Source organism: Physella acuta, unplaced genomic scaffold (genome assembly GCF_028476545.2).
Source record: "Physella acuta isolate Inbredline_101_S28 unplaced genomic scaffold, ASM2847654v3 ptg001494l, whole genome shotgun sequence".
In the NCBI taxonomy this organism is placed as follows: Eukaryota; Metazoa; Mollusca; class Gastropoda; family Physidae; genus Physella; species Physella acuta.
The window spans coordinates 113317-168938 of record NW_026733009.1 but is presented as its reverse complement, the minus strand read 5'-3'; the positions used below and the strand labels follow the sequence as shown (position 1 = coordinate 168938).

General features: G+C 41.4%; 2 protein-coding genes across 7 annotated transcripts; one reads left to right on the top strand and one right to left on the bottom strand.

Annotated features, from left to right (window-relative positions):
• The first annotated feature begins 4739 nt into the window (after nucleotides 1-4739).
• Nucleotides 4740-26014, top strand: LOC131928377 (anhydro-N-acetylmuramic acid kinase). Of its 4 annotated transcripts, XM_059284384.1 has the most exons (8): nucleotides 7333-7532; nucleotides 7893-8021; nucleotides 13305-13526; nucleotides 14600-14781; nucleotides 15349-15493; nucleotides 24213-24437; nucleotides 24636-24821; nucleotides 24974-26014. In XM_059284384.1, the coding sequence occupies exons 3-8, from the start codon at nucleotides 13338-13340 to the stop codon at nucleotides 25223-25225; spliced, it is 1179 nt and encodes a 392-aa protein (XP_059140367.1). In that variant the 5' UTR covers nucleotides 7333-7532; nucleotides 7893-8021; nucleotides 13305-13337; the 3' UTR covers nucleotides 25226-26014. The 4 variants fall into 4 exon arrangements, with proteins under 4 accessions (XP_059140365.1, XP_059140367.1, XP_059140366.1 ...); XM_059284382.1 differs by lacking the exons at nucleotides 7333-7532; nucleotides 7893-8021 and adding an exon at nucleotides 4740-4889 and having other exon boundaries at nucleotides 24974-26013; XM_059284383.1 differs by lacking the exon at nucleotides 7893-8021.
• Nucleotides 26015-27983: 1969 nt separating this feature from the next.
• On the bottom strand, nucleotides 27984-50193 carry LOC131928378 (circadian locomoter output cycles protein kaput). 3 transcript variants are annotated; one of them, XR_009383770.1, is made up of 18 exons: nucleotides 49958-50193; nucleotides 47670-47726; nucleotides 47133-47281; nucleotides 46822-46913; nucleotides 46629-46718; nucleotides 46419-46503; nucleotides 44811-44930; nucleotides 39896-40079; nucleotides 39645-39751; nucleotides 38481-38628; nucleotides 38109-38332; nucleotides 37635-37828; nucleotides 36977-37108; nucleotides 36253-36336; nucleotides 35647-35887; nucleotides 35368-35538; nucleotides 28395-31102; nucleotides 27984-28093 (listed from the first exon to the last, which is right to left on the bottom strand). XR_009383770.1 is itself a non-coding variant. In XM_059284386.1 (17 exons), the coding sequence occupies exons 1-17, from the start codon at nucleotides 50011-50013 to the stop codon at nucleotides 30918-30920; spliced, it is 2319 nt and encodes a 772-aa protein (XP_059140369.1). In that variant the 5' UTR covers nucleotides 50014-50193; the 3' UTR covers nucleotides 27984-30917. The 3 variants fall into 3 exon arrangements, 2 of the variants coding, with proteins under 2 accessions (XP_059140369.1, XP_059140370.1); XM_059284386.1 differs by having other exon boundaries at nucleotides 27984-31102; XM_059284387.1 differs by lacking the exon at nucleotides 49958-50193 and adding an exon at nucleotides 47893-47998 and having other exon boundaries at nucleotides 27984-31102.
• Nucleotides 50194-55622: the final 5429 nt, after the last annotated feature.

The following is a 55622-nucleotide window of genomic DNA, read 5'->3' as shown; positions in this document are numbered from 1 at the left end:
GGGGGTCAGATAGTTAAGGGTAGAGTTCAGGTATGGGGGGGTGGGGGGTCAGATAGTTAAGGGTAGAGTTCAGGTATGTGGGGGTGGGGTAGGACGGCAACCAAACAAAATCAGGGTTCGTGTCTGTATATAAGGTGTCAGTCAAGTGGCGGCCAACGATGTCTGTATATAAGGTGTCAGTCAAGTGGCGGCCAACGATGTCTGTATATAAGGTGTCAGTCAAGTGGCGGCCAACGATGTCTGTATATAAGGTGTCAGTCAAGTGGCGGCCAACGATGTCTGTATATAAGGTGTCAGTCAAGTGGCGGCCAACGATGTCTGTATATAAGGTGTCAGTCAAGTGGCGGCCAACGATGTCTGTATATAAGGTGTCAGTCAAGTGGCGGCCAACGATGTCTGTATATAAGGTGTCAGTCAAGTGGCGGCCAACGATGTCTGTATATAAGGTGTCAGTCAAGTGGCGGCCAACGATGTCTGTATATAAGGTGTCAGTCAAGTGGCGGCCAACGATGTCTGTATATAAGGTGTCAGTCAAGTGGCGGCCAACGATGTCTGTATATAAGGTGTCAGTCAAGTGGCGGCCAACGATGTCTGTATATAAGGTGTCAGTCAAGTGGCGGCCAACGATGTCTGTATATAAGGTGTCAGTCAAGTGGCGGCCAACGATGTCTGTATATAAGGTGTCAGTCAAGTGGCGGCCAACGATGTCTGTATATAAGGTGTCAGTCAAGTGGCGGCCAACGATGTCTGTATATAAGGTGTCAGTCAAGTGGCGGCCAACGATGTCTGTATATAAGGTGTCAGTCAAGTGGCGGCCAACGATGTCTGTATATAAGGTGTCAGTCAAGTGGCGGCCAACGATGTCTGTATATAAGGTGTCAGTCAAGTGGCGGCCAACGATGTCTGTATATAAGGTGTCAGTCAAGTGGCGGCCAACGATGTCTGTATATAAGGTGTCAGTCAAGTGGCGGCCAACGATGTCTGTATATAAGGTGTCAGTCAAGTGGCGGCCAGCTAATTCAAGGATCATTTCATGGTTGGTCTCCAGCTGATCTCTATTAATACGGATGGGATTGTGGAGCAAACTGGGTCCCGTCCAACCGGTAAACGGAAAAAAAGTCACAGGAAAAAAAAACAGAAAAAAAGTCACAGTTTGTGCTAGGAAAAAAAGTCACAGAAAAAAAGTCACAAAAATCTTTTTAGAAATATTTTGATTTATTGGTTAGGAATTGTAAAATTTTGTATGTTTATTGTTGTGGGTTGTATTTTTGATAGCATAAATCATTTATAGACGTTAAAATCATTATGGTTTATAACAATTGTAAGTAAAAAATACTCTAAGATAATTTACACAACAATCTCAACTTTTGCTACGTATTTAGTTAAATACGCGGTAGAAAAGTTTATAAAAGAAATTTAAGCAAATTTTGCCGTAGGCTATTCTCTGGTCGGCCTCACCTCAGTAGGCATTGTCCAAACATATTTTGTCTTGTTGACGTTATGCGTCAATGACAGCCTTTGAACCTAGTCGGCTTTCTGTTTGATCCTAAGTTTTGTTATGTAATGAGCGTGATAAATGTGGGCAGTAAAGGTGGTTGAACTGAGCGTAACTATTGTTGCCATGAGTTGAGGACAGCAAGTCAGATGAACTTACCATTTCACGGTAATTTAATGTTGGTATTTTTAAAAAAAAAACACGATGAAAACCGTGGACATTGGAGCATTCTATTAAATGCTACTAATTAATCTTAAGTTTAAAATAATTACAATCTACATACTTCTTACTAAATATTTTTAGATGAATTATAAAAATTACTATGCGTATACAGCCTACACACATTACATTAAATTTAATTAATCTTAAGTTAATTTGCACTCTCTAAATATTTAATACATAAAAGTATTACCAAATATCAAGCAAATATATATTTGTGACTTTTTTTCCTGTGACTTTTTTTCCTGTGACTTTTTTTCCTGTGACTTTTTTTCTGTGTTTTTTTTTCCTGTGTTTTTTTTTTTCCTGTGACTTTTTTTCCTACAATCGTCCAAACCCCCCCCCCCCCCCCCCCCCCTCTGCGCACCTCTTCCTGTACACTAGGATATGACTCGGGGTACTTACAAACTTTACATTATTTCTACATCATAAAAATGGATTTCCATTTTCTTTTTAAAATTATTTATATAATACGAATATTATATTTTGGATGTAAAATCTTTTGTCAAAACTAGACAAGTTTACATTGTTTTCATATTTTGAAAGCTTGTTATCGAAAATGGTTTTTGTTTGTTCTTTCCAATGTTGTTTTTATACATGCTATGAATGAATGCAAGGTTTTTTTCCGTGGCTAATAGGGCAACGTCCAGATAGCAGGAGAGAATCTCCTTAGATAAAGTTTGCTTGTGCTATCCCCCCGGATACTGCCCATGTATCAGACCCCCTCCCCCAGACGCTGCCCATGTATCAGACCCCCTCCCCCAGACGCTGCCCATGTATCAGACCCCCTCCCCCAGACGCTGCCCATGTATCAGACCCCCTCCCCCAGACGCTGCCCATGTATCAGACCCCCTCCCCCAGACGCTGCCCATGTATCAGACCCCCTCCCCTTGACGCTGCCCATGTATCAGACCCCCTCCCCCAGACGCTGCCCATGTATCAGACCCCCTCCCCCAGACGCTGCCCATGTATCAGACCCCCTCCCCTTGACGCTGCCCATGTATCAGACCCCCTCCCCCAGACGCTGCCCATGTATCAGACCCCCTCCCCCAGACGCTGCCCATGTATCAGACCCCCTCCCCCAGACGCTGCCCATGTATCAGACCCCCTCCCCTAGACGTTGCCCATGTATCAGACCCCCTCCCCCAGACGCTGCCCATGTATCAGACCCCCTCCCCTAGACGTTGCCCATGTATCAGACCCCCTCCCCCAGACGCTGCCCATGTATCAGACCCCCTCCCCGAGACGCTGCCCATGTATCAGACCCCCACCCCCACACAGCTGATGGTCCCCAGGGACAGGACGTTACCTGTACATCTTTGGACTGTTTAACAACCTTGCCAATGTCTTCCTTAAACCATAGGCTTGAATGTAAGGGGAGGCAATCCTTTAATTACCACCTATTACAATAATAATGTTTGTTGTTTCCCTTTATTAGAATCTTCTATTTAATTGGTCTACATTACATGCTTAATGTAAGGGGCCCATCTTTCTCTCATCCATACATCGACAGTACAGTTACACATCACATCCATTTGGGGAGGCTAGATTGTGTGGGGCAACAACAACAAGCTAACCTCAATGGTGTCATGCCACCAATATAATACAAGCTAACCTCAATGGTGTCATGCCACCAATATAATACAAGCTAACCTCAATGGTGTCATGCCACCAATATAATACAAGCTAACCTCAATGGTGTCATGCCACCAATATAATACAAGCTAACCTCAATGGTGCCTTGCTACCAATATAATACAAGCTAACCTAAATGGTGTCATGCCACCAATATAATACAAGCTAACCTCAATGGTGTCATGCCACCAATATAATACAAGCTAACCTCAATGGTGCCTTGCTACCAATATAATACAAGCTAACCTCAATGGTATCATGCCACCAATATAATACAAGCTAACCTCAATGGTGTCATGCCACCAATATAATACAAGCTAACCTCAATGGTGTCATGCCACCAATATAATACAAGCGTACCTCAATGGTATCATGCCACCAATATAATACAAGCGTACCTCAATGGTATCATGCCACCAATATAATACATGCTAACCTCAATGGTGTCATGCCACCAATATAATACAAGCTAACCTCAATGGTGTCATGCCACCAATATAATACAAGCTAACCTCAATGGTGTCATGCCACCAATATAATACAAGCTAACCTCAATGGTGTCATGCCACCAATATAATACAAGCTTACCTCAATGGTGTCATGCCACCAATATAATACAAGCTTACCTCAATGGTGTCATGCCACCAATATAATACAAGCTAACCTCAATGGTGTCATGCCACCAATATAATACAAGCTTACACTAGTCCATCACGTGACTTGTAGCACGACCACCGTGTGCAACTATGCGTGACAACCATGACACCAACCATGCGTGACAACCATGACACCAACCAGCCTCTCTTGTATAATAGAGCTACTTCCTGTCTTACAAACAACCCACTCTCCCCCCCCCCTCTTTTTATTTTCATTACACTCTCTCCACCCCACCCACCCCACCTAATCCTATACGAACAATCTATTCCTCACTCTTATACGAAATTTCCGATTCACCCCCCACTCAACCCTTAAACTCTCTACCCCCACCCCCCCCTCCCTCAAACACGAATTATCCACCACCACCCCCCTTACACAAACTCTCCACCCCCACCACCCTCCCTCCCTTACACGTCCCCCCACCCCACCCTCCTTACACGAACTCTCCACCCCCACCCCCTCCCTCCCTTACACGACACCCCTCCCCACCCCAACCCTTACACGAACTCTCCACCCCACCCCCTCCCTCCCTTACACGACACCCCTCCCCACCCCTTACACGAACTCTCCACCCCACCCCCTCCCTCCCTTACACGACACCCCTCCCCACCCCAACCCTTACACGAACTCTCCACCCCCACCCCCTCCCTCCCTTACACGACACCCCTCCCCACCCCACCCCTTAAACGAACTCTCTACTGCTATCACCCACCATTGTTGCCGCTGGTAGGTAAACAGGGTCACAGGGTCACAGTGTTAAGACGTTAGTCGAGTTGGCTAGTTCAGCTGGTGACTGCACATTTGTGCGTCTTCTCTCTACATCACCGCAAGCCGTACGTGGTCACACAATTGTGCGGGCTCTCACACAGCAGACACACTAAAGGTAAGTTTCGTGACAACTAGCTGGTTAGCTGGTTAGTGCCGGTTAGGTTCATTTGATCTTTGCCGGTTAACTGGTTAGTGCCGGTTAGGTTCATCTGATCTTTGCCGGTTAGCCGGTTAGGTTCATATGATCTTTGCTGGATAGATCTAGATCTAGTGCAAGTTGATCTCGACTTGACCGGTGTAGCGAGCAGTTATTGGGACACGCCAACAGATTTAAATGTTACAGCAGGGGCCTTCACAACCGTCATTTGCTTCTGTGACGTCATGTCATGATCACAACCGTCATTTGCTTCTGTGACGTCATGTCATGATCACAACCGTCATCTGCTTCTGTGACGTCATGTCATGATCACAACCGTCATTTGCTTCTGTGACGTCATGTCATGATCACAACCGTCATTTGCTTCTGTGACGTCATGTCATGATCACAACCGTCATTTGCTTCTGTGACGTCATGTCATGATACCAGCCATGTCATCTGGTGTCATGTCATGTCATATAGCGCCATGCCCAGCCTTATAACAGACAGTAAGAACCTGAAGTAGGCCTTGTATTTTGTTGGCTGACTCAAATTGTTCTGATCTAAGAAATTTACATCCAACCCGGGATCCCGACCCCTTTTAGGGTCGTACAAACTCCACACATGTGTCCTGTGTTAACTCTTGTGTCCGCTTATCGTGACGTCACGTGGTACAGATGTAGGTCACAGATGTGTCAATATGTCGGTCACCGTGCACACACTCTCCTAGCTGTTTAGATCCCGCTTGAGACTATTCAAAAAATCTCCTCTAAAGCATTTCAGTATGCGTTTACCCCACCTTCCCGCCCCTCTCTCTGTTATACAATGTTGACGTGTGACCTAGATAAGCTGATTGTACCATCACGGCCGTTCATTGGTGACTTGCTCAAAGTTGACTGGGGTCTTGACTGGGATGTGTCCATGCCCTCTTTATATACCCATGCCCTATTAATATGCCCATAACTTGTTAATATGCCCATGCCCTGTACTACACTAGTCTATATTTTGAAGTTAAAATTCCAAAGCTATGCAACATTTTTAGAATGTAAGCAGACCTGGGAACTTGACAGATCTGGGAACTTGACAGATCTGGGAACTTGACAGACCTGGGAACTTGACAGACCTGGTAACTTGACACCAGAAAGCGAGAACTTGTTTAGTGGCAGGTTAGACTGAGGGGTGGGGGGGGAGATATTTAAACTGCCGAAAACAGTTATTAAACATTCTTGAATAAAGTAGGTCAAGTAGATGGCGACCTTGACCCAGAGCTGACACTACGACCTCTAGCTAGCGGCCTGTCATTTCTTGTGTAAGCCACGGTTAGCCAAATTGCTATGCCATTGTTCCCAAATGTAGCCCCCCCCCCCAAATGTAGCCCCCCCCCCCCCCTCCTAACTGTAGACAAAACAATTTAACTATTGGTTAAACAGCATGTCTTGTTGCAGTCAGGAAAACATCATATGTGGACCTTGTGTTGGGTAGGTCTATATGTGGGCCTGTATGTTGGGTAGGTCTATATGTGGGCCTGTGTGTTGTGTAGGTCTATATGTTGACCTGTGTGTTGGGTAGGTCTATATGTTGACCTGTGTGTTTGGTAGGTCTATATGTTGACCTGTGTGTTAGGTAGGTCTATATGTTGACCTGTGTGTTTGGTAGGTCTATATGTTGGCCTGTGTGTTGGATAGGTCTATATGTTGACCTGTGTGTTTGGTAGGTCTATATGTGGACCTTGTGTTGGATAGGTCTATATGTTGACCTGTGTGTTTGGTAGGTCTATATGTTGACCTGTGTGTTGGATAGGTCTATATGTTGACCTTGTGTTGGATAGGTCTATATGTGGACCATGTGTTTGGTAGGTCTATATGTGGACCTGTGTGTTGGGTAGGTCTATATGTGGATCTTGTGTTGGGTAGGTCTATATGTGGGCCTGTGTGTTGGGTTTGCCAAAACGTTACCACCGGTACTAGTAAAGATTGTCAGCTTTATGTTGTCTATAGAACCACCTCTTGTTGCGCAGTTAATCTGTCCTTTACAGCGGTTCTCCTCCCCCTCCCCCTTCCACACACACACACACACGCACACACACACACCTCCCCTTTTCCCGCCTGTCGTTAAAACCAGGTTTGCCTCTTGGCAGATCAGTTGCCAAATTGAATGTAGGTGGCAGGAACTCATCGATACTTGTTAATGTTTTCATGAAGGAAAAATAATTGAGTATATGACCTAAATTTCCGTAATAATACCCCCTTCTAACGGCAATCAATTACAGTTTGTTATTTATTAAAAGCATTTTGAAGAGAATTAATTAAAAGCAATATTCATTATTTTATTCGTACAAAGACGCTTTTTTACATTTTTTTTTTACTTTTACTGAATTGTTATCCGTTTCCGCTTCTGTGCTGGCTTCTGACAGTGGTACAACTTGAATCTGCCGTTGTGTTTGGTTCATTTATCTATCTGGTTCCACAGATTTTTATCTGGCAACCAGTGTAAAAACTAAAAATATACCCCGATCGATATATTTCACGTTTTGTTATCTTGTGCACAGACAGCGACAGCAATGTGAACTCTTTGTAGATTTTATTTGCATATTTGTATTTTAAAATTCTTTAATGTTTTTTGGTAAGGGTAAGCCTTTTTATTTAAATGAATTTTTAGTTGAATCCTAGATCTATGTACAATCTGGCAATTTAGTACACTTGGATAAGTACAGATACTGTCAGATAGGGCGTAGTGTAAAGTAAACATTTAAATCTAACTTTGTAAATTATTATAGTTGTAAACAGTGCTAAACACTCTATGCCTTTTTTTTTTTAGATAGATTGCTTTTACAAGTCAATGAATTAGTCCAGCTACGAGATGTTAAAAATTGTGAATTGATGAAATATTTTAATTCTTTCATTTTCTTTACTTCGGTGTTTTAATGTGTAGCTTTTATTATTTATGTATTACCACCAGTGGCCTAAACTAGTTTAATTCTAGGAGTCAACGTCTGACAATCATGCAAGTCTTGCCTGAGATAGATTAAGAAGTACACAACGGAGACAGAAGCCCTTAACATGTAAACAGCTTTATTTGTTAACCGGCAGACGGAAGTGACGAGAGGCACAAGTAAGGGACATCACTCAAGATAACAATATAAATATAATACCAATACAATTATCTCAATCTATTACATCCCTTTACCCTTAGAACACAATAACACATCTCTCAATAGAACAATTGATAGTATCCTAAAATCACCAATTATATTGTAACATGAACACTATGGTAGATTACATCCTTACAAACAATGCACAATATGCCACAACATAATCAAGATACAAAACAATGATGTCAAAGTCCTTTTGACCTTTAAAATCATAGGTCTAACTTATTTGGGACTTTGATTGTCCTGTTTGACCTTCTCAGTGGCTTTTGATTTGGTGACTCAAGATTCTGACCATCTGGATTCTCTATCTCAGGAGGTCTAGGATTTAAATCATTAACTCCAGAATTTACATTTTCTGACTCCAGACAACTTGGTTCACTCATATCAACAGAACTTGGTTGTGGAACAAACTGAGTTGGTGTGAACTGATCAGACTTGGTGGGATTGACAGATTCACACTTATTATCTGCACAAGTTATTTTTAACTTTATAAGACACAGGTCCTGTACATTGAACAATTTGACCTGGTATCCATTTTTCCTTTCTCCCATAATTTCTTAGATACACATTATCATTAACTGCAAATTCTCTTTCAATGGATGATTTGTCATGATTTACTTTTTGTGTATGTTGATGTTGGGAAACAGACCTTTGAACAGTTGGATGTAGTAGGTCAAGATGAGTTTTAATTTTCCTACCACATAGCAATTCACATGGTGCAACATCTGTTGTTATATGAGGAGTTGTGCGGTATTTGGCTAATAACCTGTTTACTCTTTCATTGTCACATTTAGCTTCTTCTGTTTGATGTTACCCTTTTAGTTTCTGTAAGTGCTAATGATGTTAGCAAAGTTGTTTGATGATCACATTCCTTCTTACTAATGTATTCCCTTTAAAACATTTGAAATTGCCATATCACCATAATCATTTATTAAGTTACAAATACTTTGTTTAGGCAACTCTGACTGATAATGGACTGCATCTTCTCCATCATTTATATTATCTTCACAAAGGGTTTTAATTTCTTATTTTATATGGCCTTAAGTCATCATTCACAGACTCTTCAGGCCAACCATTCTTACAGTACTCATACACTTTTATTAAGCACTCATCTTTTGTGTTTCTCTTTTAACATCATTCACATTAACATCATTCACATTAACATCATTCACAGTTATATTGGAGTTATCCATGATAGTGAAGAGAACAAATACATCTTCTGGTACATAGCTCAGGCTTTGGTTTTTTAAAGGTAATCTACTAAGACTATCTGCACTATTCTCAGATCCAGGTTTGCATTTCAATTCATAATTGTATGCAGTTAGTGTGATAGCCCATCTTTGACTTCTTGGAGAGGCATGCTCAGGTAGGGTTTTGTTTTCTCCAAATAAACCTAGCAATGGTTTATGATCTGTAAAGATGGTGAACTTCCTACCAAACAGAAACTTATGAAATTTCTTAACACCAAAAATGATGCCTAAGCCTTCCCTATCTAACTGAGAATAATTTTTCTCAGCCTGGTTCAAAGATCTACTGGCAAAAGCAATGGGTCTGTCACCCTTCTCATCCATGTGGGACAAGACTGCTCCTACACCATCTGGTGAAGCATCACATGTTAATATAAGTCTTTTCCCTGGGTCATAGTTAGTTAGTAAGGTGTCAGCAGACAAAGCCTCTTTTGCTGTATTAAAAGCAGCTTCTTGTTGTTTACCCCAGTGCCAAGTTGCATTTTTCTGTAGCAGCTTGTACAGTGGTGATAGTTTACCAGACAGATTTCCTATGAACTTTGCATAGTAATTTATTAAGCCCAAAAAAGCTCTTAGTTGTTGGGTATTTTCAGGTTTGGGTGCTTCTTTAATGGCTTTTGTTTTCTCAGGTTGAGGTCTGATGCCTTGTTTGCTCAATATATAACCAAGAAAACTAATTTCTGTCAGCATGAATTGACATTTATCTTTGTTTATCTTTAAACCTTTTTCACCAACAATTTTCAATACTTTATCTAGTGTTTTAAGATGTTCAGTGTCATTCTTACCAGTTATGTACACATTGTCAAAGTACACACAAACATTTGGAATGTCCTTAAAAATACTGTCCATGACAGCTTGGAAAATTCCAGGGCTAGATGATATGCCAAAACATAGTCTTTCATATTGGTAGAGTCCTTTATGTGTGTTTATTGTCGTATAGACTTTTGAATCTGGATGCAGTTCTAGTTGAGTGTAAGCATGACTAAAGTCTAATTCAGTGAATTTGTCTCCTCCTGCCAAATTCAAAGAAATTTCCTCAATGTTAGGAATAGGGTACCTATTTAGCTCTATTTGCTTATTCAGTGTAGTTTTATAATCTCCACAAATTCTTATAGAACCATCCTTCTTTAACACTGGCACAATGGGTGTCGCCCAATCGGAATAGTCTACCTTCTTTATAATGCCATTAGATTCCAATCTACTTAGCTCATTTTCAATTTTATTCCTCATTGCATAAGGTGGAACTCTAGCTTTGCAGTATCTTGGATTTGTGTCTTTAATGCTTAACTTCACTGTTCTATCATTTAGTAATCCAGAGTTACCAAAAACACATTTATTTTCAGATATAACTCTATCTAGTGAAGTAAGACTAGATTCTTTTACATTCTTCAATGAACAAATACTCTCCCAATTTAACTTAAGATCACTTAACCAGTTCCTACCTAGTAATGGCGGTCCATTTCCTTCAACCACAAGAAGAGGAAGTTTAACACTTTGACCATTATAACTTACATGAACCATACACTCTCCTATTACCGGAACATTGTCACCAGTGTATGTTGTTAGACACTTGTGACATGGCTGTAGAGGCACTGATCCTCCTGTGACAGCGTCAAAGTCCTTCTTTGTTATGACTGTTAGAGATGCTCCAGTGTCAAGTTGGAAGCTGATGCTCTTACCGTTGATATTAACTTGTACATTGATGGGAGCATGACTTATTGATTTCACAGAGAATAGGTTGAAATCCGGCTGCGAATCAGTTTGAGCATTTTCACAGGTAGAGTGGTTCATTGGTTGAGTTAGGTAGTCTTGGTGAGAGTTAACATAGTGCTGCCTTTGGTTGCGGTACTGTCTTGACTGGCTAGATTTAGCAACAGACGAAGACTTTGCAAAGCAGGCCTTAGCAATGTGACCTTGCTTACTGCACTTATAACAAGTTGCAGACTTGAACTTGCACCGATGAGATGCATGGGGACCTTTGCATCGATGACATTTTTGATAATTATTACTAGATTTAGATCTAGGATTTGAACGAGCAGGCTGTTTAGCATAAGTTGGAATGCTCTGCTGGGGTTGATGTTTATTGACTAACCTGCTGTTTACTGCATGGATCTCTGAAGGTGCTAAAGATCTCGCCGCCTCTGATGACTGCTGGAATAAAGTTGCGAGTTGTATTGCTTTTTCCAATGTTAGATCTGACTCGAGCAGCAACTTTCTTTGAATATCAGGGCTGTTTACACCTGTCACAAACTTTTCACATAGTCTGTCAGACAGCGTTTCTCCAAATTCACAAAATCTACTTAAATGACGTAAAGCAGCAACATATTCTGATATTGACTCGTTTGGTTGACGAGTCCTACTGTCAAATCTAGCTCGACATAGAAACTTTGATGGTACAGGCGCATGGTGGTCTGTTAGCAATTTGCTCAGCTCGTTAAAGCTCTTGGTATCTGGACTAGCCGGTGCGCATAAGTCCTTTAGTAGCCTAAATTGTTGAGGCCCTATGACTGTTAACAAAATAGCTCTCTTTTTGGCTTCTATCGTCACGTCGTTAGCTTCTAGGTAAAAGCTTAACCTCTCTAGGTAATCTTGAATGATTTCATCATTCGCATCAAATTCTTTCATTTGGCCATACAGCGCCATAATTCTAGAAATAATTAGCTAATAAGCTCTAGCAAACCTCTTTTTTGCGTAAGTAGGTGCTCTTTCTAGTAGATGTTTATCCTTCGTCGCCAATGAGATAGATTAAGAATTACACAACGGAGACAGAAGCCCTTAACATGTAAACAGCTTTTATTGTTAACCGGCAAGACGGAAGTGACGAGAGGCACAAGTAAGGGACATCACTCAAGATAACAATATAAATATAATACCAATACAATTATCTCAATCTATTACATTGCCAAATGGAAATTGCAGTTACCGCTTTGGTCTAAAATAAGAATGATTGCGTTAGTAAACAAATAAGATCACGTGTTCAAAATGGGAGTCTATTTATAAACGAGTTGGGCTAACGTGACCTACTTAGCGTGTTTTGTTTTCATTAGCTAACAACACGCAGTAACTATCAGCAGCCGTCAACAAGCGAGTTGGACCTAGTCCCAAACACTTTATATTACGTCATTACGTAAAAATGGACATGTCTGTGGTGTTTTGACGGCTTGAATATTCAATGTTCTGCTTGAATGTTCGTAAACTACTACCACAAGTATTGACGAATATAGGGGGAGGGGGGGGGGGGAATCATGTTTTGTCGGCGAGAGTGACAAGAGTGTAATGATGGCCCGGGCTATTCTCTTCCAGATTTCTGACTAGTCAGGGTCTTTTTTTTTTTTTGCTGCATATTCCCTCATATTTAAAATAAAAATTGTTTCCATTACTTTGTGACAGCCTTGTAGAAATTGACAACAGATTCACAAAATATTGTGAAGGGGTGGGAGAGGCGCGAACCTTTATGATAGATATAGTAAGGTGATGTTTCCTGTCGGACATCAAGGCCACGTGACTTCATCACGAGCCCACCATTGAATCTACTTTGACCCAGATAAGGACAGGTGACGTTTGATGACTGACCTGTAGAGACAGACGTGAACTGGTCTACAAGCTTAGAATAGATTCTACAGCTTTGTTTTTGTCCGTAAGGCGGTCAAGCTGAGAGGAACTTGTTGACACGTCTGCTTGAGTTTGCTGAACCCGTGGCCTTGGGGTGGGAAGGGAAAGGGTAGGAGAACAAGAATTCTAGCCGTTTATTTTAATGGAGCCAGGTGACACAATACTCGAAGATTTCAGTTGACGCCATTGTGGTTTTGTATTTGATATTTCCGTTTGTTGCCAGGCATGCAATAATGCTGGTTCTACTCACGCGTCCCCTCTGATATTCTCGTGGCTCTAGCGCCTCAGTTGTCTCATCAAGAATAATATTATGACATTTTAAATAAAAAAACTTGCAGATCTTCTCATGTTTCATTTTTTAAAAATTTGTTGCAAACCCTACAGAGAGAATTAAAGATTTAAAAAACTTAACCAAGGATGACGTCATACTACGGTATCGGCATTATGTCTGGGACTTCTCTAGATGGCCTTGACCTGTGTTTTGCTGAGTTTACAGGCGACCCAGAGACGGATATCTGGGGCTACCGCATCGAGCAGGCTGTGACCGTCAGCTACAGCAGCAACATGCAGGAGAGGCTAGGGAAGGCCACAACTATGGCGGGCATTGTGAGTTCTCTTGTTGAGTGGCGTAGCCAGGCGGTGGGGGGATCTAGGCGGGGTGCTGAGGGTTGGGGGGGACCTAGGCGGTGTGCTGAGGGTGGGGGTGTGACTTGGCGGGGTGCTGAGGGTTGGGGGGGGGGACCTAGGCGGGGTGTTGAGGGTGGGGGTGTGACTTGGCGGGGTGCTGAGGGTTGGGGGGGGACCTAGGCGGGGTGTTGAGGGTGGGGGTGTATCTTGGCGGGGTGCTGAGGGTGGGGGTGTATCTAGGCGGGGTGCTGAGGGTTGGGGGGGGGGGACCTAGGCGGGGTGTTGAGGGTGGGGGGGGGGGATCTAGGCGGGGTGCTGAGGGTTGGGGGGGACCTAGGCGGTGTGCTGAGGGTGGGGGTGTGACTTGGCGGGGTGCTGAGGGTTGGGGGGGGGACCTAGGCGGGGTGTTGAGGGTGGGGGTGTATCTTGGCGGGGTGCTGAGGGTTGGGGGGACCTAGGCGGTGTGCTGAGGGTGGGGGTGTGACTTGGCGGGGTGCTGAGGGTTGGGGGGGGGACCTAGGCGGGGTGTTGAGGGTGGGATGTAACCAGACAGGGTACTTAGAGGTTTTCCACAAAACTTGGAATGAAAACAATCTCAAAAGTTATTATTAAGAAATGTACGAAGTATTTTTGTTGAAATATTGCATGAAAAATGTTGTTAACATTAAATGAAGAAATGTTAATGCACATTTAAATCAGATGTGTTGTCACCAAAAGATATATCATCTAATTTGTGTCTCATTTGTTCATTATTTAAATTAACATTTCTTTCTCTGTGTTGCCTAGTTCAGCCTTGTCATGTGTGAAATGAGGAGTGTTTTAAGAAATAATCATTTACTTATTGAGTGAAGCCTTTATTGAACACAAATTGTTTATTCTAAAAATAGTTGTTGGAGACAAAAGCAAGACATCAGTATGTATAGGATGGCCAGATGGTTTTATAGTAGGTCAGCTCAAGATGACTGACACAATCATCCAACATAAAATTATATCTGCCACATGATCTGGTCAAACTTCAGATAGACTACAACATAAAATGATATCTCCCACAGGATCTGGTCAAACTTCAGATAGACTACAGCCACTTTGTGGGGCAATGTGTAGAGAAGTTTATCGAGAAAAACAACTTACACCCAGACTTCGTCTCCTCCCACGGCCACACAGTGTTTCATCAACCAGACAAGGGGCTGACCTTTCAGATAGGAGATGGAGAAATTATATCAACTTATATCAGGTTCTTACTGTCCTTTATATCAACTTATATCAGGTTCTTACTGTCCTTTATATCAACTTATATCAGGTTCTTACTGTCCTTTATATCAACTTATATCAGGTTCTTACTGTCCTTTATATCAACTTATATCAGGTTCTTACTGTCCTTTATATCAACTTATATCAGGTTCTTACTGTCCTTTATATCAACTTACAATACGTACATCAGGTTCTTACTGTCCTTTATATCAACTTATATCAGGTTCTTACTGTCCTTTATATCAACTTATATCAGGTTCTTACTGTCCTTTATATTAACTTATATCAGGTTCTTACTGTCCTTTATATCAACTTATATCAGGTTCTTACTGTCCTTTATATCAACTTATATCAGGTTCTTACTGTCCTTTATATCAACTTATATCAGGTTCTTACTGTCCTTTATATTAACTTATATCAGGTTCTTACTGTCCTTTATATCAACTTATATCAGGTTCTTACTGTCCTTTATATCAACTTATATCAGGTTCTTACTGTCCTTTATATCAACTTATATCAGGTTCTTACTGTCCTTTATATCAACTTACAGATGTCCATTTGTTTGTAACTTTCGGTCCAAAGATGTTTCTCTCGGAGGTCAAGGGGCGCCACTGGTGCCGTGTGGAGAAAAATATTTGTTTCAACAAACTGACCTGTGCATTAATCTAGGGGGGATAGCTAATGCTGGCTGTAAGGTAAGGTATGTGTTGACTGTTGCTATAGATAATCTCATGCAGGTCAGTTGATCTACAGCTAACCTATGACACCCCAGCTAACCTCTGACACCCCAGCTAACCTATGACACCCCAGCTAACCTCTGACACCCCAGCTAACCTCTGACACCCCAGCTAACCTATGACACCCCAGCTAACCTATGACACTCTGACACCCCAGCTAACCTATGACACCCCAGCTAACCTCTGACACCACAGCTAACCTCTGACACCCCAGCTAACCTCTGACACCCCAGCTAACCTCTGACACCCCAGCTAACCTATGACACTCTGACACCCCAGCTAACCTTTGACACCCCAGCTAACCTCTGACACCCCAGCTAACCTCTGACACCCCAGCTAACCTCTAACACCCCAGCTAACCTTTGACACCCCAGCTAACCTCTGACACCCCAGCTAACCTCTGACACCCCAGCTAACCTCTGACACCCCAGCTAACCTCTGACACCCCAGCTAACCTCTGACACCCCAGCTAACCTATGACACTCTGACACCCCAGCTAACCTCTGACACCCCAGCTAACCTCTGACACCCCAGCTAACCTCTGACACCCCAGCTAACCTTTGACACCCCAGCTAACCTCTGACACCCCAGCTAACCTCTGACACCCCAGCTAACCTTTGACACCCCAGCTAACCTCTGACACCCCAGCTAACCTTTGACACCCCAGCTAACCTCTGACACCCCAGCTAACCTCTGACACCCCAGCTAACCTCTGACACTCTGACACCCCAGCTAACCTCTGACACCCCAGCTAACCTCTGACACCCCAGCTAACCTCTGACACCCCAGCTAACCTCTGACACCCCAGCTAACCTTTGACACCCCAGCTAACCTCTGACACCCCAGCTAACCTCTGACACCCCAGCTAACCTCTGACACCCCAGCTAACCTCTGACACCCCAGCTAACCTCTGACACCCCAGCTAACCTCTAACACCCCAGCTAACCTATGACACCCCAGCTAACCTCTGACACCCCAGCTAACCTCTGACACCCCAGCTAACCTCTGACACCCCAGCTAACCTCTAACACCCCAGCTAACCTATGACACCCCAGCTAACCTCTGACACCCCAGCTAACCTCTGACACCCCAGCTAACCTCTGACACCCCAGCTAACCTTTGACACCCCAGCTAACCTCTGACACCCCAGCTAACCTCTGACACCCCAGCTAACCTCTGACACCCCAGCTAACCTCTGACACCCCAGCTAACCTCTGACACCCCAGCTAACCTCTGACACCCCAGCTAACCTCTGACACCCCAGCTAACCTCTAACACCCCAGCTAACCTATGACACCCCAGCTAACCTCTGACACCCCAGCTAACCTCTGACACCCCAGCTAACCTCTGACACCCCAGCTAACCTCTGACACCCCAGCTAACCTCTGACACCCCAGCTAACCTATGACACCCAGGCTAACCTCTGACACCCCAGCTAACCTCTGACACCCCAGCTAACCTTTGACACCCCAGCTAACCTCTGACACCCCAGCTAACCTCTGACACCCCAGCTAACCTTTGACACCCCAGCTAACCTCTGACACCCCAGCTAACCTTTGACACCCCAGCTAACCTCTGACACCCCAGCTAACCTCTGACACCCCAGCTAACCTCTGACACTCTGACACCCCAGCTAACCTCTGACACCCCAGCTAACCTCTGACACCCCAGCTAACCTCTGACACTCTGACACCCCAGCTAACCTCTGACACCCCAGCTAACCTCTGACACCCCAGCTAACCTCTGACACTCTGACACCCCAGCTAACCTCTGACACTTTGACACCCCAGCTAACCTCTGACACCCCAGCTAACCTCTGACACCCCAGCTAACCTCTAACACCCCAGCTAACCTATGACACCCAGGCTAACCTCTGACACCCCAGCTAACCTCTGACACTCTGACACCCCAGCTAACCTCTGACACTCTGACACCCCAGCTAACCTATGACACCCCAGCTAACCTCTGACACCCCAGCTAACCTCTGACACTCTGACACCCCAGCTAACCTATGACACCCCAGCTAACCTATGACACTCTGACACCCCAGCTAACCTCTGACACCCCAGCTAACCTCTGACACCCCAGCTAACCTCTAACACCCCAGCTAACCTATGACACCCAGGCTAACCTCTGACACCCCAGCTAACCTCTGACACTCTGACACCCCAGCTAACCTCTGACACCCCAGCTAACCTATGACACCCCAGCTAACCTCTGACACCCCAGCTAACCTCTAACACCCCAGCTAACCTATGACACCCAGGCTAACCTCTGACACCCCAGCTAACCTCTGACACTCTGACACCCCAGCTAACCCCTGACACCCCAGCTAACCTCTGACACCCCAGCTAACCCATGACACCCCAGCTAACCTATGACACTCTGACACCCCAGCTAACCTATGACACCCCAGCTAACCTATGACACTCTGACACCCCAGCTAACCTCTGACACTCTGACACCCCAGCTAACCTATGACACCCCAGCTAACCTATGACACCCCAGCTAACCTATGACACTCTGACACCCCAGCTAACCTCTGACACCCCAGCTAACCTATGACACCCCAGCTAACCTATGACACCCCAGCTAACCTCTGACACCCCAGCTAACCTCTAACACCCCAGCTAACCTATGACACCCCAGCTAACCTATGACACTCTGACACCCCAGCTAACCTCTGACACTCTGACACCCCAGCTAACCTATGACACCCCAGCTAACCTATGACACCCCAGCTAACCTATGACACTCTGACACCCCAGCTAACCTCTGACACCCCAGCTAACCTCTGACACCCCAGCTAACCTCTGACACCCCAGCTAACCTATGACACCCCAGCTAACCTCTGACACCCCAGCTAACCTCTAACACCCCAGCTAACCTATGACACCCAGGCTAACCTCTGACACCCCAGCTAACCTCTGACACTCTGACACCCCAGCTAACCTCTGACACCCCAGCTAACCTCTGACACCCCAGCTAACCTATGACACCCCAGCTAACCTCTGACACCCCAGCTAACCTCTAACACCCCAGCTAACCTATGACACCCAGGCTAACCTCTGACACCCCAGCTAACCTCTGACACTCTGACACCCCAGCTAACCCCTGACACCCCAGCTAACCTCTGACACCCCAGCTAACCCATGACACCCCAGCTAACCTATGACACTCTGACACCCCAGCTAACCTATGACACCCCAGCTAACCTATGACACTCTGACACCCCAGCTAACCTCTGACACTCTGACACCCCAGCTAACCTATGACACCCCAGCTAACCTATGACACCCCAGCTAACCTCTGACACTCTGACACCCCAGCTAACCTATGACACCCCAGCTAACCTTTGACACCCCAGCTAACCTCTGACACCCCAGCTAACCTCTGACACTCCAGCTAACCTCTGACACCCCAGCTAACCTCTGACACCCCAGCTAACCTATGACACCCAGGCTAACCTATGACACCCCAGCTAACCTCTGACACCCCAGCTACCTATGACACTCTAACACCCCAGCTAACCTCTGACACCCCAGCTACCTATGACACTCTGACACCCCAGCTAACCTCTGACACTCCAGCTAACCTCTGACACCCCAGCTAACCTCTGACACCCCAGCTAACCTCTGACACTCTGACACCCCAGCTAACCTCTGACACTCCAGCTAACCTCTGACACCCCAGCTAACCTCTGACACCCCAGCTAACCTATGACACTCTGACACCCCAGCTAACCTATGACACTCTGACACCCCAGCTAACCTCTGACACCCCAGCTAACCTCTGACACCCCAGCTAACCTCTGACACCCCAGCTAACCTCTGACACCCCAGCTAACCTATGACACCCCAGCTATCCTCTGACACCCCAGCTAACCTATGACACCCCAGCTAACCTTTGACACCCCAGCTAACCTCTTACACCCCAGCTAACCTCTGACACCCCAGCTAACCTCTGACACCCCAGCTAACCTATGACACTCTGACACCCCAGCTAACCTCTGACACCCCAGCTAACCTCTGACACCCCAGCTAACCTCTGACACCCCAGCTAACCTCTGACACTCTGACACCCCAGCTAACCTCTGACACTCTGACACCCCAGCTAACCTCTGACACCCCAGCTAACCTCTGACACCCCAGCTAACCTCTGACACTCCAGCTAACCTCTGACACCCCAGCTAACCTATGACACCCCAGCTAACCTCTGACACCCCAGCTAACCTCTGACACCCCAGCTAACCTCTGACACCCCAGCTAACCTATTACACCCCAGCTAACCTCTGACACCCCAGCTAACCTCTGACACCCCAGCTAACCTATGACACCCCAGCTAACCTCTGACACCCCAGCTAACCTCTGACACCCCAGCTAACCTCTGACACCCCAGCTAACCTATTACACCCCAGCTAACCTCTGACACCCCAGCTAACCTCTGACACCCCAGCTAACCTCTGACACCCCAGCTAACCTATGACACTCTGACACCCCAGCTAACCTCTGACACCCCAGCTAACCTCTGACACTCCAGCTAACCTCTGACACCCCAGCTAACCTATGACACTCTGATACCCCAGCTAACCTCTGACACCCCAGCTAACCTCTGACACCCCAGCTAACCTCTGACACCCCAGCTAACCTCTGACACCCCAGCTAACCTCTGACACTCCAGCTAACCTCTGACACCCCAGCTAACCTCTGACACCCCAGCTAACCTCTGACACCCCAGCTAACCTATGACACTCTGACACCCCAGCTAACCTCTGACACCCCAGCTAACCTCTGACACCCCAGCTAACCTCTGACACCCCAGCTAACCTCTGACACCCCAGCTAACCTATGACACCCCAGCTAACCTCTGACACTCTGACACCCCAGCTAACCTCTGACACCCCAGCTAACCTCTGACACCCCAGCTAACCTCTGACACCCCAGCTAACCTATGACACCCCAGTTAACCTATGACACCCCAGCTAACCTCTGACACCCCAGCTAACCTCTGACACCCCAGCTAACCTCTGACACCCCAGCTAACCTCTGACACCCCAGCTAACCTCTGACACCCCAGCTAACCTCTGACACCCCAGGCTAACCTCTGACACCCCAGCTAACCTCTGACACCCCAGCTAACCTCTGACACCCCAGCTAACCTATGACACTCCAGCTAACCTCTGACACCCCAGCTAACATCTGACACCCCAGCTAACCTTTGACACCCCAGCTAACATCTGACACCCCAGCTAACCTTTGACACCCCAGCTAACCTCTGACACCCCAGCTAACCTCTGACACCCCAGCTAACCTCTGACACCCCAGCTAACCTATGACACTCCAGCTAACCTATGACACTCTGACACCCCAGCTAACCTCTGACACCCCAGCTAACCTCTGACACCCCAGCTAACATCTGACACCCCAGCTAACCTTTGACACCCCAGCTAACCTCTGACACCCCAGCTAACCTCTGACACCCCAGCTAACCTATGACACCCCAGTTAACCTATGACACCCCAGCTAACCTCTGACACCCCAGCTAACCTCTGACACCCCAGCTAACCTCTGACACCCCAGCTAACCTCTGACACCCCAGCTAACCTCTGACACCCCAGCTAACCTCTGACACCCCAGGCTAACCTCTGACACCCCAGCTAACCTCTGACACCCCAGCTAACCTCTGACACCCCAGCTAACCTATGACACTCCAGCTAACCTCTGACACCCCAGCTAACATCTGACACCCCAGCTAACCTTTGACACCCCAGCTAACATCTGACACCCCAGCTAACCTTTGACACCCCAGCTAACCTCTGACACCCCAGCTAACCTCTGACACCCCAGCTAACCTCTGACACCCCAGCTAACCTATGACACTCCAGCTAACCTATGACACTCTGACACCCCAGCTAACCTCTGACACCCCAGCTAACCTCTGACACCCCAGCTAACATCTGACACCCCAGCTAACCTTTGACACCCCAGCTAACCTCTGACACCCCAGCTAACCTCTGACACCCCAGCTAACCTATGACACCCCAGCTAACCTCTGACACCCCAGCTAACCTCTGACACCCCAGCTAACCTCTGACACCCCAGCTAACCTCTGACACCCCAGCTAACCTCTGACACCCCAGCTAACCTATGACACCCCAGCTAACCTCTGACACTCTGACACCCCAGCTAACCTCTGACACTCTGACACCCCAGCTAACCTATGACACTCTGACACCCCGGCTAACCTCTGACACCCCAGCAAACCTCTAACACCCCAGCTAACCTTTGACACCCCAGCTAACCTTTGACACCCCAGCTAACCTTTGACACCCCAGCTAACCTATGACACCCCAGCTAACCTCTGACACCCCAGCTAACCTATGACACCCCAGCTAACCTCTGACACCCCAGCTAACCTCTGACACCCCAGCTAACCTATGACACTCTGACACCCCAGCTAACCTCTGACACCCCAGCAAACCTCTAACACCCCAGCTAACCTCTGACACCCCAGCTAACCTCTAACACCCAAGCTAACCTATGACACCCCAGCTACCTATGACACTCTGACACCCCAGCTAACATCTGACACCCCAGCTAACCTATGACACCCCAGCTAACCTATGACACTCTGATACCCCAGCAAACCTCTAACACCCCAGCTAACCTTTGACACCCCAGCTAACCTCTGACACCCCAGCTAACCTCTTACACCCAAGCTAACCTATGACACCCCAGCTAACCTCTGACACCCCAGCTAACCTCTAACACCCCAGCTAACCTAAGACACCCCAGCTAACCTCTGACACCCCAGCTAACCTCTGACACCCCAGCTAACCTTTGACACCCCAGCTAACCTCTGACACCCCAGCTAACCTCTGACACCCCAGCAAACCTCTAACACCCCAGCTAACCTTTGACACCCCAGCTAACCTCTGACACCCCAGCTAACCCCTGACACCCCAGCTAACCTCTGACACCCCAGCTAACCTCTGACACCCCAGCTAACCTATGACACTCTGACACCCCAGCTAACCTCTGACACCCCAGCTAACCTCTAACACCCAAGCTAACCTAAGACACCCCAGCTAACCTCTGACACCCCAGCAAACCTCTAACACCCCAGCTAACCTATGACACCCCAGCTAACCTCTGACACCCCAGCTAACCTATGACACTCTGACACCCCAGCTAACCTTTGACACCCCAGCTAACCTCTGACACCCCAGCTAACCTCTGACACCCCAGCAAACCTCTAACACCCCAGCTAACCTATTACACCCCAGCTAACCTCTGACACCCCAGCTAACATCTGACACCCCAGCTAACCTTTGACACCCCAGCTAACATCTGACACCCCAGCTAACATCTGACACCCCAGCTAACCTCTGACACCCCAGCTAACCTCTGACACCCCAGCTAACCTATGTCACTCTGACACCCCAGCTAACCTATTACACCCCAGCTAACCTCTGACACCCCAGCTAACCTCTGACACCCCAGCTAACATCTGACACCCCAGCTAACCTCTGACACCCCAGCTAACCTCTGACACCCCAGCTAACCTATGTCACTCTGACACCCCAGCTAACCTCTGACACCCCAGCTAACCTCTGACACCCCAGCTAACCTATGACACCCCAGCTAACCTCTGACACCCCAGCTAACCTATGACACTCTGACACCCCAGCTAACCTTTGACACCCCAGCTAACCTCTGACACCCCAGCTAACCTCTGACACCCCAGCAAACCTCTAACACCCCAGCTAACCTTTGACACCCCAGCTAACCTCTGACACCCAAGCTAACCTATGACACCCCAGCTACCTATGACACTCTGACACCCCAGCTAACATCTGACACCCCAGCTAACCTCTGACACCCCAGCTAACCTCTGACACCCCAGCTAACCTCTGACACCCCAGCTAACCTCTGACACCCCAGCTAACCTCTGACACCCCAGCTAACCTCTGACACCCCAGCTAACCTCTTACACCCCAGCTAACCTCTAACACCCCAGCTAACCTCTAACACCCCAGCTAACCTATGACACTCTGACACCCCAGCTAACCTCTGACACCCCAGCTAACCTCTAACACCCAAGCTAACCTCTGACACCCCAGCTAACCTATGACACTCTGACACCCCAGCTAACCTCTGACACCCCAGCAAACCTCTGACACCCCAGCTAACCTATGACACTCTGACACCCCAGCTAACCTCTGACACCCCAGCAAACCTCTAACACCCCAGCTAACCTATGACACCCCAGCTAACCTCTGACACCCCAGCTAACCTATGACACTCTGACACCCCAGCTAACCTCTGACACCCCAGCTAACATCTGACACCCCAGCTAACCTATGACACCCCAGTTAACCTATGACACCCCAGCTAACCTCTGACACCTCAGCTAACCTATGACACCCCAGCTAACCTATGACACCCCAGCTAACCTCTGACACCCCAGCTAACCTCTGACGCCCCAGCTAACCTCTGACACTCTGACACCCCAGCTAACCTCTGACACCCCAGCTAACCTCTGACACCCCAGCTAACCTCTAACACCCAAGCTAACCTATGACACCCCAGCTAACCTATGTCACTCTGACACCCCAGCTAACCTATGACACCCCAGCTAAGCTCTGACACCCCAGCTAACCTCTGACACTCCACAGGGTGACAGTGGTTTTGACATCTGTTGCTGTAACATGGTGCTGAACCACCTAGCCAAGTGCCACAACCCAGACCTGAGCTACGATGATGGTGGACAGCTGGCAGCCACTGGACAAGTCATCCCAGAACTGTTGGAGAAACTTGACCAGCTGGACTATTATAAACAGACAGGACCTCGCTCCCTGGGGTTTGAGTGGGCATCAAGCAAAGTTTTTCCTCTGCTTAATGTAGGTCATATTCTCACATCTAAAGTAGGTCATATTCTCACATCTAAAGTAGGTCATATTCTCACATCTAAAGTAGGTCATGTTCTCACATCTAAAGTAGGTCACGTTCTCACAGTGCTATTAGAAAACTATCATACAAACTGTTCATATTAAAGGCAACCAAAAAAGTTATTATTGTAATAATATTTTATGAGACAGAAAGAGAAATATGCCATCCCTGACTTGTTGCGAACATACACTGAGCACATCACAGACCATGTGACCAGCTGTTGTGTCAAGGCCATCAACAAAGCCCAGGGCTCCGTGTTGGTCACAGGGGGCGGGGCTTTTAACACAACTCTCATGCTGGATCTAAAGGGGAAGCTTGGCAGGCACAACATAAAGGTCAGTGACAAACATAAAGGTCAGTGACAAAATGACATAGACGTCAGTCACATGACTAAAGGTCAGTGACATGACTAAAGGTCAGTAACATGATGACTTAAAGGTGAGTTTATGTATTTTTCCAAAATGAAGAAACATTGCCTTGTTGCCAGATTGTGGAGACAGATGATGAGCTGGTGGAATACAAAGAGGCGCTGATCTTTGCTTTCCTTGGTCTGAGGTCCCTGCTCAACATGGAGAATGTGTTCAGCTCTGTGACTGGCAGCAAGACAGACACAGTGTCCGGCAGCATCCACCATGGCACCCTGTGCAACAACAAGCCCAGTCTACAGGACCGCTTCAACTTCATGATTAGAAAGAAAAGTTTGGGGGTCAATGAACTGAGAATCATTCGGGAAAAATGAAAAAAAGTTTGCTGTGAATTTCATCTCATTCAAGGAAAGTGAAAATAGCATTTTCTGTGAATTTCACCTCTGGGTCAAAGTTAAATTTCTGCGTTAACTTCCTGAATTTTTTCATGGTTACAAATCTTTGTTTTACAAAGATTTTCTCAGTTTGAAACCATTCATTGACATGACTAAATAATATAAATATACTTGGAGAACCCACAGCATGAAGTAACACTGCAAGGGTACACCAGTAACATTTATCTCATTTAATTTTAGCAGTAACAAATATCTTAACTTAATTTGTTACTATCCATTTTCACTAAGAAGAGTGTATTGATATTAATGTAGAAAACTGTAAATATTTTAATGAATCAATTTTTCAAGTGATGTTTTAAAAATGTATCATCTTGTACTGCCTACAGCCTGATGTAAATCAAGGTATAATCAAGACTTTTAAAAAGTGTTAAGTTGCTGTAAAAAATTGTGCTTAGATCAGATCATTATTTGCTATTGGAGTGCGAAAAAATCTTACAAATATTTTCCTGCATCCTGGTGCAGAGATCTTGGTTACTTGTCAGGGGAGAGAGTTTCCTGTGCTAACTATTTGAGCCATGTCTAGATCTCTTTAAAGTCAGAAGCTGAGTAAAAATGTATATTGACAAAAACGTTGTTTTTTAATAATTTAAAAAAAAATATCCTCTAATTTTAATTACTGTTTCCACACAGATGGTTTTAAATTGAATGGTTCAGCCAGAAATGTAAGGCTGGCCGGAGTTTTGACCACTTCACTTTTATCTGTTTACATTCACTTTCACATTGATTTAATAGAGTAGAGAAATAGTTTCATGAACATTTTAAATTTTTTTTTTGCTTCCCAGTTAGAGAATTTATAAGTATAATTGTTGAGGTAGAGGTGTCTCATGAGACTCAGGTTGAAGAAAATCTCCATTAGTTCAAGTCTAAAAATACATTTTTTAATACACTAGTCCAGATTTTTTATACACTAAGACCAGATTTGTATACTGAGGGAAGATATTTTTATACCTATACAAAGATTCTGGACTCTGTGAAAAACCTATCTGTAAAGGACCATGACGTGTTTTGTAATCAGCATATACCCGGCATTGCCCACCCTAACCACAACCAACCAAAACCAAAACACACCAAAAAAAAAGAACTGCGAACATAACACAAACAAACACAACATTAACACAACAGAACCACAACACAAACCGGGAAGGCTAGTATTATATAGAATTGTATATCTTCTTGTAGTTTGGTGTAGGTGTCTATAAAAGAGCTTTCTGAAACCTATCTGTAAAGGAACATGACATGTGTGTTTATTAATCAGCATATACCCGGCACTGCCCACCCAAACCACAACAAACCAAAACACAAAAAAAGCAAACAAAAATACAAACTATAACACAAACAAAAACACAAAACCAACCACAAACAAATACAAACCCAAAGAAAAAAACACAAACGAAAAAGAAAGAACAAAAATGAACCAAATCAAAACTCAAACGCAACCTAAACACAAAGAAAACACTAATGCGAACATAAATGCAAAGTGCTCACAGTCTAGCCCGGGGTGCCGGTGGAATCGCCTGTTTAGCTTAATAAATTACTATAGTACCCCAACTTATTCATAGTCTTTTGCACTCACTTAAACGAACACAGGCGCCAAACCGAACACGGGAGGCTAGGACCGCACTGGGTGACACAAAGGCAAAAAATAGCAAACTATAGAGAGAAAACCTTGAGGGAGGGGGGGTATTGAAATCGAAAGTTTGGTTTGAGGGGGGGGGGTGCAAATCGAAAATGTGTCCCCGGGAAGGGTCGCTGCGCCTCTGGGCGATGACACCATTAAGTGCTGCACCGGGTGAAACCCGACCTAGCTACGCTACTGGTCTATCGCACTGTTTAAAGCGAAATTATGCACCATAGTGCTCACAGGTTGGCCCAGGGCGCCAAATCGAACCCTGCTGGGGCGCCGGCGGACGCGCCTGTTTCAATTTAGTGAACTATTATAATACTCCAAGCTTATCCGTAAATGGAAAAAAAACATTTAGGGACCTGGCTTATTAACTGTTATTGATTAAAAATAATCAGAAAAAAACAGTACGTTTAGTGTATGGAATAAATAAAAGGCAGTATCAAAAATACCAATAACATTACACTTAATGAATCCCCGCTAATTATGTAATTATTTTTTCCTAACACCAAAACAAAGTAATAAAACGTAAATTTTTTAACTCATAAATTCAGACCATGAGCACTTTAATAATCTAACACTTGAATTCATGGAAGTATCGTTTTTTTTCGTGTTTTCTTATATTCCTTTGTAATCCACGACAAACATTTTAAAAACATACTGAATTGAACTTTATATATTAGATAGGCATGTACTGAGTGGGTCATGCTGTGTAATCATGTGCAGCTTGACTACAGGCCAGTGGCAAATATTTGAGCTTGTAGATAAGGCATATCCACAGCACTGATGAAATGCACATGTTTGGCTTGTAAGCTGGGGCAGGTATTCTTGCTAGCTGTTATTTGACTCCTCACTGCTCATTATTTTCTTACCATTACAAAAATAGTTTTTTAATGTTCTCAAGTGTTGGTAAAATTTCAAAACACATCCTGATGTACACAGCTTTGATGTGCTGTACACATCCTGATGTACACAGCTTTGATGTGCTGTACACATCCTGATGTACCAGAGCTCCACACACACATGTCAGAGAAGTAGAACCAAGGCAAGACAGTGTTAGAGATAAGGCCTAGGCTTTATTCAAATATGCATGAACAGCCATCTTGTACAACAGTGATACAATACAAGTGGAATGTTCAATCCTTACAATAGCTACACAAACAAACCTCTGTGCACTGTTCAAGCCTTACAATAGCTACACAAACAAACCTCTGTGCACTGTTCAAGCCTTACAATAGCTACACAAACAAACCTCTGTGCACTGTTCAAGCCTTACAATAGCTACACAAACAAACCTCTGTGCACTGTTCAATCCTTACAATAGCTACACAAACAAACCTCTGTGCACTGTTCAATCCTTACAATAGCTACACAAACAAACCTCTGTGCACTGTTCAAGCCTTACAATAGCTACACAAACAAACCTCTGTGCACTGTTCAAGCCTTACAATAGCTACACAAACAAACTTCTGTGCACTGTTCAAGCCTAGTTCAAAACCTAGTTATTCTTCATATCTTCACATCAGAGCACAAGAGGTGGGGGCATGAAAGCAGCTTTACACTAGTATTCCTCTGTCAGCCCAGTGGACCTACAAGTTTTCATTCTCCTCCATCCAAATAAGCAGCTCATACATCAAAATGTCAAACAAATGAACAGCAATCAAAGGTAGGTTATGATAGGAGCTCACATGCTAAGTGAAAACAGACCCTGTACGAGTATTTTTATTTACAGCACATGATACAAGTCTAGCTTAGCTTTTACTTTCATTTTTAAGTTAACCAGCAACACTTAGCTGCCAGTTTTTTATTGCACATTTGTATACAAGAAATGTGTGTGTGTGTGGTCCCAGCCAGTTGAGAACTGGCCCATTCACATCACTCATCAGATAGCTCTTGCTACAGCAAAAATGTTCAAACACCAAACAAAAGTATTTATCACAACACATCAATAAAAATAACATCCAATATCACAACACCAAAATAAAATATCACAACGATCAATAAAAACAATCCAATATCGGAAATCATCAACAATAAAAAATGAATTTTCTTCAGACATAAAAAAACTTCATGATAGTATTAATAGTATGCATAACTACAAATAGAGCTCCCTATGATGGAATTTATATGCAAAACACAGATATATTTTATATATATATATATATATATATATATATATATATATATATATATATATGTGTGTGTGTGTGTGGGGGGGGTGTATAAAATAGAATTGCTTAGTGGAAAAGCAGTAACAACTATCCAAGCTAACATTTATATCATTTATGTACGCCAAATAAAAAAAAACCTTTCCTACAATTTTGTTTAAATTTAAAGGCAGTTATAAAAGTTTGGTCTTTTAAATATTGTATTCCTGAAAATACAATGTGTATTAATTTGTATACAATTATATTGTATTTTTACAAGCAGGCCTCTTCACCCCTTCCAGCTAAAAAAAATTATACTTAACTTGAAGGTTTTTGGATGAATGTACAGAAGTTAACTGGTCTAGTGTTAGTTGTAGAGTGAATTACAGCTATAATCACAAGACACCAACAAATACAAGACACCATCAAATACAAGACACCATCAAATACAAGACACCAACAAATACAAGACATCAACAAATACAAGACACCATCAAATACAAGACACCAACAAATACAAGACACCATCAAATACAAGACATCATCAAATACAAGACACCAACAAATACAAGACACCATCAAATACAAGACATCAACAAATACAAGACACCATCAAATACAAGACACCATCAAATACAAGACATCAACAAATACAAGACACCAACAAATACAAGACGACAACAAATACAAGCAACCACAAGATATCAAATCAAGGCTTCTACAAAGCATCCAAGTCAAAATGTAAGTCTATAGTCTTGGGAAAATATTTACAACAAACAGCAGTGGTCTGAAAATAATTTATACACAACAGGGTTAGAGGTCAAGGTCATAAAACATCAATTTTAAACAGGCTGTATACAAGAGGAAACCACCAAAAAATGACAACAACATTTGAATACAGCTACAGAAACCTTCAGCTCAACAACCCTACAACTTGAGCAAAAAATGTCTTCAGCAGACTGAGGTGAAAAACAAAAAATGTCCTCCATCCACATCAACACACAATTATGTCTTGCATCTAGAGGATATCTTTATTAGTGTGTTAAAATCTAGGATTCAAAATTAGAGGTTGACAGTTTTAAAATCTAGGATTCAAAATTAGAGGTTGACAGTGTTAAAATCTAGGATTCAAAATTAGAGGTTGACAGTTTTAAAATCTAGGATTCAAAATTAGAGGTTGACAGTTTTAAAATCTAGGATTCAAAATTAGAGGTTGACAGTTTTAAAATCTAGGATTCAAAATTAGAGGTTGACAGTTTTAAAATCTAGGATTCAAAATTAGAGGTTGACAGTTTTAAAATCTAGGATTCAAAATTAGAGGTTGACAGTTTTAAAATCTAGGATTCAAAATTAGAGGTTGACAGTTTTATATTCTAGATTTCAAATTAAAGTTTAAAACATTTCTCCCATCAGTAGAGCTTCGGTACAAGAAAAAATAAGGGAACTTTAGGGGACAAAAAGAATTTAGTTTTTTGGACACTGTGCTAACTCAAACAAAGCAAAGTTTTCTGCACAAAACAAAGTCTAATTTTTTTAAAACAAGAAAAGAATGGGATGCATGTATGGAAGTATAAATCACCAGTAAAAAAGTGATACAGGAGCTTAAATACAATTAGCCAGGTAACTGAAACCTGTGCCAGCTGGTCATGTGAATGATGACAAAAGATTTTTTATCATTTCAACAGCAGCACTCGCACAAACACAATGTACGATCACACACACAATGTAAGATTACACACACACAATTTCTTTTGTCAAACATTGCTCTGTCATTCTACAAAAAGTGTAAATTAGATATGAACAATGAATAACCTGTTCAAATGGGACACCAAAGTTAGAAAGTTCAGCAAGAATCTGAGAGGTCAAGGTTGTTGGAGCTGGTTTCTGCTGTGGTGCATGCAACCCCCAGGAAATGTAGGGCTGGCGTCTGCTGCTGGGTGCCCAGTAGATCCATGTTGATGGGGGACAGAAAGATGTGGTTGTTGCTAGAGGCCATCAGTTGTGGACTGGACAGGAGCACCGACTGACCTGGGCAAGAAACCATCAGATAGCTTTTCAAAATCATCCTTCAATCAATCTCGCCAATATAACAAAGTTCAATGCTACATGTAAGGAATCCCTTCCACATCCCCCCCCCTCCCGAAAAAACCAAAAAAATAAGTTTTTTTTAAGCAGGAGGGGAGGAATAGAAAAGGGGTAGGCCAGAATCAATTTAAGGCGTCTTTTTCCTATTCATTCTTTTTATAGTTGACAATACTTCATGGAGATTTTATAGTAATGTAAATGTGACTATTATGTGACCAGACCATGATAATTATATTAGACTTTTTTATAGAAAAAAAAACCTCAATGTAGTTTTCTCTATATTTTTAAACGCAGTTAAAGCATACTCACAACATTAGTGTACTAATTATCTGTTTAATATAGCTAATATTTTTAATCAAACAGGTTTAAGTTACTCTAAAATAATACAAAGTCTTGTTTAATTGCAATTTAATGTTTAGGTCAGTTTGACCTAATTAAAGTAAAATTTGAATTTCATAGGAATATGTGGAATGCGCGCGTGGGCTGTTTGTGTATAAGTCATTTCAGTTTCTTTGTTGTTTTGGTGGTTTGTTTTCGAATTTTTAAAACTTCCTAAAAAAAAAATCGTCAAAAATCTAAAATGCGGCGGAAAAATTTAGGAGAAAATGAAATCAGTGGAGGTAAATTGAAGCTGAAAAAGAAAAATCGGATTTCCCCTAAAAATGGGAAGTCACATCCCTGTAAATAGAAGTAGCCAAATGTGTGTGGCAGTAGGACTTTAGTGTTCGTAGCTTATCTTACACCACATTTATCTGACTACAGCCATTTCACATTTCTGTACAGATGTCGAACCGTAGACTAGCTTATAGAAATTTCAATAATTATCATTAAAAAAAGTTTAAAAACCCACGTTTTCTGATTGAACTAAAAAGTAGAAAATAAATGCTATACATCACAATAATGCAAGCGATCACTCTACTATAAGCGATCGCAAACTGCGTGCACATTATGACAAAAAATGAAAAACGTGGGGCGCCGTGATTTTCTTACAGTTTCTAATACTGTTGACTCTCTACAAGCTCCCTAATAAAACTCAATAGTATTATCTAATCAATAGTAATATAACTTTTACATCTTATATTAACAATGACCGATAAAAAACTTTTACTTCGGCGCCCCACGTTTTTCATTTATATTGCATTTATATAGCATTTATTTTCTACTTTTTAGTTCAATCAGAAAACGTGGTTTTTTTAAATTGTATTCTACTTTTTAGTCTTTGTCTGTTTGTTTGCATTCAAATCTTGCTATCGATTTTATCTTCTCGCATTCACTTAAATGCGCTGGCGAGAAATGGGAAAGTCACGCAATTAGAATAGCCTGACCCGTAAATCCATATTGGCCAAAGCGGCCATTAAACTTGATAATTTTAATGTATGGATTTATACGATGTAAAAGTCTGTATTCAGACTCACTCAAATTGACAATTACGTCGGGAACTTCACCAGTATCAAGGTTATTCCAGTAGGCTTTCGACGGAGCCATGTTCTTCTTATTGTTGCGCAAGTGCGAGTTACATCGGTGACAAACTTCTAGCACAGTTTTTTGCGCAAGCTCAGGGGGAAGGTATCCCTTAGAAGCAAGCATGTGATATTTTGTCACCTGATTAGGATAGCACTGCTTATGACAAATATCACAAGTGTTTATTGTGTCGAAAAATGTTTTCATTGCTGCCGAACGTTGGGCGCAAGCAGTGCGTCAACGTTGCAATTCTGCTTCATGCCTTTCTTTGTCTTGACGAGCAGTAGCATGATGCTTTCTGTCTTTTGCTTGGCGAGAGACCCTTTCTTCTTCGGTCTCAATCGCAAGAGCAGCATCAGTTCTTTCTTTCTGCTTAGCAAGACGAGAGACCCTTTCTTGTTCTGTCTCAATCGCAAGTGCAGCATCAGTTCATTCTTTCTGCTTAGCAAGACGAGAGACTCTTTCTTGTTCTGTCTCAATCGCAAGTGCAGCATCAGTTCGTTCTTTCTGCTTAGCAAGATGAGAGACCCTTTCTTGTTCTGTCTCAATCGCAGAAGAGGGAAAGTACCAAACCTTGTTTTTATCAAATTACAATTACTAGGTTATGTCCCTTTTTTGTACAAATCAATAGGAGTCTAAAATGATCAATAAAATTTTTCCATGGATCAATTTAGTAATAATAATAATTGAATATTGTATTGTAATCGGAAACAAAGCTTCCCTGAAAATTTCAGCGCAATAGCTAACTGGGAAGTGCCCGAAATTTCGATCGCAAGATTTGATGGAAAGACAAACAAACAAACAAACAGACGTGAAAGCAAGTTAAAGAAAACGTGGGAAAAAACAACATCAAAATAAAAGAATTAAATAACAGTACTAAGAACTGAGACAAGCTGAACATAACTGTGATGGTATGGTCATGTGTTATTGAAGACCTCACCATCAGAGCAACCGTGGGAGTGGGTGAGGTGTGAGTTATGGTGACAGGAGGCGGACGTTTTCCCATTCAGGCAAGTGTCCATTTGTGCAAGTGTCATTTGTGCAAGTGTCCATTTGTGCAAGTGTCCATTTGTGCAAGTGTCCATTTGTGCAAATGTCCATTTGTGCAAGTGTCCATTTGTGCAAGTGTCCATTTGTGCAAGTGTCCATTTGTGCAAGTGTCCATTTGTGCAAGTGTCCATTTGTGCAAGTGTCATTTGTGCAAGTGTCCATTTGTGCAAGTGTCCATTTGTGCAAGTGTCCATTTGTGCAAGTGTCATTTGTGCAAGTGTCCATTTGTGCAAGTGTCCATTTGTGCAAGTGTCCATTTGTGCAAGTGTCATTTGTGCAAGTGTCCATTTGTGCAAGTGTCCATTTGTGCAAGTGTCCATTTGTGCAAGTGTCCATTTGTGCAAGTGTCCATTTGTGCAAGTGTCATTTGTGCAAGTGTCCATTTGTGCAAGTGTCCATTTGTGCAAGTGTCATTTGTGCAAGTGTCCATTTGTGCAAGTGTCCATTTGTGCAAGTGTCCATTTGTGCAAGTGTCCATTTGTGCAAGTGTCCATTTGTGCAAGTGTCCATTTGTGCAAGTGTCCATTTTTGCAAGTGTCCATTTGTGCAAGTGTCCATTTGTGCAAGTGTCCATTTGTGCAAGTGTCCATTTGTGCAAGTGTCCATTTGTGCAAGTGTCCATTTGTGCAAGTGTCCATTTTTGCAAGTGTCCATTTGTGCAAATGTCCATTTGCTCAAGTGTCCAATCATGTCCCATTTGCGCAATTGTCCATTCGGGTAAGTGTCCATTCGGGAAAACGGCCTTCAGGCAAACAGCATTCAGGCAAGTGTTTTTCTGGATTTTGTCGTGGACCTTATGGTGGTTCCTGTAGCTAATGTTTGTAAAGTTGTGTTAAGTAATTGAACGACAGCTAGGCATGCATTGGCACATTTCTGTTTCATACTTAAAATAGTCTTCAAATACATTTTTCAATTTTATACGACATTTTGGGAAAAGTGTGACAGTGGACAGACAATGTTACTCTAACTGAAAAAAAAAAAATTTTTTTTAGCAAGGCAATAATACAGTGAGACTAGTTTTGTACAGCTTGACTCTAAACAACCAGAACTGGACAGACTACATAAGGCTGAGAACTGGACAGACTACATAAGGCTGAGAACTGGACAGACTACATAAGGCTGAGAACTGGACAGACTACATAAGGCTGAGAACTGGACAGACTACATAAGGCTGAGAACTGGACAGACTACATAAGGCTGAGAACTGGACAGACTACATAAGGCTGAGAACTGGACAGACTACATAAGGCTGAGAACTGGACAGACTACATAAGGCTGAGAACTGGACAGACTACATAAGGCTGAGAACTGGACAGACTACATAAGGCTGAGAACTGGACAGACTACATAAGGCTGAGAACTGGACAGACTACATAAGGCTAAATAGGCTAGTCCAAATCTCACCATATTTGGGGAATGAAAAAAAATTCCTGGCTATTATGAAGATTTCCCAACTATTCAACTGTTTTCCCTGCCGGAAAATTCTTTTCCGGGAAATTTTATCTTAAAATTCCCAGATTTTTTCCCAATTTCCTGGCTCTGTGGGAACCCTGATTATTCTTACAGAAAAAATAGAGATTTTTTTTAGCCAGACTATTTTACTGAAACAGAAAAAGTTAAAAGAGGAAACTTAGATAACGCTGACATGGGAATACAAAGTGTGATCTATCTTTAGTAAAGGCAAACCAGTAAGTTACCTGCATCCTGCTGTAGCAGCAGCTGCTGTTGCTGAAACTGTTGCACCTGTTGGTGGTGTGTATCCATGCCTCTCACAGGTGACAAGAAAATATGGTTGGCACTGGTCCCCATCATAGCCAGTTGACTGGATGTACTTGTAGGGGCCAATAGCATTGGCTGTTGGGATAGCCCTGATTTAAAAACACAATGCAACGGTGCATTTCAAGTAAGTGGGTGTCCACTATGTAAGCCACAAACCAATACTCCATAAACACCATCTGTTTTTCATGCAGACTTACCAAGCTGTTGCTGTAGAATATACTGTTGCTGTTGTGGCTGCAGTTGCTGCTGTTGGTGATGGTGTGTTTGCTGCCTGTGAGTGGTCATCTGGCTGGTATTTTGGGCATATGCCAGCTGTTCTTTGATGAGGCGGAGCTCCTCCTGTTGCCTCTGTATGGCACTCTGGAGCTGCTCAGACTTGTGGACCAACTGCTCGTGCAGCAGCTGTTGAGCTGGTGTTAGGATCAGGCCTGTCTGGTACTGACAAGAATATTTGGGACTTAAGCAGGGAATATAAACATAATTTGGTCAGAACAAATAGGACTCACTGATTGGTCAGAACAAATAGGACTCACTGATTGGTCAGAACAAATAGGACTCACTGATTGGTCAGAACAAATAGGACTCACTGATTGGTCAGAACAAATAGGACTCACTGATTGGTCAGAACAAATAGGACTCACTGATTGGTCAGAACAAATAGGACTCACTGATTGGTCAGAACAAATAGGACTCACTGATTGGTCAGAACAAAAAGGACTCACTGATTGGTCAGAACAAATAGGACTCACTGATTGGTCAGAACAAATAGGACTCACTGATTGGTCAGAACAAATAGGACTCACTGATTGGTCAGAACGAGACACAGAGGTGAGAGGAGATGACACAACAGCTGATGTCTGACAACTTGACGGGGCTGAACTCTGTAGCTGAAAAGCAAATATTACACCCATGACAAATGAGTTGACAATGACAAATTATGCTGACATAAAAACAAAATGTGCGGATACAATGTGTTGACACATTGACAAATTATGCTGACATAAAAACAAAATGTGCTGATAAAATGTGTTGACACAATGACAAATTATGCTGACATAAAAACAAAATGTGCTGATAAAATGTGTTGACACAATGACAAATTATGCTGACATAAAAACAAAATGTGCTGATAAAATGTGTTGACACAATGACAAATTATGCTGACATAAAAACAAAATGTGCTGATACAATGTGTTGACACAATGACAAATTATGCTGACATAAAAACAAAATGTGCTGATACAATGTGTTGACACAATGACAAATTATGCTGACATAAAAACAAAATGTGCTGATACAATGTATTGACACAATGACAAAATATCTTGATACAATGACAAAATGTCTTGACACATTGACAACATGTGTTGACACAATGACAAGATGTGTTGACACATTGACAAGATGTGTTGACACAATGATAAAAAAATGCTGACACATGAAGAGAAATAGGAATAGACATATTATTTTTTTTAAATCTTAAAGCAATGAAAAAATGTTACATCAATGAAAAAATGTTTTTCCTACCCTGTGGCTGGGTGTCATAGTGACCAGACTAGTAGAGATGGCAGCCATGACAGGAACAACACTAGCCATGGCATGTCCGACACTCACTTGCTGGACAGGGCTGGGCACGGTGGACTTGCAGCTGCTGCTGACCTGTACAAATATTACAGGCTCAGTCATACCTTACTTCAGTCATACCTTACTTCAGTCATACCTTACTTCAGTCATACCATACTCCAGTCATACCTTACTTCAGTCATACCTTACTTCAGTCATACCTTACTTCAGTCATACCATACTTCAGTCATACCTTACTTCAGTCATACCTTACTTCAGTCATACCATCCTCCAGTCATACCTTACTTCAGTCATACCTTACTTCAGTCATACCTTACTTCAGTCATACCTTACTTCAGTCATACCTTACTTCAGTCATACCATCCTCCAGTCATACCTTACTTCAGTCATACCTTACTTCAGTCATACCATCCTCCAGTCATACCATCCTCCAGTCATACCATCCTCCAGTCATACCATCCTCTAGTCATACCTTACTTCAGTCATACCTTACTTCAGTCATACCTTACTCCAGTCATACCATCCTCCAGTCATACCTTACTTCAGTCATACCATCCTCCAGTCATACTTTACCCCATCACCTATATAAAAAAGAGCTAACCTTAGTTTGGGCAGAGGATGAGGCCAGTGTGGTGCCCTGTGAGTGGGTCAAGGCTGCTGTAGTAGAGATGCTAGCCTGGCCTGAACGCTGGAGGTGGAGCTGTAGCAGGGACTGGAGCTGGCTGTTGACACGTGTACAGCTCTCTCTTTTGGTGGAGTGGGGCTGTTGGGGGCACTCACTGTCTGAATGCTGACCTGACACATCAATGGAAGTCACAGGTTAACTGACACATCAATGGAAGTCACAGGTTAACTGACACATCAATGGAAGTCACAGGTTAACTGACACATCAATGGAAGTCACAGGTTAACTGACACATCAATGGAAGTCACAGGTTAACTGACACATCAATGGAAGTCACAGGTTAACTGACACATCAATAGAAGTCAAAGGTTAATTGACACATCAATATAAGTCAAAAGTTAACTGACACATCAATGGAAATAAAAACTGGTTTATATTTAAATAACTAACTTGAAGCAACATCAGGCGACTGTACAATGCTGGCAACTTTATCTGACTGGCTGACAGATGTCACATGAGCTTCCTGCTGAGTCTCCTGCACTGTGGCAGTGCTCTCAGTGTTGGCATTTGATGTCTGATTATTGACATTGGATGCATGAGTGTTGACATTTGACGCCTGATCCACTTCAACATATCCCATATCCTGGCGTAGCTGCTTTCTTACACTGCTATATCTAGAAAAAAGAACATCATCTTTATATCTAGAGGAAAATGAGAACATCCACTTTATAACTAAAGGAAAATGAAAAGATCAACTTTATATCTAGAGGAAAATGAAAAGATCAACTTTATATCTAGAGGAAAATGAAAAGATCAACTTACCCTACAACAGTGTTGGTGCAGACAATAAACTCAGGTTTAGAGCTCCACTGGTGGTAGGTTATAAAGTAACGGGTCTGTAGCCAAATCCATTGCTGGCCTTTGGTCAAAAATCTGTAAAACTTGGACGTTCCTTTCCCCAGCAGCATCACTGTCAATAACATTGTTAAAGCTAAGTGTGGGATGTTTCTTATACAACTTGAGTTAGATTGGAGACTTACAGTCAGTTTAAAATTAATAGAAAAAGCCATTCCGTAACAATGGAAAAGTTACATCTCTGCTAGAGTTACACTAGTATAATTCTAGAGTTACACTAGAATAGTTATTTTTATTGCATTGGGTCTATGATAGACTGGCAGACGTTAATAAATAACGTCACATTAACTAACGGAATTTTACCCTCTACCTATATCATTAATAGCCAGATAGACAAAGCACAAAAAGTTTGGTCTACAGCCCCACCCAGCTCTCCATACAATAAAAAATATTTTTTTCTGACTACCTGCAACCTCTGAATAACTGGATAAAAAAAATAGTGGATAATGTCGGGTGGTAGGCCTATACAGTGTCCATGTGCGATCATACTTTCAACAAATAACAATATATAAAAATTAATAGCACATTCACAGGGTCACAATAAGTTGACATGCTGTAGACTAACACCCCCCACGACATTATAACTACGTCAACATTCAGGTGATGCAGTGTAGACCCATGCGATCCTTCTTACGTGGGAGAAAACAATTGGAGTTAATCCAATAGACTTTTTGTTCGTTCAAAAATACGCACCTCTGTGTTTTAGTTCTAAAATTAAGTTCCAGACTTTTATTTAAACCACTTTTTGAGATCTAAAACTCACATTACTAGATTTTCCACAAACTCTAGTATCAGCACATTTTGGTTTCATAAAATAGGTCTTCAAATACATCTTTTTTTTTAGTTTAACAGAAAAGTAGATTGACGAAGAAGATTTCTGATTTTCTTTGAAAAAGGTAGGTTGGGGGAAAAATATCGATTTTGCATGGGTCGGAAAATTTTTGTCAAATGGATAAAGCAGATTCCTGTGATAAGGTGCATAGTGTGCCTATAGTCCTGTCATGTAATGTTACAATCCGACATTACATCCGAGGCCAGAGGACATTTATCCACAAACCATTAAGGACTCACATTGTTCATGACATGTTGAAACAACCTCAAGGTCATCTGGATGGTAGTAGTCATAGCCTGATGTACCCAGCACTTCAAAGGGCAAGTAGCCAATGATGGGTGGGGCTCTGAAAGAGAACATTCATAAGTTAGATGATAACATAACAAAAGTTAGATAACTCACATGTCCAGGTAAGTTATATTGCAATATAGCCAGTTAAATCTATTACAACATATCCAGTTAAGTCCTAAGACACTGAAAAGAAAAAGACCTGTGATCAAGAAATAGAAACTTCCACTCTAATGAATGTCGAGAAGTAAATTCACTTGTAGCTTCATCAACACCAGACATCTCTCTGATGATGTGGGAGGTCTGCAGGCGGACAGTACAGCAGAAGCACAGGGCTTGTTCTGGCATGTCTATTCCAATGTAGTCATCACACAGCATACTCTCATCTGGCAATTGAAATAACTCTCAGTTCATGCTTCAATGGAAGGCTAATTAACAAATGGCATGTCTATTCCAATGTAGTCATCACACAGCATACTCTCATCTGGCAATTGAAATAACTCTCAGTTCATGCTTCAATGGAAGGCTAATTAACAAATGGCATGTCTATTCCAATGTAGTCATCACACAGCATACTCTCATCTGGCAATTGAAATAACTCTCAGTTCATGCTTCAATGGAAGGCTAATTAACAAATGGCATGTCTATTCCAATGTAGTCATCACACAGCATACTCTCATCTGGCAATTGAAATAACTCTCAGTTCATGCTTCAATGGAAGGCTAATTAACAAATGGCATGTCTATTCCAATGTAGTCATCACACAGCATACTCTCATCTGGCAATTGAAATAACTCTCAGTTCATGCTTCAATGGAAGGCTAATTAACAAATGGCATGTCTATTCCAATGTAGTCATCACACAGCATACTCTCATCTGGCAATTGAAATAACTCTCAGTTCAGAACTAGCTAGGCCAATGCAAAAATTTAATTTCAGTAAAACAATATAATAGTTACATATTTGGATAGGGGCTGTCAATCTGATTACAGATCAGTTTGAATTTTCAAAATCTGACCATAAACAAAAAAGTTATGATTTTTTTAGTCATTAAAAAACAGCAGTTTTTTCAGACAACCGGGGTAGACCCTGAAAGAGGAAAAATACTGGGAGGGTATGGACCAAATTTTTAAGCGTTTTTCACTAAAAGTGGTATAAAAGCCAGAATACTTTATCAATTGATGTAATTTTAAGACATTTTATAGATTTTTGTATGCTGAATCCAATGATGCTATTTTAAAAAGTGTCATTCGATTACTCAACCTACTAATCTCATAGATTATGTAATATCCCCCTTTCAATTTTTTTAAACATCTAATAATCAATGTGATAAGAAGTCATTCTTTTAAATGTAACGCTGTTTTAATCTAAAATATGACATTTGTATAAGCTCAAGATAATGGTAGATTTAAAATGGTCCAACATTGTTACATAACTATCAAATGTTAAGGTTATGTAATCCCACCCTTTGCTCAAAATATACCATGAATTTGTTTTAAAATCACTTTTGCTTATTGTCAGTAAACTTCAAGTTAATAGCCTACTAGAAGAAAATATAACTAATCAAGTTTTTCAATACAAAGACAAGAATGCTATAGTAAATTTGTGATTATGTAACTTCTTAAAAGATGTTATGTAATTTATGTGCAATACCATAGGCCTACTCTATTCCAAAAATATAAGCCTATCTCATTATAATTATATTTCTTGTTATTTTAAATATCTTAATCCTTTTTGCTAAAGAATTAGCCTTGTTACAAATGTGTCTGATCAGAATAAGAGTGTGCTTTATTGTAATTACGTAATATTATTACCCATATTAAAGTTAATCATTTTTACAATGTCAATAAAATAAACTTGGGAGGAAAATATTTTGTTTAAAAACTTGCACAAAGTATAGTGTAAGTTATAGATATATAACATAAATTTATATTTATGCTCAATGATTAGGCTAGTAGTAAGTAGGTTTATGTATTTTGTAAGCCTACCAGTAGGCCTTTTACAATTAACAACTTTCTTAAGAAAAAAGCACGTGTTTGAGTGCTTGAGTGTGTAGATCTAGTAGATTCTAGAAATTGTGTAAGATTGCCGTGTTTGGCTATACACAGACACGTGTACCACCACCAGCTTTTGCCTAGATTTAGTTCAATCAGACATGTGGGTAACCAGGTCTTCTGACCAACGAATTTTATTGCCCTATTACGTAAACACTACCGCTGGATAGGCTAGTCGGCCAACCCGATGAACGTGTCAGACGAATATTATGTAATTTTAGAGACAAAAGTCTGGCAAGATTTCCTGATCTATGCCCTAGGGTTAGTAACATCAACTCCACAAAGTGAAGGGGGAGGGTGGTGGGGTATGAAACCACCGCGAGCCGCTCGGGTACCGTACGGGTGTTATACAACATCAAAAGCGATGCTCGTCGGCTTGTCGCGTCACGGACTAGTGGGGGCGGGGTGAGGCTATGGATGTTACATACGGTGTAGGATGGTCAGTGGCTAGCCCCATCCACCCCACCCCATTTTGGTCGATTTGGCAAGCTAGTAACCCCCACGTTGTTAGTGGTATTAAAATTTGTAGAAAAGAGCCCCGGATATAATTTAATTTATTTTTTAAAGCCAATTTTACGAAAAAGTAATGTACACAATTATGAAACGTTACACGAATCACATCACAGCATTGTTTGATCGGGCCGAAGCTATTCGGATTAATTTCTAAAGAAGATTAATTTTGACGATTAGTCCTCAGCCGTAAATACTAACAAAACTTTTGTTTGACGTTTCAATGGGTTAAGACAAAGTTATGCAACATGTCTGTGTGCTTATAAATATAAAGTAGCAATAGCCGTCGAGTCAAACACGGGAACACATGTATCTATCTTTAGACATTGTTTATAGTATCATCCAATCGGATCAAGCGCCTAGCGTCACGTGACCACACACTCGGCTGTGCCACACGATGTGTAGATCACCACAGCAGAGCGATTCAGTCGGACGGCGGCCGACGCGTTAATTTTTATTTTCGTTCGGTTTTAAAATGTATGGACGGCTTTATTACGAGGCGCTATAATACATGTTATACATTTAAATAAACGTCGAGATTTCGGAAATACAGCTCAGGGTTCAAATGTAAAATATGTCCAATAATAGACCGGGAAACTTGGTTCAACTTTGCGGTCCGATATCTCCAAAAGTATTTAACTTATTTTGACCACGAACCCTGAGCGTTATACGTCTACATTTAATGTATTCGTCTGCCAAATTTAACTGTTGTAGTACGTAAACTCGATACGTGTATACAAATTTTGTAACGCGTCATCAGGTTAAAGACGGCGATTCGAAGCACAGCAGGGCGGTTCAGTCGAACAGCGGTCGGCGCGTCGTGTTTATATTTTCGGTCCATTTCAAAGTCTATAGACGTCCTTATTATAGGGCCTTATAGGACATATGATACATATTAATAAACGTCGAGATTTCAAGAATACAGCTCAGGGTTCAAATAAAAAATCGGTCCATAAATAGCTCAAATAACTTAGTTTAACTTTGCGGTCCGATATCTCCGAAAGTATTTAACATATTTTAACCAAGAACCCTGAGCGTTATACGTGTACATTTAATCTATTCTTCTACCAAGTTTCACAGTTGTAGTACGAAAACTCACAGAGTCTATAGACTCCAAGTAACACCCCCCTTTTAAAAAGGTGAAAAAGCCTCCCCCCTTATCGGCACGTCGCCGCGGAGGGTAAAAAATGCGATTTAATCGGCGATTTCTTCAACGTCTGAAATAATACAGAAATCAAACTAATACAGTTAAAAAGGTTATTCAATTACGAACAGAATGATGTATAACATGTTAAAATAAAAACAATAAAAGCATGCAAAAAACAGAGTTAAACATGCAGGGGGTAGGGAAAAGCCGATTTGTCCGATTTTCTCGGCAGCGGCATTGGCCTAGCTACTCATGCTTCAATGGAAGGCTAATTAACAAATGGCATGTCTATTCCAATGTAGTCATCACACAGCATACTCTCATCTGGCAATTGAAATAACTCTCAGTTCATGCTTCAATGGAAGGCTAATTAACAAATGGCATGTCTATTCCAATGTAGTCATCACACAGCATACTCTCATCTGGCAATTGAAATAACTCTCAGTTCATGCTTCAATGGAAGGCTAATTAACAAATGGCATGTCTATTCCAATGTAGTCATCACACAGCATACTCTCATCTGGCAATTGAAATAACTCTCAGTTCATGCTTCAATGGAAGGCTAATTAACAAATGGCATGTCTATTCCAATGTAGTCATCACACAGCATACTCTCATCTGGCAATTAAAATAACTCTCAGTTCATGCTTCAATGGAAGGCTAATTAACAAATGGCATGTCTATTCCAATGTAGTCATCACACAGCATACTCTCATCTGGCAATTGAAATAACTCTCAGTTCATGCTTCAATGGAAGGCTAATTAACAAATGGGGTGAACAAGAGGGAAGGTTATTTTTAAATTAATATAACTCTTAAAGACCTTAATGATGCTCTCAGCGGTCGGCCCGCCAGCCTGCCAAACCAAATCGAAGCTCCCAGCTTTAGATATTGTCTCTATTTTATTTGTTTTTCAGAATCCAAGTTTTAAATCGTAAATATAGGTTGTGATATCGCTAGAATTGCCATTTTACATTGTATTTACTTCTTGTAGTTTTCCTGTTGGCTATTTTGTATTTTACAGAATTTTTTTTTTAGTAAAACCTCATGCATAACATTTATTTATGCTGCCAAAAGTCATTCAGCAGTCAATCCCTAATTTTTGTAGAAAATGGACTGAATAAGAACTCATCAAAAATAATTCTTATCATTAATTTGTCCAAAAGAAGCATATTTTCCTCAGAATATAGTGAATGAGTGAAGGGAATGAAAGGGGTGAATGTTGTTTGTACATAGTAACATATCCCGTCCCCTTGTGTTCACCACCCATGTCTTAAGTTGTCTTTAATAATGGTCTCATGTCTATCATTTTTATTAAGTTATTTTAAAACAAGGGTTAACATAAATTTTATGTTGACTTTCAAGTTTTTGTTAAGCCAATAAATTCAAAAATGACTTATGGATCTACCTTCTACATCCCCAATGTACTGGGATGTTCCACACACTTTGACATATTCATACGTGACCGACTCAGTTGGGTCTATGGTTCCTCGTCTCAGGTGGCAGGTAAAAGCTATTGTATCCTCACCTGCAACAGATGGGAGCAGCTTGTCAATAGTCCTACAGTAACAAGTCTTGTCAATAGTCCTACAGTAACAAGTCTTGACAATAGTCCTACAGTAACAAGTCTTGTCTATAGTCCTACACTAACAAGTCTTGTCAATAGTCCTACAGTAACAAGTCTTGACAATAGTCCTACAGTAACAAGTCTTGTCAATAGTCCTACAGTAACAAGTCTTGTCAATAGTCCTACACTAACAAGTCTTGTCAATAGTCCTACAGTAACAAGTCTTGTCAATAGTCCTACACTAACAAGTCTTGTCAATAGTCCTACACTAAAAAGTCTTGTCAATCATCCTACACTAACAAGTCTTGTCAATAGTGCTACAGTAACAAGTCTTGTCAATAGTGCTACAGTAACAAGTCTTGTCAATAGTGCTACAGTAACAAGTCTTGTCAATAGTGCTACAGTAACAAGTCTTGTCTGTTGTCAATAGTGCTACAGTAACAAGTCTTGTCAATAGTCCTACACTAACAAGTCTTGTCAATAGTCCTACACTAACAAGTCTTGTCAATAGTGCTACAGTAACAAGTCTTGTCAATAGTCCTACACTAACAAGTCTTGTCAATAGTCCTACACTAAAAAGTCTTGTCAATCATCCTACACTAACAAGTCTTGTCAATAGTCCTACAGTAACAAGTCTTGTCAATAGTCTTACAGTAACAAGTCTTGTCAAAAGTCCTACACTAACAAGTCTTGTCAATAGTCCTACAGTAACAAGTCTTGACAATAGTCCTACAGTAACAAGTCTTGTCAATAGTCCTACAGTAACAAGTCTTGTCAATAGTCCTACACTAACAAGTCTTGTCAATAGTCCTACAGTAACAAGTCTTGTCAATAGTCCTACACTAACAAGTCTTGTCAATAGTCCTACACTAAAAAGTCTTGTCAATCATCCTACACTAACAAGTCTTGTCAATAGTGCTACAGTAACAAGTCTTGTCAATAGTGCTACAGTAACAAGTCTTGTCAATAGTGCTACAGTAACAAGTCTTGTCAATAGTGCTACAGTAACAAGTCTTGTCTGTTGTCAATAGTGCTACAGTAACAAGTCTTGTCAATAGTCCTACACTAACAAGTCTTGTCAATAGTCCTACACTAACAAGTCTTGTCAATAGTGCTACAGTAACAAGTCTTGTCAATAGTCCTACACTAACAAGTCTTGTCAATAGTCCTACACTAAAAAGTCTTGTCAATCATCCTACACTAACAAGTCTTGTCAATAGTCCTACAGTAACAAGTCTTGTCAATAGTCTTACAGTAACAAGTCTTGTCAAAAGTCCTACACTAACAAGTCTTGTCAATAGATAACAGTTGAATCAAAGAGTGTTGTTGTATCATACCATACAGTTAAACCAAAGAGTGAATCTTTTTTGTTGTATCTGATCATACAAAGAGTGGAACATACTTTCTTATTGTATCAGTACATAGAGTTGAATTAAAAAAGGAGCTTACTTTGTTGTTTAGACAGTAAGTTAAACAACTTGATTCTGTCATCTTCATGCATCAAGTCATACAGGGAGTTGTTAATCAAATCACTCTGAAAATTAGACATTGTGTGAGTGACCTAATACATACAAGGTGAGTGACATAATACAGACATTGTGTGGATGACCAAATACAAACAGTGAGTAAGGGACCCAGCAGGGACATTTCACTACTTACAGGTAGATGACCTAGCAAAGAGGTGACACTGTCAGATGTAAACACGACTTTCCCCTGCTGTGTGAAGACCACCAGAAAACTGTCAACAGCCTGGGAATAAAGTGTTGACATATTTCAACAGGCTGCTTATATCAAATGGATGGGGAACATCAAACTAGCCCCTTCAGTCTGTTGGCTCATCAGACAGTCTTACCTCTAACATCAGTTGAGCAAATTCTTCATTACATAAAAAGGTTGGTTTCCAATCTTCCTTGATTTCATAAGCAGCAGACTGCACAGAAAATTCTGAAACAAAGCAATATCTTCAGTGGGGATTTCATACATTATCCATTGTGTCCGAATATAACAAAACTTGATGAACAACACACAAAATTCTAATATATATTGTAACAACACAATGTGTGCACCATCAGACTTGTGAATCACTGTCACGACCTAAACCAGACACTTAACATTGCTGAAATGAGAAGAGATGAAGGCATTGTATAAGCTATTGGGTATAACCTTGATGGTTGCGTAGGAACTGTATGGCTGACTTGAGCACAGAGGATTTGTCCATCTTTTTGCAGTTGGCAGCCACCATAGAACAAAGCTCATTGATGAGGACATTGAACTGGTCCCTCCTTTTCTTTTCACTCAGATTTCTGGTCTTGCTGGAAAATCATGAAATCAAAACTCTTATTGTATCTTATTACTACTTCGTGTAAGAGAAGTTAAACCAAACTGACGACGTGCAAAGACCATTAGGCGTGTGCTACTGACCACAGGTCGCTCTTGTAATATGACAATTTTTAACGTGATAATATGTCATGTGTGTCTTAACACTATGAGTAGCTTTTGAGTATTTGTGTACTCATTACTAAGTCAATCAACCAATTTTGGCTACCAACATAACATGTTGAATTAATATTTTTTTAATATCATTTATTCAGGCAACTGGCAATAAAGGTAATTTGAAGAATGTGTACTTCTGATATTTTACATTAATCAGATCTACTAATATGCTTTGCTTGATAATTAATATTAATGTTTTCTACTTACCGTTTAACATTATCTTTTTCATCATCCTCAAGATCATCAAAGCTCAAGACACTTTCGCTACAAAAAAATGTCATTCATTAACTTGACTTGTAGAAACTTTTAACTAGTTTAAAATTGTGTAATTATTTAATTTTAATTAGGCTACCACCTGTGTAGTTGAATCCATTTTTGCTGTTACACAACTCTTTAAATATTTCAAATGAGAATTAAAATGTAAATCTACCTTCTGTACATTTTGCTATATTCTGCCGTGGTGTCACCTCCCTATTAAATGGTGTCACCCGGTGCAGTCCGTACCCCCCACCCCGCCTTCGCTACGCCTCTGATATTGTGACAATGTGTGATCCTGGGGGGAGGGGGTAAATAGCGAGACAAAAATGTGAGACCTACTGGGTACTAGTAAATAGCAAGACACAATTTGCTAGACATTTATTTTGTTTCATGCTTTTGGAGTTTTTTTTCTCACCAGATGTGTGAGAAGAAAAGTTATAAACTAAACAAGTAGATCTAGATATCTCACAAGTGTTGTACGTTGTTCTTTTTAAAAATAAATTCTTCTTGATTTAGTTTAGATTTTTACTTTCTCGTATATACGAAGTATAGAGAAAGTCTTGTAATCGTGCAAAAAAAAAAAATCGAGATTTACACCTCACTGATACGGAAAAACATAATTTTGCAATCTTGTCCGTATGTCTGTCTGTCTGTCTGTGTGTGTGTCTGTGTGTAAACACGATAACTTGAGTACCGTTACAGCTAGGTTGATGAAATTTCATATATAAGTATTTTATCAAAATCATAGATCCGTATCAACTTTTTAGCGATTTTCGATAACCGGAAGTGGTACTTTTTCTACTTTGAATTTTTCAAAAGCCTATAACTTGAGTACTATTTCAGATAGATAAATGAAATTTCACATGTAAGTAATAGATCTAATTCTCTAACTTCTATCAAATTTTGAGTAATTTTCGTTGACTGGAAGTACTAATTTATGCTATTTCCGATTTCTCAGAAAACGCAAGTAAATTTATAAAGTACTAATAAAAAAATTAATATTGCGCACTATTATGCACATTTTGTTTCGGCGTTTGTTTGGTGCGCAATGTTTTTTTCTATGAGATTCTATTCTATTTTTAAAAGTTTAAGTAATTAAAAATCATGTCTACATTCCAAGTTATATAAGAATATTCGAGAAACTTTAGGGGAGATCACTCCCGGTTTATTTTTATAAAAAAATCATAACATCAATGTTCCTACAATCACCAGCTCAAATTTTCTGGTCAGCGAGAGATAATTTTGTCTCTGTCGACGAGAGACAATGCGTTCATAAAGAGAATATTATTTTAAACCATACTATTTTATTAAATCTATATCTAGATCTATATTTAAAATTTTAAACACTGTCGCCCTGCATATGTTTCCTAATGGGTGTGGGAATAATAAAACTGTTTTAGGGGTCAAAGGCAATGCACGTAAAAACTTTAGCATAGATCATGGCCTGAGAAATAGAAATATAATAAATGTGCTTGGGGTCACTGTGAGTTGATGTTATCAGCCACCTTGATAATGTGAAATCCAATACCTTTCAATCTCTTTATAAATAAACCATTAAAAAGTGTCATTTTTTCTGAGCTTAAGTAATTTTAATTATAAACATTTTTGAAAATTAACAAAATTGATATTTATACAATGAAAAATAAATTGTAGACAGCAGTTAGACCTATAATACAAAATTTCTTTGTAACAATACATTTGTTTGCGGCAACAGTCGATTCGAACACCTAAAACGATAGATTACCAGTTTGCCTAACGTTCTTGTGTGTTGCTGTTGTGTTTATAATAAAATTGAAGTGACTACTCAGAAAAAGATTTTTCGCCCCAGCGTCTCCACCTGGTAGGCAAAAGATAGTTCTGCGCATGCGCAGTAACCATTAATTATTAATAGGTGAGCTAGGGTTATGGCTAGGGTTAGGGTTGTAAACACATGCATGCCGCGAAGGCAAGTTGTAGTTTCCATTGCGCATGCATATCTTTTTCCGGCTGTATCTAGATCTAGATCTGGCCTAATCCTAATAAAATACGCTCAACTGGAGGTGAATGTGAAGGTGCTAATAAAATACGCTAAAATGGAGTTTTACCATATTCTAAATTTACTAAAATTTACATTCAACACTAGATCCAGATCTAGACTAGATTCTTCTAGATCTAGATCTAGTCTAGATCTAGATCTAGTCTAGATCTAGAATCTAGATTCTAAGCCTAATCAATCACTTTTTTTTTTTGCAGCGTACCTTTCAATACTACGACTAGAAGGTCGAAATAAAACAATTTTTTTCCCGTAATTCATTGCCAAGATGATAGATCTACAGTATTTATCCGAAAGGTATTTTCCACATCATTTTTAACAGTGTAATTTAATCAGAGAAAACAAAACAGAGAGAATATTGTTTTTATCGTAAATCTTGATGTAGTTGTTTGACTTGTAGTCAGAGCCACCATATTGTTCCAGATAATTTTCTTGCTAACGTAACCAATGAAAAACGGAGAAAAATGACAGAAGTCTCATGGTAGAGCACTACAAAATAACGTTTGTTTGAGAATATTTAGCTTCCCTCCCCTGGCATATCGTTTGTTCAAATACTATTGATTCATTGTATAAATCAACCGTTGGAGATTAGGTCTAGATTCTAGATCAGGGGTCTCCAAACTTTTTAGTCTGAGGGCCGCATTAACTATCAAATATCATTTCGGGGGCCAGAGTTTTTTTCCAGCCCCCCCCCTGAAGAAAGTCTACCGCCCCCCCCCTCCCCCCAACGAAATATAATTTAAATATAAAATATAAAATGTATACAAATTTCAAATGTCGTAGTCGTCAGTCCCTTCTCCCCCCCCCCCCCCCCCCCCCCGCCCACGCTGAGAAAAAAGTCAGAAAGAAACACTGTTTGGGTCCGACAACACACTCGAGGTCCAAGTTTGTTCTCAAATTGTTTTTCACGTATTTCATTATTGAAAATGTTTGTTCATACATGTATGTTGTTGCAAAATTTGAAAGGTACCTTGATGCAAAAGTTGTAATATTAGGAAAGTCTTCCTTATAACCCCCCCCCCCCCACCCTTGTTTGAACTTATCTCTAAGTAGGTCATTTGCTTGCAACTCAATGACCCCCATCTGCAGTTCATCTGGGCAACTTGCAACATTGTCTTTAATTGGCGAAACTTGCTTGCATTTTTCGCTATTTGAGTCACAATGTATTCACCAATGTCTGCAACACGGCGGGCAATGATATTTTCATCCAAAGCTACATTTTCAAATTGTTTTGACTTTTCTGTTCATAGTTCCTCAGTCACCCTTAACAAACATTTTTTTCCGTGGACAAAAAGATCTCCGCGGGCCGGATGAGAGGACCTCGCGGGCCGCATTCGGCCCGCGGGCCGTAGTTTGGAGACCCCTGTTCTAGATCTACAATTTTTCAAGACTTAAATGTAAGCATAATATACAAATATATACTGAATCTAATATAAACAAAACCAATCAAGTTCTCAGAATGACTGATATTTGATGATTAACTAGGCCTTCACTATTCATCATGATTGAGAGTGTTTATTTGTAGTTTTAACTAAAAACTAGACTTAGGGGTCGTCCATAAATGACGTCACGCTTTTTTGGCCATTTTTTTACCCCCTCCCCCCCCCCCCTACGTCACACATCGTCACAAAAAGTCAGACCCCCCCCCCCTAAAATGACGTCACACTCCACCCCCCCCCCCCTAATTTACATTTTATCCTATGTTTTAAATTTGCTGTGTTTTCATCCCTTTAAAATTACCCCTCGTTGACACAGCATTAATAATGAGCGTGCAGGACCCATTCGTGGCACCAGCAGGTAAACAGTAATACAGTGAGGTAACGTTAAAGCTGAAAGGATTAATTTTTTTTTAAAATACTTAATGTAAATGTAGATATTTCTTGCAGACATGACGACACACGTGAGAATAACAATATATTGAGTATAATATGCAAATTATTTAAATGTTAGCACAATGCCCAGACCTTTAATTTTCTTAGTATATTTCATTGTAGCCTATATAATGGACTTAACGGATGTCATCTCTCACAAAGCAATATAAATGTCATTGATTTTTAATAGTAAAGACTCTCCACCAGATTATTAAATTGCGTGTTTTGCTGTTTTAGCAAGATCATTAATAGAAGTATTTTTAAAAAAAAACTACTTACAACAGTATTAATATGGCAATCCTCAATTAAAAGTTGTGATATTTAAGCTGGGAATTCCCTTTACATCAAGGTCTTCCTCTTCTATCCAATCTACACTCTCACCATTAATTTCATTGGCAATTATAACCATCAGTTCACGTTGGCGACGTGCAGCAACTCTCAGAGGCCTGATGCGCTGTAATGGCACAATTGATGATTCCTGTTTGTGAGTTAAAGAATGATTGCGCAGCATAACCAATGAAGAGAAGTATGAATGACACTTCTTACAAACCCTGTCGCTGATCACGGATTGAACAGACGGACAATACAAATCATAAGGGATTGTGCGATAAGGATTTGAAGAGCGGGGAAGGATTTCATCCACTTTTATACTTTGAGCAACAAAAAGAGATGGAAATTTATGTGAAGAGCCATCTGTTGAACGCTCAGTTATTGTTAGTCCACAGCTTGTTTGGGCGACTGGTAAAGGTGGAGGAAGAAACCTATCAGTTATTAAGCTGAAATACGAGCTTCTTGGCTTTGAGCAACATTTACCATCCTGCATTTAACGATCTGAGTCAAATACTGGCTAGTTCTCACATGAATATCGTGCCAACGCTGATCCTTTGAGAGCAGAGAAGTCTCAAGGAGTTCAGAATCTTCTGGATCTATGTATGCTGCCACTGTAGGAAATGTATCCACTGTCAAGTATGACCAAAGTGTTTCCGGCAAACTGAAAATTCTTCTTCTCTAAATCTGTGTCTATTGTGACTCCTCTTACATACAAATGACTGCCGTAGTGGTCATGGGGTAAAACTAATCCTGAGAGCTCATTGCTAAGTGGCGCCATTTTTCTTTCAACCCTATTAAATGCACTTCTTCCTGGTGCATTGGTAGCAATGAACAAACCATCATAGTTCTGATAAAGAAAGTGGTGTACCACAACTTTGATCACCTTTTGATACCTAGGATTTTCGTCTGGACCACCATCAACCGTCAACACCAATATTGGTTTAACAATTTGATCCACACCACTCTTTGTGATATCATCAAATTCGTGTAAAGTAAGTAATTTTTCAAAATCAAGTACATGACTAAGCGCTGTGGATAAGGAATGTTTACCAGATCTGATTGATATGTATGTTGGGCCGGAGTATCCAACAGCTTCTCGATTTCCCAAGGCGTTGGGCTGAATTTTTATCCCGGCATAAACTGAAGGGATCAGCTTATGTCCAGCAGCCACAACCCAGTCATGGTCAGGCAAGCTCACCCTGTATTCCATGTGCATGAGCAATGGACTCTGTTTTTTAGCTGCTGTCAACCCAAGCGGAACGCCGGCCTTATCATCTTGGCTTATAAAGCTTACCTCATTCGGTCCAAGCATGGAAGCTAACTCTTCTAGGTGATGCAGTGTTGCCGCTGTAAACAAGCGATCAATGTGATTTGCATGGCAATCGTTTTGCGCTCTTATCAGTTTTACTAGGACTGTCGATACATGTCGTTGCCCTTCATGAGAAGAAGTACGTCTTGGCAACAGTCGAAGGTACAGCCCGCTTCTACTAATTATAAACCCATCCTGTTTTAACTGATCAGTTAGCTGATCTAATGTTTTAATAGTCCTGTAGACTTCGTTCTGCCTCCTCTCGTGTGATGCTGATCCATGCATAGCAATGTTTATGAAAGTTTCCAATAAAGAAGATTGATCTTCTTCAATCCTTGGCCTGCCATAATTAGATCTAACATTCAAAGTGGCGCGTAGCCCCGGATTCTCTTCAAACAAAGCATTCAGTTTTCTTTTCTTTTCATTTCGAGCTTTCTGAGATCTTATTTGATCAGATATCATCCTCTTTAGCTTTTTTTCCAAATCACTCTTTTTCTGTTTCTTTTCTTTTAACTCCATGTTCTGTTCATGCATTAACATTCCGCGAGTTTGTCGATCATACAAGCCGACTAGATCAGAATTCAGAATCTCAATCTCTGATTGTAAGTTTATCTGCTTAGATGTTGATAGTTTGCTAGTAGAGGGTTTGAAATCACTGACTTTATGAGCATCGTTCACTTTTTCATCTGACTTCAGTGACTTATTAGTATTAGGTATTCTTTTGCCAAATCATAGGATGTTTTCTTATCTGTAGTTGAAGACACAAATGTTTGTTTGACCTAAAACGTCAAAAGTGAGCCTTTTTTAGCGGCAGCAATTGCTTTTAGCTCCTGCAGCCAGACCTCCGCTTTCAAGTGCAGATCTGAATCGCTTTTTAGTTGAGTCCACTTTTCAACGACTTCTTCTTGGCAAATCTTTTTACTTTTTGTAGGATATGCCAGCACGTAGGCATAAAAAATACACAGGAACATTTTATTTTTATCCATTATTAACAGTCGATTTTTAAGCAGAATATATTGGATTATTAGATCTAACTTTCAATTGAAAAGCTTCACACAGACAAAGTTTATTCAGCGAGACACGTGTAGGCCTATTTGAGTTGATCGAATAAACACGAATCACAAGCTGACCCTACACACATCCGCTTTTTTTGGCCGCACCTACAAAAATCACGTGATCTCGACCTTGGAACTGATCGTACAAGTTATTTTTCCTCTAGAATCTAGATCGTTCAACAAGCATGAGCTACCGTCATGAACACCATGAGACAAGGCGTGTCATCAAGGGCAAGAGTCGCAGCCCTAAGTGTGAACATAAGTTCTGTAAATAGTTTTTAAATAAAGTATTCGGGAAACGGGGTTTAAAGTTTTATTATGACTGCCCTACTCTGTAAACTTAAAAGAATAGCAAGCACTACACTGATACCCCTGCCTTACCCTCACTAGTTGATATGCTTCCGACCTTTAAGTTTTTTCATATAGCACTATTGACAAATTTGCAAAAACGGCAGTCTACTACACAACATACATCGTCAAATTATAGGGCAATAATTTCATTAGAACAACGATATATTTCACAATCTTTTGACAACTTAGAAGTATGTAAAAAATTATTTAGTATTTAGTAAGTTTATTTTTCTAAAAACTAAAAAAAAATGCATGTTACAGTTAATCAATTCGTGGAATTAAGACAACGTGAAGTCACACTGTCTCTACCCCCCCCTTCCCCATCGTCACACATCATCACAAAAGTCTTAACCCCCTCCCTTCCCCCCTAGGCGTGTGACGTCATTTATGGACGACCCCTTACCCGTCATCCCTTGGATAACTATGGGTTTTAGGGATCATTCATAAATGACATCACGTCTGTCACTTATCATCACAAAATAACCAGACCCCACATTTAAAAAGACGTTTTTAGCGCAATTTCCATTCTGGAGAATTGCGTTTATTAACTCGTCATTTCTGGGAATGGATGGATGAATGAATGTATGAATGTATGGATGTATGGATGAATGTGTGTCCGGGCTTTAAGTCGTATCTCCTCCTCAACGAAGCAATATCGATGACTAGTTCCAAAAGCAATTATGTTAAACAAGTTACGAGAATGAACATAGGCCATAAATATTACGGGTTTCTTTCATGGATTTCCCGGAAAAGCCAAAAAACCTCGAAAAAATGCAGTTTTTGGCCCATATCTCGGCAACCAGACAACTAAGCGACTTGAAACATGTACCAATCGATTCCTGCCATAATTTAGAACAATATTGCCGAAGAAAGTTTTCAAAAATATCCTTTCGTTCGGTCACAAAAAAAAATTTTGAATTAATTAAAATTTGGACCGAATTAGTAGTCATTTTT

Bases quoted from the DNA above. Each gene is read 5' to 3' on its own strand.
- LOC131928378 (XM_059284386.1), bottom strand. From the start codon at position 50,013: ATGAATTACGGGAAAAAAATTGTTTTATTTCGACCTTCTAGTCGTAGT. The intron at 46,719-46,821 runs GTAAGACTGTCT...CTTTATTCCCAG, and splicing joins TTGCTCAACTGATGTTAGAG to GCTGTTGACAGTTTTCTGGT. The intron at 38,333-38,480 runs GTAAGTTGATCT...TCTTTTTTCTAG, and splicing joins TGCACCAACACTGTTGTAGG to ATATAGCAGTGTAAGAAAGC.
- LOC131928377 (XM_059284383.1), top strand. From the start codon at position 13,338: ATGACGTCATACTACGGTATCGGCATTATGTCTGGGACTTCTCTAGAT. The intron at 14,782-15,348 runs GTTCTTACTGTC...ATCAACTTACAG, and splicing joins ATTATATCAACTTATATCAG to ATGTCCATTTGTTTGTAACT. The intron at 24,438-24,635 runs GTAGGTCATATT...TTTATGAGACAG, and splicing joins AAGTTTTTCCTCTGCTTAAT to AAAGAGAAATATGCCATCCC.